The sequence below is a fragment of the Triticum aestivum genome, chromosome 2B, assembly GCF_018294505.1.
Source record: "Triticum aestivum cultivar Chinese Spring chromosome 2B, IWGSC CS RefSeq v2.1, whole genome shotgun sequence".
In the NCBI taxonomy this organism is placed as follows: Eukaryota; Viridiplantae; Streptophyta; class Magnoliopsida; order Poales; family Poaceae; genus Triticum; species Triticum aestivum.
In genome coordinates this window covers 141,557,784-141,629,345 of record NC_057798.1, presented here as the reverse complement: position 1 = coordinate 141,629,345, position 71,562 = coordinate 141,557,784, and the positions used below count along the sequence as shown (strand labels likewise).

General features: G+C 47.8%; 2 protein-coding genes and 1 long non-coding RNA gene across 9 annotated transcripts; all 3 read left to right on the top strand.

The window, feature by feature from the left end:
• Positions 1–34,428: 34,428 nt before the first annotated feature.
• Positions 34,429–41,642, top strand: LOC123043934 (uncharacterized). Its single transcript, XM_044466543.1, has 3 exons — positions 34,429–34,608; positions 38,265–40,434; positions 40,626–41,642. Exons 1-3 carry the CDS (start codon positions 34,433–34,435, stop codon positions 41,043–41,045), a joined length of 2,766 nt encoding a protein of 921 aa, XP_044322478.1. The 5' UTR covers positions 34,429–34,432; the 3' UTR covers positions 41,046–41,642.
• Positions 41,643–45,383: 3,741 nt separating this feature from the next.
• On the top strand, positions 45,384–53,247 carry LOC123043933 (lipase). Of its 7 annotated transcripts, none has more exons than XR_006419730.1 (10): positions 45,384–45,754; positions 45,947–46,026; positions 51,183–51,248; positions 51,375–51,422; positions 51,518–51,585; positions 51,669–51,999; positions 52,137–52,331; positions 52,416–52,515; positions 52,730–52,806; positions 52,917–53,077. XR_006419730.1 is itself a non-coding variant. In XM_044466541.1 (10 exons), the coding sequence occupies exons 1-10, from the start codon at positions 45,664–45,666 to the stop codon at positions 53,131–53,133; spliced, it is 1,077 nt and encodes a 358-aa protein (XP_044322476.1). In that variant the 5' UTR covers positions 45,385–45,663; the 3' UTR covers positions 53,134–53,247. The 7 variants fall into 7 exon arrangements, 3 of the variants coding, with proteins under 3 accessions (XP_044322474.1, XP_044322476.1, XP_044322477.1); XR_006419729.1 differs by having other exon boundaries at positions 52,416–52,482; positions 52,917–53,066; XM_044466541.1 differs by lacking the exon at positions 52,416–52,515 and having other exon boundaries at positions 45,385–45,754; positions 51,669–51,741; positions 51,838–51,999; positions 52,917–53,247.
• Positions 53,248–56,950: 3,703 nt separating this feature from the next.
• On the top strand, positions 56,951–58,957 carry LOC123040838 (uncharacterized). Its single transcript, XR_006418288.1, has 2 exons — positions 56,951–57,325; positions 57,562–58,957. It is a non-coding gene; the product is annotated as an uncharacterized lncRNA (long non-coding RNA).
• The last annotated feature ends 12,605 nt before the right edge of the window (positions 58,958–71,562 follow it).

The window sequence follows — 71,562 nt, the reverse complement described above, 5'->3', positions numbered from 1 at the left end:
TTATCCAAGTGTGGTTGAATTGACAACTCAACTGCTAATACTCAAGAATATTCTTTGGCTCCCCTTGTGTCGAATCAATAAATTTGGGTTGAATACTTTACCCTCGAAAGCTGTTGCGATCCCCTACACTTGTGGGTTATCAGGGTGCGCCGGAATCTTCTTTCCGCTATTCTGTGTTCCATCGTGTCGTCGCATCCATGGCAGACGCTCACCGAGCTCGCGCCGAGCGTCTGAATGCTCTCGCCGCCCGCGTCGCCCAAACGGCTCCCGTCGATGGGCCTCCTCGTCATTCTCTATCGCCTGCCGCCAACGCCGCCACCGGCTCGCATCACCGAGCTCGTCAGCGCCGCAGGGGGCTCCCCTACGCCATCCCTCTCACTGCCTCGCCTGCCGTCCTACATGGGTGATGCAGCTCAGGAGGTGCCTCCATCACCTCCTCCCCAAGAAGGTGCCCTGGCATCAAGGCGCGCGGCCCTTGGACGAGACCCACCGCGTCCAGCGCCCGCGCGACAAGAAAGGAGCTGCCAAGAAATCCCTCGGCCTCAAGAAGGTGCTCACGTGCTCCTTGCTCCGGCACGTCAAGATCGCATCCCTGTGCCAGTGTGTCAAGACGCTGTGCTGCCGCTGGCAGCGGTGCGCGGGAACCATCAAGAGCAAGCCCCGCATCTGCAAAAAGCTCTGGTGGCAATAGCAGATTGCCGCGCCTTCACTACCAAGCTACGCAGCGTCGCCTGGCCAAGCAAGTTCAAGCCAGATTTGCCTCCTTGCTACGACGGCACGGCCGACCCCGCGGAGTTCCTGCAGCTCTACGAGCTGGGCATCGAGGCGGCCAATGGAGACGAAAAGGTCATGGCGAACTGGTTTCCCATGGCGCTCAAGGATGGTGCCCGCACCTGGCTCCTGAACCTGCCTCCCGGCTCGATCTCCTCTTGGGACGAGATGCGCAGCCGTTTCATCGCCAACTTCCAGGGCACTCACGATCGTCCCCCAGTCGTGGGTGACCTGCACCGCATCAAGCAACAGCCGGGAGAGACCCTGCAGAAGTACATCCAGCGCTTCAACAACGCTCGCCTCAACATTCCCAAGGTGACCGAGGAGGCCATCATCTCAGCATTCTCCGACGGCGTCCGCGACGTCAAAATGAAGGAGGAGCTTGCCATCCACGAGGATCTGTGCACATCTCTAGAGCTGTTCAACCTGGCGACCAAGTGCGCAAGAGCTGAGGAGGGGCGCCTCTCCCTCCTCGAGCTTCCAGCTGCTGACCCAGAAGAGAAGAAAGCCAAGGCCAAGGACGTGAAGCGCAAAGGAGCGGCTGTGCTCGCAGCAGAACCAGACACGAAGCGCGGAAGGGACCAGCCAGAGTCGTCCAAGGGTAGCCGATTCTGTGCCTACCACAACCTCTACACCCACAACACCAATGAATGCTAGGAGCTCAGAGCCATTCGAGAAGGACGCATCGGTCGACGCCCCGAGCGCAACGACCGGGGCTACGACCGAGGAGGAGGAAGATGTGGAGGACAATGGGACGACCGAGGCCCTCGCCAGGAGTGGCGAGACCGCCCTCGCGAGGATGGCTGGCAGGACCAGCCTTGCGAGGGGGCTTGGAGGGATCAGCCTTGCGAGGATCGCCCGCAGGGCAACGCAGGCCTTCCTCCTCTGCCACCACCACCAAGAAGGAATGATGACCACCACCAGGACGAGGAGGTTGGGGGTTCCATGAGCCACGTGCTGTCGCTTGCATCTTGGGCGGTGCCCAGGCCCCAGCCTCTCAGCGCATCTTCAAGCAGTTTGCTCGCGAGGTGAATGCAGTCCTCCCCAAGCTTGAGGCCACACACCCTCTTAGGTGATCCACGTGCGCCATCACTTTTAGCTCAGCAGATCAGCTCAAGTGTGCGGCTATGGCTGGCATCCTCCCAATGCTTTGCTACCCAGTCATCAGCAACGTGCAAGTTACCAGGACCCTCATCGATGGTGGCGCAGGACTCAATGTTCTGTCCGTCGAGACGTTTGCTACGTCTTGAGCTTGCGTTGGTTTTCCTTGAAGAGGAAAGGGTGATGCAGCAATAGTAGTGTAAGTATTTCCCTCAGTTTTTGAGAACCAAGGTATCAATCCAGTAGGAGGCTCCTCAAAAGTCACACGCACCTACACAAACAAACAAAGAACTCGCAACCAACGCAATAAAGGGGTTGTCAATCCCTTCACGGCCACTTGTGAAAGTGAGATCTGATAGAGATAGTATGATAAGATAAATATATTTTTGGTATTTTATAATATAGATGCAAAAAGTAAAGATGCAAATAAAAGTAGATTGAAAGCTTATATGATAAAAGATAGACCCGGGGGCCATAGGTTTCACTAGCGGCTTCTCTCAAGATAGCATGAGTATTATGGTGGGTGAACAAATTACTGTCGAGCAATTGATAGAAAAGCGAATAATTATGAGATTATCTAGGCATGATCATGTATATAGGCATCACGTCCGCAACAAGTAGACCGACTCCTGCCTGGATCTACTACTATTACTCCACACATCGACCGCTATCCAGCATGCATCTAGAGTATTAAGTTCATAAGAACAGAGTAACGCATTAAGAAAGATGACATGATGTAGAGGGATAAACTCAAGCAATATGATATAAACCCCATCTTTTTATCCTCGATGCCAACAATACAATATGTGCCTTGCAACCCTTTTTGGCACTGGGTAAGGATACCGCAAGATTGAACCCAAAGCTAAGCACTTCTCCCATGGCAAGAAAGATCAATCTAGTAGGCCAAACCAAACTGATAATTCGAAGAGACTTGCAAAGATAAGTCAATCATAGATAAAATAATTCAGAGAAGATTCAAATATTTCTCATAGATAAACTTGATCATAAACCCACAATTCATCGGATCTCGACAAACACACCGCAAAAAGAGTATACATCAAATAGATCTCCACAAGAGAGGGGGAGAACATTGTATTGAGATCCAAAAAGAGAGAAGAAGCCATCTAGCTAATAACTATGGACCCGAAGGTCTATGGTAAACTACTCACAATTCATCGGAGGGGCTATGGTGTTGATGTAGAAGCCCTCCGTGGTCGATTCCCCCTCCGGCGGAGCGCCGGTGAAGGCTCCAAGATGGGATCTCGCGGATACAGAAGGTTACGGCGGTGGAAATTGTTTTTCCTTGGCTCCCTGGAAGTTTTCGGGGTACGTAGGTATATATAGGAGGAAGGAGTACGTCGGTGGCCACCTGTGGGGCCCAGGAGATAGGGGGCGTGCCCAGAGGGGGTGGGCGCGCACTCCTATCTCCTGGCCGCCTCGCAAGCTTCTTGACTTGCACTCCAAGTTCTCCGGATCACGTTCGTTCCAAAAATCACGCTCCCGAAGGTTTCATTCCGTTTGTTCTCCGTTTGATATTCCTTTTCTTCAAAATACTGAAATAGGCAAAAAAACAGCAATACGGGCTGAGCCTCCGGTTAGTAGGTTAGTCCCAAAAATGATATAAATGTGTAAAATAAAGCCCATAAACATCCAAAAGTGGTAATATAATAGCATGGAACAATAAAAAATTATAGATACGTTGGAGACGTATCAAGCATCCCCAAGCTTAATTCCTGCTCGTCCTCGAGTAGGTAAATGATAAAAACAGAATTTTTGATGTGGAATGCTACCTAGCATAATTCTCAATGTAATTTTCTTTATTGTGGCATGAATGTTCAAATCCAAATGATTCAAAATAAAAGTTCATATTGATAAAAGAAATAGTAACACTTCAAGCATACTAATCAAAGCAATCATGTCTTCTCAAAATAACATGGCTAAAGAAAGTTCATCCCTACAAAATCATATAGTTAGGCTATGCTTCATTTTTTCACACAAAGATGTTCCCAAATTCTACACCCCCGATGAAAAGTCAAGCAATTGTTTCGTACTTAAATAATCTCAAACTTTTTCAACCTTCACGCAATACATTAGCGTGAGCCATGGATATAGCACTATGGGTGGAATAGAATATGATGATGGGGATTGTGTGGAGAAGACAAAAAAGGAGAAAGTCTCACATTGACGAGGATAATCAACAGGCTATGGAGATGCCCATCAATTGATGTCAACATGAGGAGTAGGGATTGCCATGCAACGGATGCACTAGAGCTATAAATGAATGCTCAACAAAAGAAAACTAGTGGGTGTGCATCCAACTTGCTTGCTCACGAAGACCTAGGGCATTTGAGGAAGCCCATCGTAGGAATATACAAGCCAAGTTCTATAATGAAAAATTCCCACTAGTATATGAAAGTGACAACATATGAGACTCACTATATGAAAACCTTGGTGCTACTTTGAAGCACACTATATGAGACTCACTATATGAAGAACAAGGTGCTACTTTGAAGCACAAGTGTGGAAAAAGAGATAGTAACATTGCCCCTTTTATTTATATTCTTTTTTTCTTTTTCTTTTTTTTCTTTTTTTCTTTTTTTCTTTTTTTCTTTAGCCTTTCTTTTTTTCTTTCTTTTTGGCCTTTCTTTTTTTTCTTTTTTGGGCAATGCTCTAATAATGATGATCATCACACTTTTATTGATTACAACATATGAATTACAACTCGAAACTAGAACAAGATATGACTCTATATGAATGCCTCTGGCGGTGTACCGGGATGGTGCAATGAATCAAGAGTGACATGTATGAAAAAATTATGCATGGTGGCTTTGCCACAAATACGATGTCAACTACATGATCATGCAATGGCAATATGACAAAAGTAATGTATGTCATGATGATGATGAACGGAACGGTGGAAAGTTGCGTGGCAATATATCTCGGAATGGCTATGGAAATGCCATAATAGGTAGGTATGGTGTCTGTTTTGAGGAAGGTATAAGGAGGTTTATGTGTGATAGAGCGTATCGTATCACGGGGTTTGGATGCACCGGCGAAGTTTGCACGAACTCTCAAGGTGAGAAAGGGCAATGCACGGTACCGAAGAGGCTAGCAATGATGGAAATGTAAAAGTGCGTATAATCCATGGACTCAACATTAGTCAAAAGAACTCATATACTTATTGCAAAAATTTAGAAGTCATCAAAAATCAAGCACTATGCGCATGCTCCTAGAGGGATAGATTGGTAGGAAAAGACCATCGCTCGTCCCCGACCGCCACTCATAAGGATGCACAAGCCAGGTACACTTCATGTTTCAAATTTGTTACACAACTTTAACCATACGTGCATGCTACGGGACTTGCTAACTTCAACACAAGCATTCTTTAAATTCATAATCACCCAACTAGCATGACTTTAATATCACTACCTCCATATCTCAAAACAATTATCAAGTATCAAATTGATCATAGCATCCAATTCACTTCCTATGATAGTTTTTATTATACCCAACTTGGATGCCTACCATTCTAGGACCAATTTATAACCATAGAAAATACCATGCTGTTCTAAAAGACTCTCAAAATAATATAAGTGAAGCATGAGAGACTAGCAATTTCTACAAAATTAAGCCACCGCCGCGCTCTAAAAGATATAAGTGAAGCACTAGAGCAAAAACTATCAAGCTCAAAAGATATAAGTGAAGCACATAGCATATTCTAACAAATTATAATCAAGTAGGCTTCTCCCAAAAGGTGTGTATAGCAAGGATGATTGTGGTAAATTAAAAAGCAAAGACTAATATAATACACGACGCTCCAAGCAAAACACATATCATGTGGCGAGTAAAAATATAGCTCCAAGTAAAGTTACCAATGAACGAAGACGAAAGAGGGGATGCCTTCCCGGGGCATCCCCAAGTTTAGGCTTTTGGCTATCCTTGAATATCTTGGGGTGCCATGGGCATCCCCAAGCTTAGGCTCTTGCCACTCCTTATTCCATAGTCCATCAAAGCCTTACCCAAAACTTGAAAACTTCACAACACAAAACTCAACAGGAAATCTTATAAGCTCCGTTAGTGAAAGAAAACAAAACCACCACATATGGTACTGTAATGAACTCATTCTTTATTTATTTTGGTATTAAACCTACTATATTCCAACTTATCTATGGTTTATACCACTTAATACTAGCCATAGATGCATCAAAATAAGCAAACAACACACGAAAAACAGAATCTGTCAAAAACAGAACAGTTTCTAGCAATCTGTAACTAACGCAAACTTCTGGAACTCTAAAAATCCGAAAAAATAGGAAGTCCTCGACAATTTGCCTATTGATCAGTGTCGGTGTACTAGAGTAGGGGTACCCTATTACCCAGAACTCGTGCACGGGCAGTTGCAGCGCCCCGCGGCAAGGCTTGCCGGGTGACCGCCAGGACCCTCCGTGGTTCCATTGAAGACCATTCAAGAACAAAGTACTCAAACCAAGGCCCCGGCAAGAGGAGCTTGCCGGGAAGGCCAACCAAGGCCCCGGCAAGAGGAGCTTGCCGGGAAGAGACAAGACCCCGGCAAGAGGAGCTTGCCGGGAAGGCCATTCAAGACATACCAAGAAAGCTTGCCGCGACGCGCCCTTCGTCCCGGCAAGATCCGGCGAGCGACAAGCTTCCGGACACGACAAGACGACGGCCGCGGCAAGGAGCTTGCCGTAGGAAATCCCCACTTCGTGCCCGCGCTCCAGCTCACCTGCTAACGTGTCGCTCTGGGACTTTCCCAGAGCGCACGTGGCGGGAGGCCGTGCAGCTAGGGGTACGTGGTGGCAAGCGGAGATGAAGAGAAGCCCATCGTGGCAAACGGTGGCACTCCTAACGGTCACCTTTTGCACTGTTTAGGAGACTCAGACAGGCATTTAATGCCTTTGTCCCCTGTCGTCAGAGTTAGGCAGGGCACACTGTATCCACAGTAGCGGTAGCTGCACCTACCGCATCCTTTTCCATTTTTACCCTTCTAGTCTACGTTGCCACCTGTGGGAAACCCCTTGAGAGTATAAAAGGAGGCCCAAGCGCAACGTAGAAAGGGTTCCGAAGGGTTCGAAAGTTCAGAGACTGGGCCAGTTCGGTTCGTTCAACACCAGGAACACTCTCTTGCTCAGTTTGGCAGCGTCCATCGCTCCTGAGCAAGAATCCAATATACACAAACAAGCAGCAGTAGGGTTTTACGCATCCGTGCGGCCCGAAGCTAGGTAAAATCGCCCCGCGTGCACTGCCTCGATCCGCTCTTTGTGCGCTCTCCGCCCCCCACCGAACCGAAAAGGGGCCCTGTCCCCATAGGTGTTGGCGGGAATCAGCATCGCCCTCGACACCTCTGGCGCGCCAGGTAGGGGACGTCGAGATCGTGCGAACCCGATCCGTTGTGCACGCAAGCTAGACCTTCATCGTCTTCATCGACATGCCACCGAAGAAGAAGAATTCGGAGGCAGCTGTTCCATCCGCGTCGCTTCCACCGCCTCCGGAGCAAACGGATGGTGGAGTGGACGCCAGCGGAGGAATGGGCGTCGACGAAGGTGCCCACAGCGCTGCCAAGTCCAAGGACAAGGCGGCACAGACCTCGGCGTCCATGCGCGCTCCACGTCCCTCTCAAGAGGCGCGGGACCAGCAGCGTCATAGTGTTCGCAGCGCCATACGTCCGCTGACCCAAGATCAAGCTGGTGGTTCGCGCGGCGTTCAAGACCAGCATGCATGCCAACATGCTGGCCCCAGCGAGGTACGTTCGCCGGCACGGGACGCTGCTCCTTCTAACTTGGTTAGCAGTCCGAGCACGCCCCTCTCCTCGCACCGTTCACCTCTGCCGCCCACCACCCCAGCAGAAGCCTTGGCGCGGGCCCAGCTGCTCCTGGACTATCCTCCGACGGCGGACAAGACCGACGAATGGAGGGCCACTATCCAGAGCCTCATCGGCTTTGCTAACGGTGACACTACGTGGCGACCAAGCACCTCGCTGCCGCGGCAGGACAACCAGACGCGAGCCGATGGCAACAAGACTGAGGGAGGTGCGACTTCCATGCACTCTCCACTACGAAGGCCAAAATCACCGACTCGCCGGGTCCACCCCAACAGCGGCTCCACCGCATCGTCGGACCCACGAGCTCGTCGCGACCAGCGCCAAGTTCTCCATGAGCGACAAAAAGAAGACACTCGAACCTGCATCGAGCGCCGAAGAGAAGCACGACGTCAATCCGACAAGCGCGCTGGGCTCACTGTTGACATGCATGCGCCAGGGGAACCAGGCGATCTGCCGTACGCGGTAGGTTGTCCTGCGTTCACCCGTGAGCTGCGGCAAGTCCAGTGGCCCAGCACAAAGAATTTCAAGCCAGACGTGCCGGAGAAGTACGACGGCAAGACGCATCCGTCAGAGTTCCTCAGCATCTACACCATTGCAGTACAAGCTGCCGGGGGACTAGATGACAAGATCCTGGCCAACTACTTCCCGCTGGTGCTCAAGCCCAATGTCAGATCCTGGCTCATGCACTTGCCGGACAACTCCATATCTTCCTGGGCTGATCTGTGCCATCAGTTTGTCGGTGCCTTTACAGGCGGCCACAAGCCACATGGCCAAGAGAGCGATCTTCATCTGCTCGCCCAGAAGGAAGGAGAGCCACTGCGCAAGTACATTCAAAGATTCAGCCGTGTACAGCACAACATCCCAGACGTCCACCCCGCCGCGATCATTAGCGCGTTCCATCAGAACGTGCGAAATCGAAGGATGAGGGAAGAGATGGCGATGTGTAAGATCAGAGACGTCAGCGAGCTTTACGCCCTGGCTGACAAGTGTGCACGCGCTGAAGAGGGGAGGAGGCTCCCCGGAGAGAGTACAGGAGCAGGAGGATCTGACAATGAGGATGCCGCCCCGGCGAGGAAAGGCCGGTGGCGGAACTACAAAAGGAATAAGGGCAAGGAAGTGCTAGCTGTCGAGCAGACCGGCAACGGAGGTGGCGCCAAAGAAGCTAAGGCTGGTGGCTCCGACAAGGAGGCCCAACCTGTGGCGGCCGCCGATAAGCAGGACAGCTCCGGCAGGCAGTATTGCAAGATTCACCGCACCAAGGGTCACGATCTCCAGAACTGCAAGAAGGTCGAACAGCTCGCTGAGCAGCAGAAAGCTGAATACGAGCGACGCGACAAAGAGAAGGCCCAGGAAAGAACTGGTGAATCCGGCAAGAAACGCCCCGACCGGGGAGGACGCCACGGCAAGGCCAAGCAGCGGCAAGGAGACAGACCTCCCCGCGGCCACGACAAGGATGAAGATGACGACGATGACGAAGACGTGGATGATGATGAGGCCGATGAGCAGGAATTTCAGAAAGCCACGGAGGTCCTGTGTGTTGACGGTGGCGCCTCTCTGCATACTTCGCACCGCCAGCTCAAACAGTGGATGCGAGAAGTGAATGCAGTAGAGCCATCCATAGAGTCACGTAAGCCCCTGAAATGGTCCAGCACGCCTATCATCTTCGACATTGGGGATCACCCTGATCGCGTAACTACGGTCGGGTGCTTGCCGATGTTGGTCTCACCAACTATCTGCAACCTCAAGGTCACAAAGATGCTAGTTGACGGCGGGGCCGGCTTGAATCTCATCTCCTCCGCGGTCCTTCACAAACTCCAGGTCCCTGACAGCGAGCTCGAAGAGACCGGCACATTCCAAGGAATCAACCCGGGAAGGAGCAAGCCGAAAGGGTAGATCACGCTGCCGGTCACGTTTGGCAGCGAGCTGAATTTCAGAACTGAGAGGGTCACATTTGACGTTGCCGATTTTCCATTGCCCTACAATGGGATCCTTGGCCGTCCTGCGCTCGCCAAGTTTATGGCAGCCTCTCACTATGCATACAACGTGCTCAAAATGCCAGGCCCGATAAGTGTCATCTCTGTCCCCGGCGACAAGAAGGATGCCCTTATCTGCGCCGACAAGATCTACCGGGAAGCAACAGCCGCAGCTGATCACCACACACTTGCCGCTGAAGCTCCCGGGGGGAAGAAGAAGGCCAAGTCCAGCGAGAGCTCTGATGCCCACTTCGGCAAGCGCACCTCTTCAGAGTGCTGCGCTACCGTCGATGACGCACCATCGAGCTCCACCGGCAAGTGCAAGAAGACGATGGCAGCTCCACCCGAGACCAAGAAGGTGTCCGCCAAGGAGGACGGCGCTGGTGGTACCTTCACCATCAGTGCCACGCTTGACCCCAAATAGGAAAGCGTGCTCGTTGCTTTCCTGCGGGCGAATGTTGACGTGTTTGCATGGCAACCGTCTGATATCCCCGGTGTTCCCAGGAAAGTAATCGAGCACCACCTTGCCATCTGTCCTCATGCGCGGCCCGTCAAGCAGAGAGTCAGAAAGCAAGCGGTGGAGCGCCAAGAGTTCATTGCAGAAGAGATCAGGAAATTAGAAGCAGCAGGCCTAGTCAGAGGAGTGCTCCATCCCACGTGGTTGGCTAATCCTGTAGTCGTGCGCAAAGCGAATGGGAAATGGAGGCTTTGTATAGACTTCACTGATGTCAATAAAGCTTGCCCCAAAGATCCATTTCCCTTGCCGCGCATTGACCAGATTGTTGACTCCACAGCTGGATGTGATTTGCTTTCATTTCTTGATGCGTATTCAGGATACCATCAATTCTTCATGGCAGAAGAAGATGAGGAGAAAACCGCATTTATCACCCCTTGTGGCACATACTGTTTTGTACGAATGCCCTTTGGGTTGAAGAATGCTGGTTCAACATTTGCAAGAGTAGTCCACGTCGCCTTTGAGCCACAGATACACAGGAATGTGGAAGCCTACATGGATGATATAGTGGTCAAGAGCAAGGACAAGGCTACCCTGATCCAAGATTTAGAAGAAACTTTTACAAATCTGCGCAGGATCAACCTCAAGCTCAACCCTGAGAAGTGCGTGTTTGGAGTCCCTTCCGGCAAGCTTCTCGGGTTCTTTGTATCTCAGCGGGGAATTGAAGCCAACCCCGACAAGATTAAGGCCATCGAGCAGATTGAAGCACCGAAGCGCGTCAAGGATGTGCGAAGGCTTGCCGGTTGTGTGGCTGCTCTCAGCAGGTTTATCTCTAAGTATGCTAAGCGCGCCCTGCCATTTTTCAAAATATTGAAAAAGGCAGGTCCAATGAAATGGACTCCGGAAGCGGAGGCTGCGCTGCAGGACTTGAAGAGGTACCTGTCCTCCACTCCAATACTTGTTGCACCTAAGCCACAAGAGAAGTTGCTGCTGTACCTAGCGGCAACCAATCAAGTGGTTAGTGCTGCGTTAGTAGCGGAGAGGGAGGCGGATGATGAGCCAGCAACCGCAGCAAGGGAATCCAACGAAAAGCAGGGGGCTTCTCCAACAAGCTCTGGTCCGGCAAGCTCTGGTCCGGCAAACTCTGGTCCCGACGAAGATGAATCTGCGCAGATGTGCAACAACGTGCAGAAGAAGATGGTGCAGCGCCCAGTTTACTTTGTCTGCTCCCTTCTCTAGGGGGCTAGGTCAAGGTACTCTGGTGTGCAAAAACTGCTTTTCGGCCTTCTCATGGCCTTGAGAAAGCTGCGCCATTACTTCCAGGCACACAAGATCACAGTCGTCACTCGCTTTCCGCTGAAAAGAATACTGTAGAATCCAGAAGCAACTGGCAGGATTGTCGAGTGGGCCTTGGAACTGTCAAGCTTTGGCCTCAAGTTTGAGAGCACTGCAACTATACAAAGCAGGGCATTGGCAGAGTTCATAGCAGAGTGGACGCCAACTCCAGACGAAGAAATTCCAGAGACGAGCATCCCCGTCAAGGAGACAAGCAAAGAGTGGCTGATGTACTTTGATGGTGCCTTCTCGCTGCAAGGCGCCGGTGCTGGCGTGCTGCTTATCGCACCCACCGGAGAGCACCTCAAATACATAGTCCAGATGCACTTTCCCAAAGAGCAAGCAACCAACAATACTGCAGAGTATGAAGGATTGCTTGCCGGTCTCAGAATAGCAGCCAACCTTGGGATCAAGAAGCTCATTATCAGGGGTGACTCGCAGCTTGTCGTCCGCCAAGTGAACAAGAACTACCAGAGCCCGTTGATGGAAGCATATGTTGATGAAGTGAGGAAGCTAGAAGAGCGCTTTGACGGCCTGCAAATGGAGCATATCCCAAGAGTTCAGAATGACATTGCTGATGGCCTGTCGAAATGTGCTGCACTAAAGTTGCCTGTGGAACCAGGGATCTTTGTGCTCAAGCTGACTCAACCTTCCGTGACACCATCAACTGGACAGAATAAGAAGAGGAAGTTGGTTTCTGGTGACTACTTTCCGGCAGAGCACCCCGAAGCCGCCGCCAAGAAAGTCCCCAAGATCAACGCCAACGATGCTGAGGGGCAGTCCGCTCCGGCAAACCTTTTGGTTTGTTCCGTTGAAGCAAACGCTCCCGACAAGTTTTGCTCCGGCAAGCTTGCCGGGGAATATCACGCTCCGGCAGAACCACAGGTTCTTGCCATAGAAGCGGATGTTCCCGCAGCAACAGATATGCCTTTAGTCCTTGTTGTCAAGCCGCAAGCTCCAGCATGGGCGCAGCAGATTGTCCGTTTCCTCCAGACAAGAGAGCTTCCCGAAGAGCAAGAAGAAGCTGAAAAAGTAGCCCGGCAGTCAAGTATGTACAAGTTTGTCGACAGCACACTGTACAGAGTAAGACTCAACAGTGTGAAATTGAAGTGCATTCGCCGGGAAGATGGGCAACAGCTGTTGGCAGAAATACATGGAGGCATATGTGGTCACCACATTGCCGCAAGAGCACTTGTCGGCAAAGCGTTCCGACAAGGCTTCTTCTGGCCGACAGCCCTCCAGGATGCAACTGCACAAGTAACCAAGTGTGAAGCGTGCCAGCTCCATTCCAAACAGATACACCAGCCAGCTCAAGCTCTCCAGACGATCCCTTTGTCCTGGCCATTTTTGGTCTGGGGGCTCGACATCCTCGGCCCCTTCCCCCGAGCTGTCGGGGGCTTTGAGTTCTTGTACTTTGCAATCGATAAGTTCACAAAGTGGCCGGGAGTGGAACCAGTGAGGAAGGTGACAGCACAGTCAGCAGTCAAGTTCTTCAGGTCGATTGTTTGCCGTTTCAGGATCCCGAACAGGATCATCACCGACAACGGCATGCAATTTACGAGCCGCACCTTCATGCAGTACGTCCAAGATCTTGGCGCTAAGGTCTGCTTCGCTTCCGTTGCTCATCCGAGAAGCAACGGTCAAGCGGAGAGGGCAAACGCTGAAGTGCTGCGAGGCCTCAAGACCAGAACTTTCGACAGGCTGCACAAGTGCGGAAGAAACTGGATCGAGGAGCTGCCGGTGGTTCTTTGGTCGATCAGGACGATGCCAAATCGAGCCACTGGCCAGACACCCTTCGCTCTAGTCTATGGAGCGGAGGCAGTTCTCCCCACGGAACTCATATACGGGTCACCTCGAGTGCTCGCTTATGATGAGCTCGAGCAAGAGTAGCTGCGGCAAGATGACGCACTGCTCCTTGAGGAAGGCCGTCTCCAGGCTGCTGTACGAGCCGCTCGCTACCAGCAAGCTCTGCGCCGCTACCATAGCCGCAGAGTCAATGCCAGGAGTCTCGAGGAAGGCGACCTTGTTCTTCGGCACGTTCAGTCGGCCAAGAATCCCAACAAGTTGACGCCGAAGTGGGAAGGCCCTTATCGGGTGAAACGAGTCACTAGGCCCGGCATTGTCCGCCTTGAGACCGAAGATGGCATTCCGGTGAGCAACTCTTGGAACATCGAGCATCTTCGTAAGTTTTACCCAAAAGGAGCGGTTGTCGGACCCTGTCCGGCAACCACCTTTCTGTACAAGTCTTGCCGTTGTTGCATGTAATCCTTTGTACAGAGCCGGGCGCAGACCCCGTGCACTAGTAAAGTTCATGTGCCCCGCACATCTTGTCAGTTTCCTTAGGCTATGATCCTTTTTCGCATATATTATCTGACACTTTGTGCAGCACCAGACCCCGGTAAGCGATAACGAGCCCAAGGCTCCATATCATTGCTTTATTTCTCTGCCTCTTTCTCAAAAGAAGGAAGGTTCCCTCGCCCACAAGGTTTACCGGGGGGGGAGGAGAAGATAATGGTGTGGACCAGGTCGTTCAAAAAAAAAGTTTCTCCTTGCCGGAAAGCAGACGACAGAAAAGCTAAGTTGCCAAAGCTTGAGCAATCAGTTTTTCTAAGTTTTTGAGTTATTTTCCTTGAACGACCGTGCTTTGTGTGGAAAACCTGTGTGCGGAGGAACCAGTTCACAGCTAGGTGCGCCCTTACTTTGTTTCGAGTCCACTCAACGACTTAAGTGAGCTGCTAGCGCCCTTACTTTGCTTCGAGTCCGCTCAGCAACTTAAGTGAGCCGCTAGCGCCCTTACTTTGTTTCGAGTCCGCTCAACAACTTAAGTGAGCTGCAACTAGTTGCGACAAGGTTGCTTGTCGGTAGCGACCCCGCCAGCAGGCTGCTAAAGTTCCGCACTCGGCGCTCGCGGCAAGGGTGCCTGCACCAGCAAGTTTCCCTAGAAAGCGTAGGGCAGGACCATACAAAGCCAAGAGTCGAGTAAAGGAAATAACACAGCAATGTTTTACCTAAGATAGAGAGTTATATTACAAGAATAACTTGTCGCGCCTCTAATAAAGTGTTCCCATGACATGACTGGCAGCGACAAGAAAAGAAGAAAATGGACGGCCTAATCTACGCGACCGCCGTCAACCCTTTTGACCTCGTTCACCCTGTCGACGATGGGTGCTATGAGGGCCTTAAGTGCGTCAAGATCAGCGTCCGCCGGCAGCTTCCTGAGGACATTGGTGAGGTTGAGGCCCGGATTGCGGAAGGCCACCTTCACCAGCACCTTCTCCAGAACTCCGGCACAAATCGAGCGTGACTCGTCGGCAACTGCTTTGGGATCCGTTCCCGGAGTTGCTGAAGCACTGCCGCCACGCCTTTGAAGAACAGAGTGAGCTTCGCGCTGGGTTGGAGGTTCTCGTCGGAGGAATACCCGAAGCCTTCCACCCCCAATTGCACTAGCTCCTCTTCGATAACTGCAGCAATGTCCACGAGGCCCTCCGTCCAGAGCTCCACAGTATCTCTGAGAAGATTCTGGGTTTCGGCGGTCCTCGCTAGCAGCGCCTCGTTGGCCTCGATGTCCTTCTTCAAGTCTGCCTCCCGTTTCCTGGCGCTGTCCAACGTCTCCGTCAAGGTGGCCAGCTTCAGCGTCAGATCGGCGTTGGAATCCTTGGCGGCGCTCAATTCCTTGCCCCTCTCGGCGAGTCGGCCCTGCAGTTCATCGTGGGCAAGGGCGTCCTTCTCGCGCTCTAGCTTGAGGGCGGCAAGCTCTTCGCCACCACCCTTCAGATCAGTTTCTAGCTGCGCCACCTTTGCCTCCAATTCTTTCTTGGCGGCCTCGGTAGCCGCAGCCGTATCCTTTGCCTCTTGGAGCGTCCCGTCGAGTGCCCGTTCACGCGCGGCAAGCTCCTCTTCGTGGCTGTCGAGGTTCACTTTCCGCTGAGTCAGCTCGCCTTCTCGCGCGTACAGCTTCTCGCCAGTGAGCCGCTGCTGCTCTTCAGCTTCGGCCTTCTCGAGGAGGAAAGCCTTCCGTTCCTCAGCAAGCTGCTCCCGCTCCTCCGCCAAGGCCCGGAGAGTTTCTTGACGAAGACCCCGGAGCTCCTCCGCACGCTTCTCTATGTCCACGCTCGCCCTCGCGGCAAGCGCTTCCCGGGACTCCAACTTGACTTGGCGGGCGCGGTAGAGCGCCAGCAGCCTCCGTAGCAGCCGCTCCTCCTCGGGCTCTTCACTGCTGCTTCCCGGCGCGTCGACAATCGACAACCCGGCGGAGGCAAGCACCTCCCTATCCAGAGCTTCTCCTTCCACCGGCGCCCTGGAGCTCGACGCCCAGGGGAGCTTGATGAAGATACCCTTGCCAGCCTTCAGATAGGCACCGGGCTGGGGCTCCTCGGAGCCTGGCGCTGCGGCAGCGGCGGAGGGATCGGCGGTCGGTGCAGCGCCTGACGCTCCTGCGGCCTCAGGGCCGTCAGTGCGATCGCCAGATCCCCCGCCAGCTTCCTCGGCGGCAGCCTTGGCGGCCTCTTCGCCGGCGGGCACGTTAGCGCCGGCTCCTTCTTCGGTGGCTGCGGCATCATCAGTATTGTCGCGCGCGTTTTCTTCGCCGCCCGCCTCGGTCTCCATCGGATCCGTGGAGGGTGGGTCTGACGACCAAAGAAGAAGGAGAAATCAAGCAAGTGTTCGAGAAGAGAAATCAGTAGAAGACTACAAGGAAAGTTTCGGGCAAGAAGGGCTACCTGTGCTAGGATCTGCCGTCGTGGCCTCCACCACCAGCGGATCGTTAGCGCTGTCCCTTGCCGGAGACTCCTCCCTTGCCGGAGGCTCCTCCCTTACCGGAGGACGCTCCCTTGCCGGGGGGTCCGCCCTTGGCGGCGTAGTCGAAGCAGACGACGAGTCGGAGGAGATCACCATGCCCTCCTGATCAAGCTGTTCTGCTCCTACACAAACAAAACAGAGATCGGATGTCAACAAAGGAAAAGAGCAACCACGCGCATCCAGAAGCAAAAAGTAAACCATATGCTTACGCTGGGGGCTGCTCTGCGAAGTGATGGCCGGGTCCGGCAAGGTAGTCTCGGGCACGCCTCCTGTCGTCGCAGTGGGCTCGTCCTCGATGACCACCACCTGAGCCTTGGCCCTCTTCGCCGCCCTCTGGGCCAGAGTCCTGAAAAGGAGAGCCCAGGGTGAATCAGATCCGATGCAAGACAAGATCAGCAAGTTGAAGAACTACAAGAACAAGCAAGGGAATCTTACTCTTCTTCCTCTTCCTCATCGGAGCTGAGTGCGGAGAGGTCGAAGTTCGGCCCACCTCCGGCGCGACGAGGTGGAGGGGTGGGATCCCTTGGCCGCTTGGCGGGGACTGCGGCGCCAGCCTGAGACGACCCCGCCCCAGTTGCCACTGCGGCAGGAGGCGCCCCCACGGCGACCGTACTTGCCACGGTGGAGCATGTCGTGCAGCGCTGCGGCTGTTAACCAGCTTGCCGCCCTGCTGCATCCCCGATCCTGCTGAGGCGCCTTCTTGGCTGCACTAGGGGCTGCGTTCCGGGTCCTGCTCCCGGCAAGCTCCCCGGAGGTGGCGGGCCGCTCGTACCCTCGGCGGGCTCGTTCGACTCGGCGTCGGGCGCGGCGAGCTCTTCTTCCTCTTCGGGCTGCTCCCGTTCGGCAATGCTCATCGCCAACGCCGCGTCCGCTTCCTCCACGGTGAACCCGAATTCACCTGCGGCCGCGGCTGCCGCCGCCTCTTCCGCCCTGGTGGCGATGCGTCCATCTCTTGCTCAGTGGTGTCGCGGGTGAGGAGCTTCTTCTCATCAGCATTGACCGCCACATCCACTAGGCTGTTAAAGAACTGCTGCACGACATCGCCGGCGGGCTCTTGCCAAGTTGGAGCGATCCCGTACGAGTCACACAAAGTCATCATTGCGCAGATGCGATCGCGCGAGGAGTTGTTGCACAGAGGAACGATGCCTGCCGGCAACCTGAACCACTCGGGATGCTGTGGGTCATGCTTGAATATCTCCTTAAGCATCCCGTCCAACTCTAGGACGGTGAAATTGAAGTTGAGGCCTGGACGCAACCTCATTATATCTGCCGGGCCTCCAAATTCCCAGGCAGGTCTCCCCCTCGCCTGCAGAGGGGCGATGCGCCGGCGAAGGAAATCTGCGCCGACAGCTCCCACAGTCAGCCCGGCAAGCCTGAGACGCAAGATCCGAGTGGTGGCGATCGTCAGCTTGTCGTCGTCCGCGGACAGAGCGCTCCAGTCATTGCCGCGCACTGCTGGGGCTTGGCGCAGGGCGGTGAACGGCTGTGGGCTCTCTTCTACAATCCAGCACCAATCTGCTCTCCACTCGTCCCACTTGCTGCGGAGCTCCCCCTCCAGATAGGTCTCCTTCTTGCCGGCCCGCGAGATCCAGGCGATCCCGCCGGCAAGAGGTTCCCCTCTCTCGACGCGAGGCATAAAGAAATGGCGGAAGAGAGCTACGTTGGGGTGGACTCCGACAAAGTTTTCGCATAGATGGGCGAAAACTGCCATGGTCAGAACAGCGTTGGGGGTGAAATCAAGGAGGTGGAGTCCGTAGGTGTTCATGATATCACAGAAGAAATCAGAGAATGGTGGGCAGAGCCCGCATTAGAAGAACACGACGAAGAAAGGATATTCGTTAGCTGGAGCTGCTCGCGAGGCGACGGTGGAGAGTACCTTTGTGCGCGGATGCGCCCGCATCTCCGTCGACCAGAAGAGATAGTACCACTCCCTCAGCTCCTCCGCGGAGAGCTCAGGGGGGAAAGTGGCCCGCTCCTTCTGCAGCGCCTCAAGCCGCTGCGCTTCGGTCGACTTCACAGCTTTCGCGGTCGCGGCCTTCGTGGCCTTCCCCTTCCCAGGCTTCGGGGGCATGGCGGAAGCGGTGGGGGAGATCGACGGCGCTGGTGGTGGCGGCGGCGACGGAGCGGAGCGCTGCTCTCTTTCGACTTTGGAAGCGGAGGGGGGCGGCGGAGGTTTTTGAGATTGCAACAGCGAATGGCGAAGATGGAGGAAATGCCCCTGTTTCCCCTGCTTATAAAGAGGGACGGGGCGGACGTTTCGGCCTTCCAAGTGAACAAACTCCCACGATCGCACCCACGACGCCGCGTTTGACGCGTGCCGTTCTGGGCGTGCGCGGTGGGAGCGGAGTTAGATTCGGCGTGACCTAGGCCGCGCGTGCCCGTGCACTATTTTGGGCCTGGCCCAACAGCGCTCGGCACCGTGTATCGCCCAGGCCCGGGGGCTCCTGTCGGTGTACTAGAGTAGGGGTACCCTATTACCCCGAACTCGTGCACGGGCAGTTGCAGCGCCCTGCGGCAAGGCTTGCCGGGTGACCGCCAGGACCCTCCGTGGTTCCCTTGAAGACCATTCAAGAACAAGGTACTCAAACCAAGGCCCCGGCAAGAGGAGCTTGCCGGGAAGGCCAACCAAGGCCCCGGCAAGAGGAGCTTGCCGGGAAGAGACAAGACCCCGGCAAGAGGAGCTTGCCGGGAAGGCCATTCAAGACATACCAAGAAAGCTTGCCGCGACGCGCCCTTCGTCCCAGCAAGATCCGGCGAGCGACAAGCTTCCGGACGCGACAAGACGACGGCTGCGGCAAGGAGCTTGCCGCGGGAAATCCCCACTTCGTGCCCGCGCTCCAGCTCACCTGCTAACGTGTCGCTCTGGGACTCTCCCAGAGCGCACGTGGCGGGAGGCCGTGCAGCTAGGGGTACGTGGTGGCAAGCGGAGATGAAGAGAAGCCCATCGTGGCAAACGGTGGCACTCCTAACGGTCACCTTTTGCACTGTTTAGGAGACTCAGACAGGCATTTAATGCCTTTGTCCCCTGCCATCAGAGTTAGGTAGGGCACACTGTATCCACAGTAGCGGTAGATGCACCTACCGCATCCTTTTCCATTTTTACCCTTCTAGTCTACGTTGCCACCTGTGGGAAACCCCTTGAGAGTATAAAAGGAGGCCCAAGCGCAACGTAGAAAGGGTTCCGAAGGGTTCGGAAGTTCAGAGACTAGGCCAGTTCGGCTCGTTCAACACCAGGAACACTCTCTTGCTCAGTTTGACAGCGTCCATCGCTCCTGAGCAAGAATCCAATATACACAAACAAGCAGCAGTAGGGTTTTATGCATCCGTGCGGCCCGAAGCTGGGTAAAATCGCCCCGCGTGCACTGCCTCGATCCGCTCTTTGTGCGCTCTCCGCCCCCCACCGAACCGAAAAGGGGCCCTGTCCCCATAGGTGTTTGCGGGAATCAGCATCGCCCCCGACAATCAGCATAAAAAAGAATCAACGCAAAAGCACGTCCCTGTGATTTAACAAAACTAAATTCATGCATGCAAAGTTTCTGTTTTTCAGCAGAATCAACTCAACTATCATCATAGGTTATCCTATAGGTTCTACTTGGCACAAACACTAATTAAAGGATAAAAACACATCTAAAAAGAAGGTAGATGCAATATTTATTACTAAACAGGAACAAAAACAAAAAACACAAAGAAAATTGGGTTGCCTCCCAACTAGCGCTATCGTTTAACGCCCCTAGCTAGGCATAAAAGCAAAGATAGATCTAAGTAGTGCCATCTTTGGCACTCAATTCATAAGTAGCCCGCATGATAGATTCATAAGGTAATTTGACTTTCTTTCTTGGAAAGTGCTTCATGCCTTTCTTTAATGGAAATTGGAATCTAATATTCCCTTCCTTCATATCAATAATCGCACCAATCGTTCTAAGGAAAGGTCTACCAAGAATAATAGGGCAAGAAAGATTGCAATCAATATCAAGAACGATAAAATCTACGGGCACCAAATTTCTATTTGGAACAATGAGAACATCATTGATCCTTCCCATTGGCTTTTTAATGGTGGAATCCAGAAGGTGCAAATTTAAAGAGCAATCATCAAGATCATGGAAACCTAGAATATCACATAAAGTTTTCGGAATCGTGGAAACACTAGCACCCAAATCACACAAAGCAAAACACTCATGATCTTTAATTCTACTCTTTATAGTAGGTTCCCATTCATCATTAAGTTTTCTAGGTATAGAAACTTCCAAATTAAGTTTTTCATCATAAGATTGCATCCAGGCATCAACGATATGTTTGGTAAAAGCTTTATTTTGACTATAAGCATGAGGAGAATTAACAACGGATTGCAACAAGGAAATACAACCTTCTAAAGAACAATTATCATAATCAAATTCCTTGATATCTGAGATAGTTGGTTCAATGCTATTTAAAGTCATAACCTTTCCAATCCCACTTTTACCAAATTTAGCATCAAGATCTAAAAACTCCGAATTCTTGGGACGCCTTCTAACTAAAGTTGACTCATCTCCAGTCCCATTATTATCAAGATTCATATTGCAAAACAAAGATCTAATAGGAGACACATCAATAACTTTAAGATCTTCATCATTATTTTCATTGAAACTAGAAGAACACGCCTTTACAAAGCAATCTTTCTTAGCACGCAATCTAGCGGTTCTTTCCTTGCACTCATCAATGGAAATTCTCATTGCTTTGAGAGACTCATTGATATCATGCTTAGGAGAAGAAGATCTAAGTTTAAGAGAATCAACATCAAGCGAAAGTCTATCAACGTTCCTAGCCAAATCATCAACTTTGAGCAATTTTTCTTCAAGCAAAGCATTAAAGTTCTTTTGAGAGATCATAAATTCTTTCACACTATTCTCAAAATCATAGGGCATCTTATTAAAATTACCATAAGAATTATTGTAGGAATTTCCATAATTATTAGAGGAATTACTAGGGAACGGTCTAGAATTAAAGTTTCCTCTATAAGCATTGTTTCCAAAACTATTCCTACCAACAAAATTCACATCCATAGATTCATTAGTATTCTCAATCAAAGTAGACAAAGGCATATCATTGGGATCAATGGGAGTATTTCTAGTAGCAAACAACTTCATAAGTTCCTCCATCTTTCCACTCAAAACATTGATTTCTTCTATAGCATGCACTTTTTTACTAGAAGATCTTTCGGTGTGCCATTGAGAATAATTAGCCATAATATTATCAAGAAGTTTTGTAGCATCTCCTAGCGTGATTTCCATAAACGTGCCTCCTGCGTCCGAATCTAAAAGATTTCTAGAAGCAAAGTTCAAACCGGCATAAAAAATTTGTATGATCATCCATAAATTCAAACCATGAGTAGGGCAATTGCGGATCATCAATTTCATTCTTTCCCAACATGCTCATGATCAAGTTATTCAAAATTAATAATATCGTTCCTAAGAGTGATAATCTTAGCGGGAGGAAAATACTTAGAGATAAAAGCATCTTTGCACTTGTTCCAAGAATCAATACTATTTTTAGGCAAAAACAAAAACCAAACTTTAGCACGATCTCTAAGTGAAAATGGAAATAACTTCAATTTAACAATATCATTATCCGTATCTTCTCCTTTTGCATATCACACAAATCAACAAAGTTGTTTAGATGAGTAGCGGCATCTTCACTAGGAAGGCCGGTGAATTGATCTTTCATAACAAGATTCAACAAAGCAGTATTGATTTCACAAGACTCAACATCATTAAGAGGAGCAATCAGAGTACTAAGGAAATCATTATTATTGGTATTGGAAAAATCACACAATTTGGTATTATCTTGCGCCATGGCAATAAGTAATCCAACACACAAGCAAACAGAAAAAGGGCAAGCGAAAAAGAGAGGAGAAGATTGGGAAAGAGAGGGTAAATAAAACAGCAAGGGTGAAGTGGGGGAGAGGAAAACGAGAGGCAAATGGCAAATAATGTAAATGCGAGGGAGATGAGTTTGTGATGGGTACTTGGTATGTCTTGACTTGAGCGAAGACCTCCCTGTCAACGGCGCCAGAAATCCTTCTTGCTACGTCTTGAGCTTGCATTGGTTTTCCTTGAAGAGGAAAGGGTGATGCAGCAATAGTAGCGTAAGTATTTCCCTCGGTTTTTGAGAACTAAGGTATCAATCCAGTAGGAGGCTCCTCAAAAGTTCCACGCACCTACACAAACAAACAAAGAACTCGCAACCAATGCAATAAAGGGATTGTCAATCCCTTCACGGCCACTTGTGAAAGTGAGATCTGATAGAGATAGTATGATAAGATAAATATATTTGGTATTTTATAATATAGATGCAAAAAGTAAAGATGCAAATAAAAGTAGATTGAAAGCTTATATGATAAAAGATAGACCCGGGGGCCATAGGTTTCACTAGCGGCTTCTCTCAAGATAGCATGAGTATTACGGTGGGTGAACAAATTACTGTCGAGCAATTGATAGAAAAGCGAATAATTATGAGATTATCTAGGCATGATCATGTATATAGGCATCACGTCCGCAACAAGTAGACCGACTCCTGCCTGCATCTACTACTACTACTCCACACATCGACCGCTATCCATCATGCATATAGAGTATTAAGTTCATAAGAACAGAGTAACGCATTAAGAAAGATGACATGATGTAGAGGGATAAACTCAAGCAATATGATATAAACCCCATCTTTTTATCCTCGATGGCAACAATACAATACGTGCCTTGCAACCCTTTCTAGCACTAGGTAAGGACACCGCAAGATTGAACCCAAAGCTAAGCACTTCTCCCATGGCAAGAAAGATCAATCTAGTAGGCCAAACCAAACTGATAATTCGAAGAGACTTGCGAAGATAACTCAATCATACATAAAAGAATTCAGAGAAGATTCAAATATTTCTCATAGATAAACTTGATCATAAACCCACAATTCATCGGATCTCGACAAACACACCGCAAAAAGAGTTTACATCGAATATATCTCCACAAGAGAGGGGGAGAACATTGTATTGAGATCCAAAAAGAGAGAAGAAGCCATCTAGCTAATAACTATGGACCCGAAGGTCTGTGGTAAACTACTCACAACTCATCGGAGGGGCTATGGTGTTGATATATAAGCCCTCCATGGTTGACTCCCCCTCCGGTGGAGCGCCAGCGAAGGCTCCAAGATGGGATCTCGCGGATACAGAAGGTTACGGTGGTGGAAATTGTTTTTCGTTGGCTCCCTGTATGTTTTCGGGGTACGTAGGTATATATATGTTAGGACCGGATTTTCAGGATATTAATTTCCCAGAAAAAGGCCCTTGTGCTCACCAGCCCCAGGATTACTGTTAGCTGATGAGGCACCAACTTGATAGAGAAACTCCAAGCAAAGTACGTAATATGTAGTACAAGACCATTCTGGCCTATGAGTACAACGAATGGTTTCTAGTGGTTGATGGAGGAAGCGGTTTGTGGATCATCAGCGTCTATGGGACTCCATTTCCCACAGGAATAGCAGACCTGGATAATTCCTATCTTCGCGAGGCTGCTATCACCATTGCTTAGGTTCCAGGGCTGTCATCGCAACGCTCCTCTCCATGCAAGAAATCTGGCCAAGACAATAGCCAGGGACAAGCCAGTGAGTACTTTGAATGTACTCGCAAACATTATGAACACGGGTATAACATAACAGATGATAATCATGCACTGAAATATTCTATGATCACAATGTCAGTCATAAAATAAAATCCATGGTGCACGTAAACAAGTTATTCATATAAAACATGACTATGCAATCAGAGAGTAGAAATAGAATGCACCGATCGGGTGTCTGAAGCGACGCCTCGAAAGGATAATAACGTAAATCATGCCTCAGTCGGGCGTCTGAGCGACACCACATAAAGGGCTTATAAAGTAAATAAATAACAACATGCCACAATCGGGCATCTGAGCGACACCACATAAAGGGCTTATAAGTGAAACAAGTAATGAACATGCCACAGTCGGGCGTCTATGCGACACCACATAAAGGGCTCATAGAATAAATAAATAACAAGCATGCCACAGTCGGGCGTCTCAGCGACACCACATAAAGGGCTTATAAGAAAATAATCACAGTGAATATCCAGGAGGTAGAACCGTCCCAGGGATACTCAATAATTCAAATAATATAAATGGTTAGTCCATAATAATAATAATCATAATCATCATAAGTCACAAGTCATGATCCAGGTTCCGGCTTATCAGTTTCTCCTCCGAAGACCGACACTAAGACCGACACTTGACCCATCCCAGACTGTAGACCTTAACCATGGGCACGGCTATTCGAATAGATATAACCTCCGCAGAGGGTGTACTCTTTACCCACGAGTAACGGATTCCTTTAGTCCACCGGGACTAATTCCATTTATGGTCTTTTAATTGAAAACACACCTAACCCGCACACACCAGCTTAACTTACCAATGTCTGGAATCACCCACGACACCTGTCAAGCAAAACTCTAAGTGGGGAGGCTACAACCTTGAATAGCATGGGATCAAATTTATACCGCGCGCTACTAAGGGGTGCCCCCCTCTCAGTCCCAACCGGAAACACCCATGCCCCCGGACCAGGTGGCCTGCCTACCGGATGCAGCTGGTATCTTCCACCATGGCCTCTCTGTACGGTGTGTGCCAAGAAAGGGGTTGACAACTTAATGAACTGTGCCCTACCTGCGGCAGGGAAAAGTGGCAGTACGAAACAAGTATGGGGGTTACTGGAACAAGACTCGATCTACGGCCGACTCAGGAGGTTTAAGTGTTCCCTGCATGATTAGCATAACAAATATATTTCATCCAACAGACAGAATCACCACTCATCATACCCCATCATGCCATACCGGACACACTCATCTCGACGAGGAACTAGGGACAAGCTCAGGTCTACCCAAGACAGAGACTTTCCCGGCTTCCTTCCGGTAGGCACGAAAAGCATACGAGGATGATCACTATCACAAGCATGTCCATTTCCAACAACAAAAATCTTCAATTTGCACTCATGCGTATGGTTGTATCATCACATAAAATATCGATTGTTCCATGTCAAAGTGGTGTGGTAACCGTATCAAACAACACACGAAAATATTATGCCAGGGTTCAGAATGCTCGCCTTCAAGTTGTGGAGAGGCAGGGTGCATTCCAAAACTTTTGAAAGTTTTCTTCTTCTTCAAAATCTTATTTTTGAAAATATTCAAATTAAAACAAACTTTAAAAACAGTACAAAATTTTTTCCTAATAATTTTTGAAATAAATCTTAAAATAAACTAGGTGAAATTTGAGATAGGTAGGAAAAAGAATCAACTCATTTGGAGTTTTATTTTAAAAGATATGTCCAGTCAAAGTTTAGTCAAAATTCTGTTTTTAAATAAAACAGAAAAAGAAAAAGAAAAACGTTTCGGATAAGGACATGTAGGAGACGTACTCTGGGATTACGCCTCCACTTACGCCAGCGTGGACCGGCGCTGGGTCACTAACAATGGGTCCATGGGGCCCACTGGTCAGGTTTGACCAGTCGCCCCCGCCTCCTTCCTCCTCTGGCCGAACAGAGGCGGGGCTCCGGCGATCGACGCCGGCGATTGGCGGCTCCTCGCGGGGTTCTGAGGGCGGGGATGGATTCGCCAGTCTAGGGCGGTCCTCCCGGTGGTCGAGGGGGTGGTGGGGATGGAGGGAGTCGCCGGCGGCGAGCTTCGCAGCGGACGGCGGCTTCGAGAGAGTTGGGGCTTCGCGCTACGGTGGTTCCCGAGCGAGTTTGAGGTGTTGGGTGGCTCCGCGAGATCGAGGGGAAGGGGATGGTGGCACTGGTTGGACGGGGGAGGCTCTGGTTGCGACGAGTGGAGCCGGAGAGTGGCGGCGGTCGAACTGGCCAGAGGCGAGGAAGAAAGCTTCCCGCCGTTGATGGCTGGCTAGGGGAGCATCAGGGGGATGGCCTGGGGTTGCCTGGGTGCCTGGTCGAGCCCGGGGCTCCTCTTATAGGCGGCTGAGGTCGGTTCCCGCGGCGGCCGTGGATAGGATCGACGGCGAACCGTCGTTCTGTAGCTGCAGGGCGACGTGGCGATGGCTGGCGGGGTCTGGCAGGGCGAGGGGATGAGCTCGAGCTGTTCAGGGCGAGCTGGCGCGCGGCTGTGGCTCGGGCGGCGCCGTCCAGGGCAGGAGCCTGCTGTGGCCAGCCGCTAGTGGCCACGGCCGACCTGACGGCGGTGCTGTGGAGCTCCAGGGACGGTTCTGCAGCGAGGGAGGGGGAAGGCGTGCTGGCTGTGAGTGGGGAAGGGCCAGAACGAGCGCGGGGAGGCGGCAGTGAGACGCGGCGGCTCGGTGCGCGCGCGTGCAAAACGTGCGCTCTGGGCGCGCCCAGAGCACGCACGCTGCGTGTTTGGCAAAATGCCACGGCATGCCAGAGGGCTCCAAATCACATAAGGTTTAGCAGGTCTAGGTTAGGGTCATCTAGGAGTTTAGTGGACAAGCTGGTTAGGCCATTAGGGCAACTTCATAATGCAAGTCCATAAGCATGCCAAAACTGGCCATGCTCCTAACCTGTTCGATGAAATGCCAAGTGCATCTAGGCATCTCTTGGGGTGGCCAAAAACTCCACACCAGTGTCTCTTTAGGTGTAGGTGATGGTGGCAAGGTTAGTTGGTCAAGACTAGAAACTTGATAGTGCAAGTTTTTGAGAAAACCAATTCTGGACAGAAACTAAAATCTATCATTCCATGGACCAAAAATACTCCAATGGGTCCACTCTCCTGGACTTAAGGGTTTTGTATGGAGGACTATAAGAAGGAAAAAGAATCATGGGCAACGAAGCAAAATAAAATGGGGTTGCAGTAGAAAGTGCCAAACTGGACCAGAGAGCAAAAGAGGATGGTTTGCTCAAATTTTTCAAAGAACATTAGTGGGTTTTTGCCCAAAGATGAATAATATACTCGATCTAACATCCCCTAATTTTGGTGGAAGTTTTAAAGAAATATTTAAATAGGTTGTAGTGCAAAAGTGCAATTGGACCAGATTTGAAAACTTGGGGTAAAGCTCAAAATCTCCAAATGACTAAAGGATATTTTTGCATAGAAGTGATTTAGGGACATCACATGTCATCCCCAAATTTTGGTGGGATTTTTAAATGAATTTAACAAAGGATTGCAGTGCAAATGGGACCCTAAAACTTATGAAAACCCATTTTGGAGAGATAAAGCTCATGGAAAAATAATTATATAAAATAATCCCACTGATGAAAGAAATGTTTCTTGGGAGGGTATACAAGTCCAATAAAATTTTTGGAAAGTTTTCACTTGGGGTTAAAAACTCCACAATATCAAAGAAAAGAGAGGTTCTGAAATCAAAAGATAAACCCAGAAAATAAAATTTTAATTTCCTGGCAAAATTTTAATAAACAAAACATGGTTAAATTTTTGGGGTGTTACAACATAGGAGGAAGGAGTACGTCGGTGGCCACCTGTGGGGCCGAGGAGATAGGGGGCGCGCCCAGAGGGGGTGGGCGCCCCCTCTTGTCTCCTGGCCGCCTCGCAAGCTTCTTGACTTGCACTCCAAGTTCTCCGGATCACGTTCGTTCCAAAAATCACGCTCCCGAAGGTTTCATTCCGTTTGGACTCCGTTTGATATTCCTTTTCTTCGAAATACTGAAATAGGCAAAAAAAATAGCAATACGGGCTGGACCTCCGGTTAGTAGGTTAGTCCCAAAAATGATATAAATGTGTAAAATAAAGCCCATAAACATCCAAAAGGGGTAATATAATAGCATGGAACAATAAAAAATTATAGATACGTTGGAGACGTATCAACGTTCAACAACCTTCAAGTGCCTTATGATCAACTTCAGCCAACCAAGCCTTTCTCAGGGGTTACTGATGGCTCCACTACTCCGATAGGGCAGGTTCGCCTTCTTGTCACCTTCGGACAGCGCAAGAACTACCACACCGAGCTCATCGACTTCGACGTTGCCCACATTCTCCTGCCATACAATGCCATCCTCGGGTATCCAGCCCCGGCCAAGTTCATGTCGGTAACTCACCATGGTTACAATGTCCTCAAGATGCCGGGGAGCTGCGGAATCATCACAGTCCCCTGCGAAGAGAAGGATGCGGTGTGCTCCCTTGAGTGTGCCTTCCAAGCTGCATCGATCGAGGACCCAGACCACAAGAGCGAGAACCCTCCTGAGGCAGTCCCCAAGAAGAAGAAGACCCAGCTCAAGGCCTCAGGAGGTTGGCATCTCCGGAGGTGCCACATCAGGATCCGCGCCCGTGCAAGGGGTGCCTCCCTCCATCGCATAGGAAGGTGCGCCCAGCACCCTCCTCGGGCAGGGCTCAGGGGCTCTCTTCTGGAGGGCCTCAGACTTTACCAAGATCACGAGGGAGGCGCTCGGGCACCACTTGGAGGCGTGCTTCGCAGCACGTTTCCCTCAGGAAGGCATGGGACAAGGTAGGCCCAACACTCAGGAGCTTCAAGAATCAAGAGTCATACGCGGCGATCGCCGCCTACCTGGCGTAGCTCCCCATCCAGGTGAGGATGGCGGGCTGCGCGTCTGCATCGACTACCCAGGGCTCGGCCGAGTCGCGTCTCAGGAGCGCCTCTGGCCTTTTCGCGTGGGACGCTGCGAGGGTCCGTCGCACAACTACGTCTGCATGCCTTTTGTTCTGCAGAACGTAGCTGCCACCCACCAGCGTCATCTATGAAGCATTCTGGCAGCTCAGGAGGCTAGGCACCACGCGGTCTTGGCGGAGATGGAGATGGTCCTCGAGGAACCACCTGGACCCCCAGAGCCTCCCAAGGCTCAGGGCTCTGGTGGCTCGTGAGGGTCGGTCTCTTCACACGCACCTACAGCCACTCCAACACCTCTTCTACAACGGTACCAGGTGACATCTTTCGAGTTCATTTCAGCTGGGAGCGCCCTCAGGGCTGCATTATTCCCAGGTCACGTGGGTCTGTCCCTGCGGCATGTATCCCTTTTGCTTATGTCTATAGTATACCTTGCTGGGGGCGCCCCTCGGGCTGCATCATCCCCAAGCTGCTCGGGCCTGACCCAGTGGCATGTACCCTCCCTGCTTTTATCTAAGCTGATTTACCTTTCATGCTTAACCTGCCTGTCATAATCGCCTGCTCGATTGACACATACCTTTGGAGCCGCTCACGCTGGCACGACGCTTATGTACGGGTCTGTCCCTGCAACGTCAACAAATATGAGTGGTCGAGCTCTGGCCCGTGGCAGCCCCGCAAGCGTCACCTCACCAGGCCCTCAGTGCCCTCACCACTCTCTCGGAGCAACCAATGGCCGGCCGGCAATCGTAATGGCAACCCATGCTTTTCTCGTCTTGGTTTACAGGGACTTCCTGAGGCCTAAAATGGGAGGCATCGCAAGCTCTCTCTCTCTCTCTCTCTCTCTCTCTCTCTCTTGCCCGCGCGATCTGCTTGCGCGTTAAAAGGGGGGCTCCTGAGCATCGCGACTCAGGAGCTCTTACTGGCTCTCCATCCCTCACCCCCTGGCCTTGTCCACGGCATCGCGACCTAGCATACCAGCGGTGGGTGAGCTCGTTCGAGGGCCGGGACCTGAGGACGTAGAGCACTAAGGAGAGTGTAGGGAAGAGAAGGGAAGCTCGCAAAGGCCTAACCCAGCTACATCCCAGTTGCAGATGCGCAAGTCCGGCGCCTCGCGAACGAACAACTCCATGCCCTCGAGATAAGTCTCCCCCCTAGAATAGCTAATTGATGCGACACAAAACCTCCACTTAATGCGGCTCTGTGACGGCGATGTTGCCTTCCTTTCTCACCTTTCGGCGACTGCTTGAGCGCTAAAGGGGACCTCCTGAGCATCGCGCCTCAGGGGCTCTTACTGGACCTCGGGCCGCTCACCTCCTGGCCTTGACCACGGCATCGCGACCTGGCATACCAGCGACGGCTGAAGCCTGCCTGGGAACTGGGACCTGTCAGCGTAGAGCACCAAGTCGTCGCGAGGTTCGAAGGGGGGAGCCAAGCCGGAATAGGACATGCATTTGCACCACTTCATGATAAGGATAATATCAACAAAAGACATCGCGGACCCCTTTACATGCCCCCACGGGGTGTTTTCTTGATTCCTCGCAGAGGCGCGAATCCTAAGAAGCCCTAACTACACGCGCGCCCATGGCCGACGCCATCATCAACAATGGGCCACAGCAGGCCGGCGCCAACCCTATCCAGATCAGCTGCCGCGACGGCCTGATGCAGCCGCCTTGCTCCGGGCACGACGCGATCTCAGGGGCACGTAGCTGTCGTCGCTCGTCTCCGGAGTCGCGAAGAGCTCGGGAGAGTCTCTGGACTCCCAGCATCACCACTGCTGCAGGAGGAGCCGTTGGGGAAGCGGGTGGCAGGCCTAGCCCTTGCCACGTCGATGTCCTGGCTGCCTCCTCTAAGGCAGTACTCCAGCCGGCGGCCTTCTGCATCGAAGACTTGAAGAGCATCAAGGAGGCGTCATCGTATTCGAAATGAATCATGAGGGCACCCCCTGTTCGGCAGACCCGGGCGATCTCGCCCAGCCCCGGGTCATGTAGACCTTGCCCGGAGCGACGACTTCAACCTCCACTCCGGTCGCTGGGGTACCGCAGTCGGCGTGCTGCAACCAAAGCTCGAGAGGCCCCCTCGGCGGCATCTCGAAGGCGAAGAAGGGAGGAAAGCGGATCCAGGAGCTCGGAGGCACCGCAGCATGTAGCACGAGCTCGCGAGAGAAGTCCGCGGTGTGGACTCCAGGAGAAACGGCGCGCACCGCCATGGCTCGTCGGCCTCTCCGATGGCGCGGGCTGCGTCGCTCGGCGTCTCCTTCTCCAGGGCCCTCAGCCCGGGCGTACAGAGGGAGCGGGAACCCAGGAGGCGGCCGCTCATACCAAGGCCTCGACATCTCCGGCCTCGCAACTTCGACGCGGCGGCCAGGGACCGGCCGTTTCTTCGGTGGGAGCGGGTCAGGCCCCTCCCGGGGGGCCTTTCCTTTCTCCTCGGCTGAGAATCGGCGGATCGGTGCCATCGGCAACAAGATGGAGGAGGAGCAAGGAAGAAGAATCAAGCGGAGCAAGAAGAGACGGGCAACGGGGGCTCACGCCTCTCCGTACTTATAGTCCAGAGGAGGCCAACCGTCAGCCTCCATGATCGTAGGTAATCATGACTCTTTTTGCATGCAGCAGGGACTCGTCAAATCGAGCAGTTGCCGAGGCAGCGTGGGGAAGCGGAAACGCCCACGTCTAATCAACCGTCACGCGGAGACCAAGGCCGCAGGCTGTTGGGGCCCGCGGCGCTCCGCACTTGCCCTTTGGCTTCGTTGCTAAGCCAAGTCCGAGCACGCCTTGGGCCCGGGGGCTACTGTCGGCATTCTGGGAACGGGGGTCCCAAGACTTGCCTGTTTGCGGCATGCGGCGTGGCTCAAGCAGTAGTCCAGTATGGCCCGTCTTCATCAACCCAAGTTCAAGACCCTCGCGAGGGGCCAAGGCTCGCGGGGCGGACGACGCAAGGCTTCCTCAGGGGCGGCCTCATCAGGCAGGCTCGCGAGGAGGCGGAGAGATCAAGGCAAGGAGTACCTCGCGAGGTGCTCGTGACGCAAGCCATGACGATCGAGACCAGGCGGGCGCCAGGCGGGCTCGGTGTCCTTGTTTCCTCTTTGGTGCAAAGGGGGCAAGCGCAGGCGCGGAGTACCAAGGCATGAGGCAAAGGTTACCATATTGGTGCAACGAGACCAAGACCAGCAGGACGGCAGGACGAAGATCACCGTGGAGCCCAAGTCGGTGTCATCACCAGTGCCTTTGGCAGTCGAAGACCACCTTTAGTCAGGATAGCTTGTACTAGCTGCCCCCCTTCAAAATGGCCGTTGTTGGCTCCCTTCCCGCTCAATATTTGGGAAGAGGACCAGGGCCTCAATATATAGAGATAGCCACCACAATAGAAGGCATCTGGATATCACCTAGAGCCAACAGAGACGGAGCAATTCCTCTCCGTGCACACCACCACAAGAACACCCCTCGCGAGGCTGTTCTTCCTCTATACTGTTCATCATCAGCCCCAGAGGCAATCCACCACACCACACACTAGATTAGGGTATTACACCACAACGGTGGCCCGAACCAGTATAAACCTCGTGTCCCTTGTGTTGTTCATCGTGTAGCTTAGATTCGCGGCGAGGTTTGGGGGCGTGGATCGGTAGGGAGTAGATCTTCGTGCGCACCCCAGAGTTCGAACCTTAAGGGTTTTGCCGGAACCCGATATCCGACACACTCCTCGCACCATCATCCTTCCTTTTCCCCTCTTCTTGTCGCGTCGTCGCTGGAGGACATCGTCGGCTGAAGCCCGGGCGAGTGGGCGACCGACAGCATTGGAGCACGCTGGGGCTTGGGATCGCGGCGACCGGGGTTGTGCTCACGTCCTCATGTGGGGTCGATGGTAGCGTGGCAGCTTAGGGTTGTGTCCTGGGGTGACAGGGACGGTGTTGTGGACAGATCCACGCAGGCGTGCGACGGTTAGGTTCCATGGCGGTGTTGGTGGATGTAGGTTGGCGGGGGGCGGGCACGAGGGGTCGGGTGTGGTGGTGCCCTGGAAGCGCTGGGGTCCTCTCCTTCACCTTTGGTCCATGTCAGCGGTCTGAGACAAAGGTCAGATTGATGTTGGGCGGCCGCAACTTAGGCGTCGTCCATGGTCAACCCAATGTGGTTGCCCTGTATAGACTTGGATGGCTTGATGGTGGTGATCTAGATCCGGTCGGCCGGGTGGTGGTGGCTGCAGACTGTGTTGTAACGACCTCCCGCGGCTCCACGATGACGGTGGTCACCGAAAGGTCTTTGGAAGGGTTCGTCTCTCCAAATCTGATGATGGATGGTTGTGCAGCGGCGGCGGTTACTCATCGCATGTAGCTGGTGGGATCGCGGAAAAATGGTGATGACAACGCATGAGTGACTTCGATGGTGCTATGCGCAATTGGTCTGGAGCTCCTGCGTGAAAACATATCTCAGATCTGAGTTGGTTATACCTGGCAACAACGACATTTTTTGTTGTTACCTTGTTGAAAGCATTGCTCGGTATGCTCATATTGATTCTTGAGGGTGAATACCTAGATTCTTGTCTTGATTGTTGGATCATGTGAAGGCGGCGTTTGAGCATTGCTCCCTTTCTGAAGGCATTGTTGTTGAAGAACTTCATCGTTTGTGTGGTGTCATGAAATGGTTGGTGTGCGAATATGGTCATTGCTATAGTTTGCGAATCACAGATTTGATCGCTATAAAAAAGTTCTTTTTCTTCATCTAAGCATAGCTTTGTGAAGGTCTCTTCATTTTTGCTACTCCCACCGGCCCTCTTTACTATGCATATAAGACTTGTCTGGAGTCAAACTTTGTAAAGCTTGACATATTTATATTAAAAAGTATTAACATCTATAATATAAATTTATTCAATATGAAAATTAAATTTATGGTGCATCTAATGATATTGATTTTGTATTGTGTGAATGTTAATATTTTTTCTATAAAGTTGATCCAACCTTGCGAAGTTTGATTTTAGACAAATTTATATGCAGAGTAAAAAAAAAGACTAAAGGGAGTATGTCGGTGACCTTTGTAAGTACTACTTCTGTTTCTAATGTTTAAGACATTTTGACAGTTTAAATTGAACTGCCAAGACGTCTATATTTAAAAACACACGGTGTACATAAATAGTTGAAATCTTTGGTTTCTCTCTTCTCTGCTGTTTAGGAAGCTTCCCTCTGTGGTTTTCCCTTAGTTTTCTATAGGTATTCTTTCTAATTTCACTGACAAAGGCAAACCCTGTTTTAAACACAGCCGGTTTGATACAGGACCTTGCGCCATTTGGCACGACGGGTTTAATTATTAAAATGGCTGTCAGTATTACCAAATTGCCAAGCCTTTGTTATTATTTGAAATGGCACCTTGTGCCATTTGGCGCGCAACAGGTAATCTAGTTTTGCATATATAATCAGACAGACGGTCATTCGCCGCTGAGAAGGTCGTCGAGCTACGATCCATCACTCCCGAGCCGGCCTGAAAAGCTCGTCCAGGCAATGGCCAACGGTGCCGGCTGGGGAGAGCACCACGTCCGGATACGGCCAGCTCATGACGGCGCCGGACGAGCAGGGAAGTCTGCTGCCCCGCCGCCGCCGCCGGAGATGGTGCTGAATCGCTTCGTTCGCTTGGTCGCGCTGATCGAGAGGCTTGGCAACGCCTTGGGCACGCTGGCCTTTACCTGGGCAACTGTCGTGCTGCTCGGCGGCTACTCCAAAGACCTCAGCTTGCAGGACGATTTTTGGTATGCGACAGCGATTGTATTCCTCGAAGCTGCAAGGTATGACAAAGCAGTTTTGTGAGTACATATAGATCCATGAAGAATATGAACTTCTTTCCGGGTTCGTACATGTATACATTTTCTGAAAAAATCTATGGTACCATACAGCGCTAATTTATACTGAGATAGGCCAGCTTATACAGAACATATAAGAAATACAAAAGACCAAGGCGGTTGTTAGTCGTCCTACTCTTAGAGCATCTACAGCATGATTTTTCAAATTGACCGGACGCAAAATCGCTGACTGAACAGAAGAGAGGAAAAAAATGATTCAACCGAACCCCTCAAGGCCTCCTTAAATGTTCGGGCAGTCCGACACTTCTCATATTGCCCTTATATATGAGATAAGTATAAGGGGTGCCCAGACGTGTCCGGTCAGTGATCCTATGACCATGCACCACCTTTGCTCTTTGTTTATTCTTTCTCTTCTTTCTCTCACTTTATGTTCATCAATCACATGCATGTAACTGAATGTACAGGGGAAAAGTGAGGGACATGACTGTGAAAATAACAATTTAAGAGGTGACCGGTCACTGTCCACGGATGTGTCCACGAACGTCCACAATGTTTGAGGGCCAGATTAGGTTATATGACTGTAGATGCTCTAAGGCCGGTTCCCCGGGCATGTCCGTGTACAATGAAGTATCCAAAACAGTTGGCCTCCACTTTTCCCCTACTGGTCGTGTCCTCCTTTTTTCTTTCTTAAACTCAATATTGGCACTTGCCGTTGAAATAATCCGAAGATAATGTTACTATACAACAATAATTTGAAGATAAATATTGCAATTCAATTACAAAATTTCATCTTGCATAGTTTAAATTAAATTCAATTGATTCGGCGCATTTCTCAACTACGAACCCTTCGGTGCATTTCAAGGAAAAATTCAAAGTCAGTGGCTTCATGTTGTGCAAGGCTGACAGGATTACCCATGTAGTTGAAGTCAACATTACATACACCTTCGTCCTCGTCCTCAATCATGTTGTGTATGATCACACAACAAGTCATCATCTCATACAATGTCTTAAGATCCGTTGTTTAATAGGTCCACGAGCAATTAAAAAATGTTTTAGAGCACTCCTAATGCTCTCTTCATATGTTTTCTAGCACCTTCTTGCCTTTGGGAAAGTAAGCTTTTTTTGTTACCTATTGACCGGGAGATGGTGTGGACAAACGTCGCATACCGAGGATAGATGCCAACGGCAAGGTAGTACCACAGGGTATAGCCATACCCATTGATGGTATAGTTGGATTTTGGAGCTTTGCCTTCACAAAGTCTTTGTAAACAATGGTGGCCCATGGAGCACGTTTTTGTGGTTATGAGACCGTGGCATAGCAAAGAAAGATTGCCAAATCCACATGTCTTCTAATGCAAATGCTTCAATAATGATGATGAGGTCCTCAACAAGATACTAGTATTGCCCTAGCTGAGCATAGGGGCAATTCTTTCATTGCCAGTGCATATGCAATCTAGCGATCCGAGCATACTTGGAAATCATCTTGAGACGGGCGGAACTAGATAGGTTAGGTCTTGGGTGTACAAATGTACACCCATTATTTCTGCAAGAAGGTTCACTACCTATGTATAATACACAGATGGAACAGAAATTGCAGTAAAACTGTGTTTTTTTAGACAACCATTGTCTGAATGTTGGCACTGCCACTGACTCCAAGTGTGAAAAGCCGAGTTATATCCTTGTCATTTGGTTCTCTGAAGTGCTCCTTTTCCAGACATCTCACCACCACGGTTATAAATGTAACCATTGCTTCTAGGCATGTGGCCTGAGACATCAAGAGGTACTCATCGCACTGGTTTCCGGTTGTACCAGAGATCAACATGGCCTCTTGCACACCACAATAAAAAAACTCAATGTCACGCCGTTGAACCCTTGAAGTTCAAAATATGCTACTTTTCCTTCTCCGTTTCTTCAAGAATACCCATCATCATCGCCAATTCAGCATCTGAATAATCATCCAAAGATGATGATTTGATGAATTAATTATAGAAGTACTCATGACCAGAATCTATTGTGTTTCTTTGCAATTGAACAACAAAAATGCCCCATGTTCGATCATTTCACCGAACACATGGTGTGCGCGGTGTCCGGCATGGACGACATCAGTCAATAAAGAGGATATAGAACTAGGGTACCACCAGCTAGGAAGGGGCCAGTCACGTCGTCCCTGCACATGGAAAGTCAGCCACTCGAGCCTAGGCACCAACCGGATACCGCGTCCACTTGGGAGCTAAGGCAACATTGATCCATTGGCACACGACCATTGTTTGACCCGATGGCACAAACCCACCTTTAATCTGACGCGAGCCATGTAAACCTAGCTCGAGCATGTATATAAGGCGAGTTAGGACCCTCTCGGGAGGATCCAAGACATTCTAGAGACATCTAGAGACAACCACCATAAGCAGGAGTAGGGAATTAGCTCCCCATAGAGGGCCCGAACCTGGATAAATCGCTTGTCTCATATGCCACCTTCTCGGTCCTCCACTCACATACCCCTCTCAGCGATACTACCAAAGTCAGCGATACTACCAAAGTCAGAACACCGACAATCGGGGGTGTACATGGGCGGCGGACAAGGGTGTTGGGCCCCGGATTCGTCGTCCAAAGGGTAGGGGGCAGCGACAACAATGTGGGACTCCTCCGGGTGGACAATACCGACAAAAGAGGAAGGGAAGCGGCGGCGAGGACGGACTCTATGGAGTGTTGAGTGGAGAGTGGACAGACTCTGTGGAGGTGGAGCGGACGGCCTAGCGATAGGAGGACAAGCAGGGCAATGAGATAGAGCATCCGAAGGCCTAGCACGACCCATGCGATGTTCGAGGTGGGTTTGGTTGCGGCATCAGGGTCCGGATGAGGGCAAAGAGTGATGGGAGCCAGGGTGGGTGGGGTGGGGAGGGGTCTGGGTGAGGTCAGGTTGTCAGGCCGACGTGGCAGATTGTCCGAACGTCTCTTACTCCCCTCCATTTGACACCACCAGAGTAGGGAAGATAGTAGGCAGTCCGTACTTGTCTAGTCCAAGTATGGGAGCCCGTTGGAGGCCCAGTTTTCTACGGGCAGTACGATCCAGACATATTAGGGGGAGGGGAGTTTTTCTCAAAAAAAAAAAATAGGGGAGGAGAGTAGGGGAACCTGTTGTAGATGCCTCTATGGCCGAAATAAAAAGACACAAAAGAAAAGTTATCCAGATCCTATGAACACTTTGGGATTTTTTTTTAAAGTATACAAACTCACAAAGGGGTACATATACTCGGACCTATGTACTACCTCTGTTCCTAAATATAAGACGTTGAACTGCCAAAAACGTCTTATGTTTAGAAACAGAGGATGTACATATTAGACTTTCTCCAAGGCGTAAATAACGTCAGTAATTATATACAGAAATATACACTCGAAATAGAGGTATGCACTAGATATTTCCCTATAATAGTACCGTAACTTTTCTACTGGTTGAAATTAATTAGAACACTGCTGCAAAAATTGTCATGCAAGCTTAACGGTCCAAATTAAGAACCCAGCGCTGTTATGACCTACTGAAAGCATTGTCTATCTTTCTTAAACATTATGATCTTACACTCTAGAATTTGTGATTTATATAATGCCGATATATAATAAAATGAATGCATATATGCATACTTCAGGATGTTCACCCGCAACAACAGAATGGATTACCAACTGTTCTTTAACACAAGGGGAGCTTTTAGACCTGTGGGCTGGAATGGACTGGTTGCAGTACTATGCTTTTTTGATGTTTTCGTGATCCTCTGGGAGAAAGATTATCTGTCTGATATGATGCTTCTATCGATAGTAATAATATTTGCAACTGGCCGATTCCTGTCTGGGCTGAAACTGAACATATGCAATCCGCTACGCCGTGCCACGTCACTGTGGAGCCCCTTGGTTGCAATCCTACTGACGGCTCCACCTCTGTACAACGGAGGGATAGGCCCATTGACCAGTTGGATTGTATTCACAGCACTACTTGTGCCAGTGCTATTGGTGACAATAAGCAGGCTACGGTTCACCAGAATCGTCAAACTAGCGGATAGTATTCTTGGCAGAAAACAAAAACTTTGGCGCCGAGTTTTTATAAACTTGTGCATGATTGCTGCGCTAGGGATGCAGGTGTACATGCTACACTTAGATCCATTCATGAACATGTCCCTTATCATGATAGTCCAAGTGTGTGCCTTGGTGGTGGTGTCATTTGGCAACTTCCAGGTTCCAGCAGCAGTGTTAAGAATCTGCCTAGCAAGCTTGAGCTTACAGCATAGCTACAAGGATGACCAAGAGAACCTGGCAGCATCTCTTGAAATCTTCTATTGGATGGTGCTTGGACAAGGAATCCTTTATGCTGTGGCTTGCATGCTCGAGTTCTTTTCGTTCATCCCGCGGAGGTCCCTTGTCCACTGTGGTGGATTTAGAGGTCAGTGGGGAGTGGACTCCGTAAATCTGTACTATGCATATGCCCTAGAGAAACGCATGCAAGAAGGTGTGCTTGCTCCAAAGAAGATCAGCCTGAGTAACTTTGCCATGGATTCTCTAAACTCCAATTCATCCAAGAATCAGCTCTATGGTATTCGGATGATGCACAGCTTTCTGCAAAGGGAGCCAACCAAGGCACAGCTACTTTCAAAACTCACCACTTCTACCAAGACGGTGGCCAGAATAATCAGGATGTTGAATTGGACAAGTCCAAAGGATACAACTATCAGACTGTATGCCGCGAAGGTCACCGCTGAACTTGCAAAAGACCTCCATGTTGTTACCTTCCCCGGTACAATGCAGCTTGTATCAGCACTTCTTGATGCTGATAGCAGACCGAGAAGAAGAAATCCACTTCTGGACACAGATGATGAGCAAGAAGAAAGACAAGATCAATTTCTGAATAGAGAAGATAACCGGGAGCAAGAACATCATACAGTAAGGGATGCAGCTGTTAACCAATCGCAAAGACAAGACCCACTTCAAGACACCAATAACCTACTTGAAGAAACACAAACATGCTCGACCCAACAACCTTTCGTCGACAAACAGAACTCTTACATAATCAGATGCTGGCAGTGGATGAAAAAATTATGTTCAATTCCCAAGGAGCAGCTGTCGGCAGACCATGATCTTCTCCCTGCACTGGCCATGTCGATAATTGAAAGTCTTGCTTGGTGTGATCAGGAAAACTGTGTGGAAATTAACAATGCGGCTAACCTCATCCCGAAAATCATAGGATTCACGAGATTCAAACATGCCATGAACACTGTGGATACCGAGGCAGAACAAAAGGTCATGTTGAAGTCATCACTGAAGGTGCTGCAAAGACTCACAGGTATTGGTGGGGAAATTGGCATAACACTTCGGTACAAGATATCAAAACATCCCTTCCTATTGAGAAACCTTTCAGAAATCTTGAAAGACAACAGAAGCAGCCAGGAATCGAGAAAGTTGGTGACCGGAATCCTCAGGAACATTGCCATTGATGGGAACATAAGGCAGGACATTGGTCGCATTCAACTGATCATCACCAGGCTGAAGCAGACATTTCTCAATGAAGAAAATCCCATGATCGCCAATGCTGATCACTTGTCACGGAAGGTCGCGGGGCAAGCACTGGCAATGTTGACGACAGAAAGTGCCCAAAATTGCTTGATTGTGTTGCAGGAACCAGACTTCATTAAGAAATTGAAACATATGATCTTGATCCATGATGGCAAGTACATATATGTGGCAGCAAGTCTGTTACGTAACCTGTGCCTGCACTCTCGACACGAGCTCAGAGAGCCGGACCTGAAGGAGCTATCTCATATCTTGCGAGAGGTGAGCCCTGTTAATTCAAGCAACAAGTGCAGTATTAGAGGTGGCTAACGAAATTTATCATTTGTATTTGTTCTTGTGCGTGAGTTGTTCGTAGATCCCTGCAATTTTGTACTTCTGCCCGTTTATTATCACTGATTATGTAGTATAGCTACAAATTGAATTGTCACTAATTATGATACATATCATCACAGGTGTTGGAGAAAATAATTGACGTGGAAGGGGCAGAACTAGAGATCATCATTGGCCTTAGTTCACTAATTTGTAAAACCATTCCTGAAGACTTTACCCAAGAACTAGAAGGCGGCCAGATTAAGCGAAGATTTGTGAAAAGGCTCGTCGATGTGTTGAATGCAAATACGGAACCTGGCGCTAATTGTCCTGGGATCAGAAGGGTTATACTTGAGCAGGTCATTTACATGATGGAGTCCAATTATCGCTATGCGGACTGTTTCAACGAATTCAGGATGACAGAAGCCCTCTCAGTCGTCGAACAAACACTGTCACACGCTGAGAACTACAAGTTCTTCTTGGGTGATGCAGGTTTCATGGAGTACAACACACCTATCTCCGCTCTTGTGGTAAGAGCAAAAGAGCTTATGTGTCGTAACTGACTAGCTTCAACCGTAGATGGTAGCAGAACTTCTGAACACATTTGATTCCTCATTTCATAAGCGAGTTGTAGGAGATTATTCATTTGCAATTGTAGTGAAATGTACGTTACAGTACAATAACGGACACGTGGATTTAGATTTCTTAGCAAGAATGCAGGTGTGAGGAGAAAAAGAACAATCTTGGCTTTAGAGACACAAGGTGCTGATATAGTTGTAGAGATTTCATATTTGTAATTTGAACCTCAGATAAAAAATAGTGGGTGTATGTGCTTTATTTTACAATGAAAAATACTTTCGTTTGCAGTGGGAACAGGTAATTTTTATTATTATGCATAATCAAATGGTTCTATCTGTAACCAGTTAATTCATATCACTGTTTTGGCATATACTGTTACAGGGAAATTTTCATAAAGTTGGTGCCGATGCAGTGAGGGGTTGTGTTGTCCAATGTTTACAAGAAAATATAGGATTATGCATCTAGGTTAGGACAACACAGTTGAAGAGAGGGAGATAGTGTGATGTTACTGCACAGATAATCAAACAAATCTTGCTATTAATAAGTCTGCGTCATGTGGACAGTGACATAAATGAGGCAAGAAGGCCAAATCTATGACCGTGCCCCCAGGAGGCGATGTCCGGTAGTCCCTGGCATAGCACGAAAGAATGCTTATGAATACTTTTCAATCTGTTTTGTGGTCCATGGTCCCAATGTTGCAATACGAGACTAAAAATGCCCAAGTCTGATGGGATGATGGTCTCCATTGTTCAGTATGCCACTGAGCAGTCGAGACTCGCTCAAGAAGTATCGAATTCAGTGCAGACACTGAAGACTCTGCAAGTTTGTGCTGCTAATTGGCCGCCTAATGATGATATTATCTAAGTTTAGTCACGGATGGTAAACCTAAAAAGATTGTACTCCCTCCGTCCCATAATGTGTAGTGTCAAAAAATGTCTTACATTATTAGACGGACTAACAACAGAATCCGCACAGTGACATTATGAAATCTAGGTTTATTCCAACACCACGAAACGTGAATTTTCTGCCACGATTGGCCATTAAACACTACCGCAGTCAGCAGCGATCCCCCAGAAACCACTGATATTTGCTTCTCGAATCAATCCCCACTGCCAATTTGAGTACAGAAGGTGCCGGCTGCCTATGTGAACCCTAAAAGTATGGCGATGAAATGCCCCTAATATCTCGAGGGCGACCACGGGTGCCGGAGGCCGGAACGCCGCCAGTGCCCAGGGGGGAGGGGGAAGGAGGGGAAGGTAAACAGCACCTGCGAAGATGGGATGCTGGAGATCCGCGCCGAGCTGATCTCCTCCATGGCGCGGAGGCAGAACCGGGGCGCCTTCGCCTGCCCATCCCGGTCGCAGCTTACGTATTTGTTGTTTTTTTTTCTAACATGTTTATAGGTAACTAGTGTAATTATTTATTTATTTATTTAACACAGTACGTAGTGCATTTAAAAAAACTCTACTCATGAACTGTCGATACATCCAAATCCATAGACCCTCCTCAATCATGGCCCCTCCTCGATGGAGTCGGGCAGATCTTATTGTAGTAAACAGTTGTGGTAAAGTCACACAGGACTAGCGTATCAGAACAGCAAACATCAGTGAATAGAAGTATAGATCGAAAGGATCAAACCATTGGACACATGAACATAGACGGATGAAGACCGGCTCCCACTAGATCAACCGAAAAGAAACGCCAACTGAATTTTGTGAGATTCGTCGGAGACACACTTTCATGTGCCTTCCGACAATGTTAGATACACCTACTTATAAATAACCTCACAACAAGATATAGCGGCGAAGGCGATGGTCCTTAGCTCTGAGATCAAATGAGTTTGTGTAAACAGTAAAATCCAAAAAAATTAAGAAAAGAATCTGAATTATTTTTGTTCCAAACAATGACTTTTGAGTGCTTCAGACGTTTGACCATGGCATGACATTCGTTAAAATCGTGAAACTTTGTAACCGGTTTTTTCTTTCAGAATTTTAAATCTTTTTTTTTTGAGGAACCGGCAGGAGCACTGCCTTTTCTTATAGAAGAGATGGCGAAAAAACGCAATTTATAGAGGGGCGAGCGTTTAAAGGGAACGTCGCAGAAACCACAAGAAGAACAAAACCTAGAACTAGGTTAACCAATACCTGCGGCTGGCAAAGTGCCAGCAAACGCCAGGTCGCGCTGATTGATTGCGTCTAGGGCTAGAGCCGCCACCTCGCGATGCGTCAACCTCAGTCCCGTGAACACCCGCCTATTACGCTCCTTCCAAATGGACCATATCGTGTAGATGATTCTTCCACTGCGCCTCTTGTGCACTTGATTGGGCTGTGAAAAGAGAGTCTTGTCCCACCAGTCAGACACATTTCTTGGCTCGGGGAGGAAGCCCGAGATAGGAACGCCTTCGTTAGTCCAGGTGTTCACCTGGTTCCAGACCGCGACCGTGATGGGGCAATCTTTGCAGAGATGGGTTGCTGTTTCAGGCTGTTGGAGACAGAGCAGGCATCTGGGATCATAAGGCCAACCCCTCGCAGCCAGCATATCCGCAGTGAGGATTCTTCCGTGAAGAGCAAGCCAAGCAAAGAACTTGCATTTGGGCTCAGCGTTTGCAGACCAGACCTTGGTTGTGTCGAAACGAGAGTAGAAGCCAAGGAACTGCGCGTCGTAGGCAGAGGCGGCTGAGTATGTCCCCGAGGTGGTTAAGTTTCAGTGGATGGTGTCATCTTGGTTCGGTAGAATTTTAAATCCTCTTTTTAGTTTTTCCGATTTTACTGTTTACATGAACTCGCGAAAGAGGACTTTCGGAAGTTGACTCTGTTACATGAAATTAATTAAATCCGTCCCTTTGGGATTGTTTTATATTAGTATAGATAAGACTTATTCCAGCCTTTTTTTCCAACGATGTTTATTTAGTGAAAAAATAATTTTTAACACAATATAGACGGAGATGCTTATACATACGCACATATACTCATCTCTATGAACACACACGCAAACCCTACCCCTATAAATACCTCCGAAAGACTGAGTTGGCACATCATTTTAAGATTGACGAAGTCACTATAGACGCCTTCGTAGTCGGGAACATCTTAGTGGGAGGAGACATTATCCCAGACTACGATGCGTTTATGATGACTTTGTGGACTCAATATCTCAAAGTTTTTTTTGCATGGTAGTACATGTCTCATTTATATCACAAAGATCATAGTACAAACCCATACATATTGACCTGGCAAAATTGAAGAGATAGAAAAACACTAGTTTTTGTACAAAGGAACACCGAACAAGAAGTAAAATTATAAACAAGACTGAAAAAATCTTCTGAGTTTGACGCCAACTCCGTCACCTGCCTCTGACACCACCACAGTAGCCACTAAAGGAAAAAAAATGATGGATCACGTCCACACCTGAGCTCGACGCGGCTACATCACTGATATGCAGCTTTGCGGACATCCAAAGTGGCTCGCCAAAAGACAAAACCATTACCGTTGAATGAATCAGAGCAAGGCAACACCCCAGATACCTCATCGAACTTCATATCTGACACCTCACATGACTAAGACGTTGGAGAAGGAAACCATACTTGTCATCCACGAACCACGAACCCAGCACATGATCTACCATCTTTCAGATGCCGCCGATGCATACCACAATCTGCATCCGCTCCTGAACTACCTCCCAAGCAGCCAAGCTCCGCGCCGGCGCTAGAGCAGACGCCGTCGCAATGACTGAGCCCCAGGACACATGTCCACCACAAAGATGCCGCCGACGCCACACCATCCTTACTTGAACAAACTGATTTCAAATTCATCCTCAAACATAGGACCGATCGGCTCTTCGAATAGGATCTGGAGAATTTTTATACAGCGCCATCAGCGTCGCCGTCGAAGCCAAGATTTGAAGGGGCTCTTACAGATAGAGTTTGCGGGTGTGCGTTTATAGGGTAAGTATACGGGCGTGCATGGAACATTCATGGTTGCAATGTGTTAAATACTTCCTCTGTTCATTTTTATAAGACCTTGTAAACAATTTAGACATCACCTAAAACAGTGCAATGTGGGCTGTCTGAAACGTCTTTTATAGGTGAACGGAGGGTCCCTCAAAAAAAATGAACGGAGGGAGTAATAAAAAAGCACGGCACGCGTGCACGGCGCTGCCGCTAGAAAATATGGGCGTGCATGGAAAAGAGCACGCGTGCACGGCGCTGCCACTAGAAAACCCAACCTGTGACAATTCTGTGTAACGTTGACACGTCAACCCAGTGTGGCGCCGGCACGTCACACCCAGACCCCGCCACCTCTATCCTCTGCAACGACCCGGCATTACTACACCCAAGGCAGAGTCTGCTAGAACTCCTGCTTGACTTTCCATGGCCGATTCCGGTGACACAGTCCAACCAAACACGCACCAACACGACAGCGACCCGAGCAGAGCCGTGGCGCCCCGCCTCATCCCACCTTCCTTCCTCATCCCTTTCTTGCTTGATCCACCTCGCCTCTTCATCCTCCGCCCAAGTTTTCAACCACGTCTCGTTGCGGGCGAACAGGTCCTGAATCGGTTCTCCGCGCCCGATTTCTTCGCATCCCAGTGGCCGTGTACTTCTAAATGGGGAGCCGGCGGTGGGTCGCGGCGGCGGCGGCGGCGGCCGTGGGGGCGCTCTTGCTGCTGTCCGTAGCCTCTCACGGAGCACGGAGAGGTATCTCTCGGTTCGCCGCACCATTTTTGTGACTGTATTAGCATTTCCTTTTGGGCGCAAGCTCCAGTCTACCAGAAATTTCTTTACCAGAAATCTCATAGCGCATTTTTTTGTCGGTGATTAATATTTTTAGTTGTTTTCATGCATAATCATCAACCATATCAACAAAAAAGCCATAATTATCATTCACAGGACACAGTGTCGACAGCAACAACCGGACTTTTGTTTTTAACTATACCCTAGCGAAGACTATTGTGGAATATGCGTCAGCTGTAAGTGTGACTTCATCCTCTTTTGCCATGCGTTCTAGGCCCTTGCATTATCGTTCACGCATCACAAATTTGTAATTCAATATTGGAATTCCGTTTTATTTGAATTCCTTGTGTGTGCGTAGTTGGAAAGATATTTCCTTGATTGATTTACAGATCACAGTACATCATTATATGAGGGAGAACTGCACGTCCTATACAAGTGGCACTCGGGCCCGACGTGGTCTCCTGATCCTAGAATTACGGCAACGTTACATGAGTGCATAAGACTTTGTCTAACACCCCCCCCCCCCAGCCGGAACTCCACGGGGAAGGATGTTCAGGCTGGACCGGAAATCTTGAAACACTTGAGACGACAACCCCTTAGTGAAAACATCAGCAAATTGAGAGCTCGAAGGAACATGAAGAACACGAACTTCGCCAAGAGCCACGCGATCACGGACGAAGTGTAAATCGATCTCAATATGCTTTGTGCGTTGGTGTTGCACCGGATTGCATGCAAGGTAAGAGGCACTGATGTTGTCACAATACACAATGGTGGCCCGGGTGGGAGGGAGATGAAGCTCATGGAGGAGTTGATGCAACCAGCATGATTCGGCCACACAGTTCGCCACACCCCGGTACTCCGCTTCGGCACTTGAACGAGAGATAGTGGGCTGCCTCTTGGAGGACCAAGAGACAAGATTGGAGCCGAGGAACACACAAAAGCCAGAAGTAGACCGACGTGTATCCGGACAACCCGCCCAATCCGCATCAGTGTAAGCAATAAGATCCATGGAGGAGGACTTATATAGCTGGAGACCATAGTGAGAGGTGCCCTGTAAGTACCGAAGGATCCGTTTGACAAGTTGCATGTGCGTGTCTCGTGGGGCATGCATGAATGAGCAAACTTGTTGAACGGCATAGGCGATGTCATGCCAGGTGAGAGTAAGGTATTGAAGGGCGCCGGCCAGGCTGCGATAGTGCGTGGAATTGGAGAGGAGTTGGCCGTCTTGGGAGGAGGTCTTGGAGCTGGTGTCGATAGGTGTGGAGACGGGCTTACAGTTTAGCATCTTGGCACGCGCGAGGATCTCAAGTGTGTATTGCCGTTGGCATAGGAAAAGGCCTGAGGTGTTGGTAGTAACATTGATGCCCAAGAAATGATGGAGAGGGCCAAGATCCATCATGGAGAACTCCAACTTGAGGGAGTTGATGACGGAGGAGAGAACGGCGGGGGAGTTAGCCGTGAGAATGATGTCATCCACATAGACTAACAAATATGCAATGGAGGAGCCATGATGCTTGATGAACAAAGAGGAATCACTCTTGGAAGCCCGAAATCCCAATGACAAGAGGAATGCTTGGAACCGAAGAAACCATGTGCGTGGAGCTTGCTTCAGGCCATATAAGGACTTGCGAAGAAGACAGACATGGTCGGGCCGGGAGGGATCCACAAAGCCCGCTGGTTGGGAGCAATACACTGTCTCATTGAGATCGCCATGAAGGAATGCATTCTTGACATCAAGTTGGTGGATTGGCCATGACTGAGATGTAGCAAGACTGAGCACCACGCGAATGGTAGCCGGCTTCACCACAGGACTGAATGTTTCACCATAGTCCACACCTTCTTGTTGAGTGAACCCACGAACAACCCACCGAGCTTTGTAACGTGCCAAGGAGCCGTCGTTGTTGAACTTGTGACGAAATATCCACTTGCCCGTGACAATGTTAACACCTGCAGGCTTAGGCACCAAAGACCAAGTAAAGTTATCCATTAAAGCATGATATTCTTCTAACATAGCGTGGTGCCAATGGGGGTCTTTAAGAGCTGATTTGTAGGTGGGTGGTATGGGAGAGATAGTGTGGGACGTGGCATCGGCAAGAAATAAGCGCTTTGGCATTAGAAAACCAGTTTTGGCCCTGGTGGACATCTTGTGTGCGTTATGGGGTGGCTGAATGGGCACTGCATGGCGAGGGAGAGGTGGCGCAGGCGGAGTGGATGGAGTGGAAAGCGAGGAGGATCCGGTGGGGTCGGCTGGTCCGCTGGCAGGAGGATTTGGCGATGGATCCGAGGAGGAGTCAGATGAGGCAGGCGAGGCAGGCGAATCTGGCGTGACAGGGGAATCGGGCGTGGGCTGCGAGGCAGGCGAGCGGGTGGGGCCAGCGGGACCGGGCGTGCGGAACGAGGAGGATCGTGCGGATGAATCGGTGTGGCCGGCGGGGGAGCGGCACGCGGCATCGTCAGAGGCGGGGTGGGTGGAGCACGAGGCGAATCTGGGGGTGGGGGCCCGTACGAGGAAGGCGCTGGATCCGAGAGATTCGGCCGGAGGGGGGATCTGCATGGCGATCAGATGTGGACGTGGGGGTGGTGTGGTCCGGCGTGTGGTGGTGATATGGAAATATTGTTTCGTCGAAAACGACGTGACGGGAAACGATAACGCGTCGAGTCGTGAGGTCGTAGCACCTGTACCCTTTGTGTTCTAGGGGGTAACCAAGGAAAACACAAGGAGAGGAGCGAGGGGAGAGTTTGTTGTCCATGGTGGCATAGAGGTTAGGGAAACATAGGCAGCCGAACACACGAAGATGAGAGTACTCGGGTTAAACGCCGTGGAGGAGATAGTATGGCGTATATGGTGTGATGGCTCGTGAGGGGCGCCTGTTGAGAAGGTAGGTAGCGGTATGAAGGGCTTCCACCCAAAAGGGAGGTGTTAAGTGAGCTTGGAGAAGGAGAGTGCGTACAATATCATTGGTGGTGCGAATGAACGTTCTGCTTTGCCGTTTTGAGGGGAAGTGTGTGGGCAAGAAAACCGATAGGCTATACCGTTCGAAGAAAAAAAAGGAGCGAAGAGAGTTATTGATGAATTCGCCACCATTGTCACATTGCATACATTTAATGATCACATGGAATTGAGTGTGAACAAAGGTGAAGAAACGCTGTAGGACGGTAGAGGTCTCGGATTTTTGATGCAAGGGGAATGTCCAAGAGTAATGTGTGTAATCATCCAAGATAACAAGATAGTATTGAAAGCCGGAAAAACTTACAACCGGGGATGTCCACAAATCGCAATGAATTAAATCAAAGGGGGCAATGTTTTGCTATGTGAAGAAGGAAAGGGAGGCGTGGTTGGCGCCCTAATTGGCAAGCGCTACATGGGAGATGGGGTGCCTTATTACAATCACTAAGAAAATCACGAGAAATAGTAGAAAGGGTGTGAGCGCCGGGGTGCCCGAGACGACGATGCCACAAATCCGAGGTGGTGGTGAGGAGTGCGGACGCCCGTGCTGATTTATTTCCAATGAAGGGGTAGAGGTCGCCGATGCTAGCGGAGATCATGAGAACTTGTCGAGTGCGAAGATCCTTCACAAGAAAACCACACGGAAAAAATTCAACGGAACATGAGTTATCTTTTGTAAATTTGCATACGGAAATAAGGCTAGTAACTACATGTGGAGAAACAAGAATGTCCGTGAGGCGAAAATTGTGAGGGTGGAGTGTGGTGGAGCCAGTGGCCGTGACGGGGAGGTGCCAACAAGTATGCTTGAAGGAACATGCTTTAAGGAATGACTAGACGAGGTTAAGATACCTTGGCTGCCGGTCACGTGCGAAGAGGCGCCACTGTCCAAGAACCACTCGGGGGCAGGTTGGTTGGGGAAGCCGGAGTTGCTGTAGGCGGTGTTGAGCATGGCAAGATGCTCCCACGACGGCGGCGTGGGTGGGTAGTAGGGAGGCGTCGGTACATGTTGTACGCCTGAGCATGGGCGTTCGGGCGAGGGCCCAAGACACCAGCGGCGTTGGGAGGGACCCAACCGGAGCACGGCGACGGCAAGGCCATGCCATATGGAGCGAAGTAGCCTGTGAAGGGGGAGAACGCCGGCTGAGAGTGCTGGCCGCGAGCAGAGGAGTCGCCACGCCCGCGACCACGTCCGCGGCCACGCCCACGGCCGCGGTCACCATCGGCAGATCGATCACCGCGGCCACGTCCAGAGGGCTACTGTTGGGGATGCGGGGGGCCCTGGGCGCGATCGGAGGAGCCGCTGCCTTGGCCGCGGTCAGCACTGCCCCGAGCGCCGGCCTCGGAACTGCCGCCGTGGACGCCGCCGCGATCGCCACCAGAGAGCGCGAACGCCGAGGCGCTCTCCTCAGCAGCGCGCTGCGCCTGGGATTCCTCGGCCAGGATGACCCGAGAGAGGACGGTGTCGAACGGCAGCTCCTGGTCGCCGAGAATGACCCGGATGGTGTCGAGGCGCTTGTCGAGGCCGTGGAGAAACTGAGTGCGAAGATCCACCTCGGTGACGGCATGCTCGATGTCGGCGAGGCCGTCGGTGAGGAGCTTCATGCGCCGCGCGTACTCAGCCACGGAAAGATCGCCCTGCTTGAGGTTGCGATACTGCCGGTTGAGGATCATGAACCGGGCAGCGCGGTTGGCAAGGAAGAAGTCCTTGATCTTGTGCCAGAGCGCGTAGGTGTTGGTGGCGCCGACGACGTGATCCACCATGGAGTCGGCGAGCGTGGCGTAGATCCAGAGGACGACGTGGGCATCTAGCTCGAGGTAGGCAGCATCAACATTGGGAGGAGGAGGGTGGTCGATGAGGAATTTGACGCCGTGGCGAATAAGGACCATGAGAAAGAAGGATTTCCACTTGTGGTAGTTGTGATCCGCGGGGTTGAGGAGAAACTTGATGTGGTTGGAGATGTGATCGTTGTAGATGGAGAGGCGAGGAGCAGGGGGCGGGGGCGCTGTGGGGGCGGAGGAGAAAAGGGGCGCAAACTGCGAGCCGACGGGGGCGGCGGTGTTGCTGAAGAGGGAAGGCGTCGTGCCGAAGACGAACGGCGGGGAGGAAGAGGCCGAGGCAGTGGAGGCGGAAGGCGCCGTGGAGGAGAGGGAGCCCGGCGAGGTGACGGAGTCCATGGCGGCGGCGGACGGGGAGGAGTCGGTGCCGGCCATGAGGAGAACCTGGAAGCAGCTGATACCAAGTTGGAAAGATATTTCCTTGATTGATTTACAGATCACAGTACATCATTATATGAGGGAGAACTGCACGTCCTATACAAGTGGCACTCGGGCCCGACGTGGTCTCCCGATCCTAGAATTGCGGCAACGTTACATGAGTATATGACTTTGTCTAACATGCGTCTGTGCCAAAATTAATTTATCCTCATATTATTTTCTCATTCCTAGGTGTATATGACGGACCTAACAGCTCTATATACATGGACATGCTCAAGATGTAATGACTTGACTAAAGTAAGACTCATCACGTTTCTCGTCTTGTTACTTATCTTGTCTAATTGTGTCGTTTGGTTTACTTTTAAGTTCAACTACTACAAATAACTCACTGCCGATGTCGCCGGGTATCTCATTTCAAAACAGGGCTTCGAGATTAGGTGTATAATTGTCGATATCCAGAACTGTTTGCAGGTCTGTATGCTAGTACATTGCTACTACCTTAACTTGCATGGTAAAGTTATTTCCCCACGGGACTAAAATATTCTTGCGATTAAATAACTTGACAGGCATTCATTGGTGTTGATCATAATCTCAATGCTGTAATCGTTGCAATCAGGGGAACTCAAGAGAACAGGTTTTGGAATAATTTGGCATAGCTTTACTGTCATTTGTTCAGGTTATATCCCTCTCTGTTCACTTCTAAATAATCTCATTCAGTGTACAGAACTGGATTAAGGACCTGGTATGGAAGCAGGTTGACCTAAACTATCCAAACATGCCTGATGCGAAGGTCTTTGGCACGAACTTGATATATATACTCTGTTTTTTTACAAGAGTAGGATATGCTTTTATTTATTTTCTGATGAGGTTTATGTTCTGGTTAAAGGTCCACACTGGATTTTACTCTGCTTACAATAATACACTTTTACGTCCAGCCATCACAAATGCTGTTCGCAAGGCAAGGAGATTGTATGGCGATATTAGCGTGATAGTTACAGGGCATTCGATGGGAGGAGCTATCGCTTCTTTCTGTGCACTTGATCTCGCTGTAAGTGCCCCCCACGATTATGTTCTTGGCATAAGTCTCACTTTTTATTTTGATGAACAAGGAAATACTAGCTTTCGACATTAAACACTTCTGTATTTGCCGACTCATGATCTCTGAAATGTTCCTCCCATTTACAGATTAGCCTTGGAAGTGACAGTGTTCATCTCATGACTTTCGGGCAACCACGTATCGGCAATGCTGCTTTTGCCTCCTACTTTGAACAATATGTGCCCACTGCGATCCGAGTGACACATGAACATGATATTGTGCCTCATTTGCCCCCTTATTTCTTCTTCCTCCCGCACCTGACATACCACCACTTCCCTAGAGAGGTATGCCCCTGCATAAACCTAGGAAGCGTATGACTAATCATTGTCAAAACTCTCTCAACATTATATGCTTGTTGTTCTTTTCAGCCAAATGCACTCTAGATATTTTGTAATTGGACACTGATGACAGAGCACAGAATCAGCGGGACACCTGGTACTCCTAAAGTGATATAAACATCCGCATGATGTGCGATACAATACACTTGAACACCAGTTACCATGCATAACATTAGTCACCAAGCATTACTATTGTGAAATGCAGTAGTTTACCATTGCATTGTCTTTGTTTTAACCAGACTATCTATATGAACATCTTGCTCTGAATTGATTTTGGAAAGATCTCTTACTATAAATCTGTTATACATCCTTGAATCACCATCCAATGTGCATTCAAATTTCAGGTATGGGAACATGATGTTGATGGCAACACAACCTTCCGAGTTTGCGACAGCAGCGGAGAAGATCCAGATTGTTGCAGGTGAGAGGGAGCCCATTCATCTATCCGGTAGCATCAATTTGGTTAAGTCACCCTGTCTCCTGTTCCGAAGTCCTAACACCTGTTGGGCTGCTCCCTGTCTGCATTCGCAGGAGCGTGTTTGCGTTGTTCCTCAGCGCCTCAGACCATCTGACCTACATGGGTGTTGAGATAGCAGCAGATGACTGGAGCACCTGCAGAATCGTCATGGCCCACAGCGTCAAGCGGCTCCAATTGTATCTTGCGAGTAATGTTATCACGGCGAAGAACCCTGTCGATATCATCATTGCGGATCATAGCGTGCAGACTGATCCGAGTAGTTCCAGCTAGACATTATTCATACAAGCTGCTGTATATATAGTGTTGTCAGCATTTGAATGGCTTCAGGTATCCAGCCAATGGGATGGTTTTTGCCACGACAGATATGTGATTCTTTCATCTGTAACTTGTAAATGTAGTGTTGGTCGTCATTAGCCCCGCACCTCCCGCTCCCGCGGCGCGCTCCGCGCGCGCGCCTCGGGAGATCGATCGGCCGCCGCCGCCGTCGCCTCCCCAGCGTCGCCTCCCCCTCGCCGCCGCCGGAGTGCGCCCGCCGGGCAAGCCCGCGCGGCGCGGGCGGCGGCGGGGCATTCCCTCCTTCCTCTGGCCCTCGTGGCGGCGGTGCGGGCCGCCAGATCGGGGACAAGGGGCGCCTCGTCCGGCTGGTCTCCCGGAGGCGGGGACGGCTGGGTCCGGCGGCGACTGGGCTAGGAGGAGGTGGCAGGGTTTCGGTCGAGGTCGTCTTCGATCTAGATCGGGTTCTCCATCGGGGCGTCGCACGGCGGTGGGATCGGATCGGCGGCATCGTCATCGGTTCGGCGGAGGGCTCTGTTCCAGCCAACCGCGAGATCGGGACGCCGTGGCCTCCGGTGAAAATCGCGTCTGACTGCGGTCATGGCGGACGACGGCGGTGTCTAGGACGTCGTTCCCTTCTTGAAGCATCGTCGTTGCAGGTCACATCAACCTGATCGAAAGGCTCCAGGGGAAACCCTTGATCTGGATCTACCGGATCGGACGATGACGACGTTTCGATGTCGTTCTTCCTCCTCGGGGCATTGTTTTGGAGCAAGTGTTGGCTGGAGGGGGCAAGAGGAGGAGCGGCGTGGCATCTGCACGTCGACAACGGCGGGTCTCAGCGGCATGGAGCAGCGGGGGTCTCGCCGGTGGGCGTGTGATGATGGACGGGTGCAGGATGGTGGCGCTGTCTGGCGTCGTGGTGGCGTCAATGGCAATGAGGCCTGGCACGGTTCATGCAACAGTTCAGCTCTGAAGATGGATTGATGGTACGTGGCTGCGGTGGCCTCATACCCGGCAAGGGGCCTGGTTGACGAGCACGCCGGACTGGTGGGCGCCCATACCCGGAAGGAGTCCTGGTTGGGACCTCAGGTCTCAGATGTTAGGTTTGGCTGCGAGGTCTGTTTGGTATTAGGCCCAGACCATCAGCGCCCCTTCATCAGTTAGATAGGAGTAGCGACAGATGTTGCGAAGATGGTGGCTTTGGTCTTACTGTTGTACGACTTTGTAAGGTCTTGTGTTAATAATCAATAAAGTGGCCGTATGCATCGTCCAGATGCAGAGGCCGGGGGTATTCCTCCTTTTCAAAAAAAAAAACTTGTAAATGTAGAGAGATGTGTAGAAGCAGAACATCGAAGTGTGGTGATAAGTTTCTCAGAATCTTTGGGTTCAGTGGTACTGGTAGTACTGTACATGACTAGGTTATTTTTCTGGAAATGTCAAAATTGTGTCGAATATGTATATAGGGCTACAGTTAGTCTACACAAGCGATTTAGGTGTTGGTCGAACACTTGTAATATGAGCTTATTATATAAAGGCACCACGGGTAGCCAAAATAGACTATGACGAAGTTGGTAGCACAAACACGAGATTAACAAAGGGATGGTCTGGACAATAGTGGCAGGGGTGTTGGGCTTGCCTTAGCGGGCTTGTCGTCAATCTGTACTATATTGATTTAAGAAATGGGGAGGAGGATCGTCTATAGCCCCAGGAACCTTGTTAACAAATATCGTCTCTTTCGTAATTTTTACAACAATTTATTCACGTATTTTTAACAGGAAGTATGTACCAACAATCTGGCTCAAGCCATGTAATTGTAGCTTATCTAGGTATGCAAGACGAGATAGATCGAAAGTACTATTCTGCTCCCGAGCTCAAATGCTCCCTTATGAACAATGAAATCAAAAAAATAGTAAGATAATTCAAAAAAATATGAATTTTTTCTGTTTAAAACTTTAACAGATGTTTTGTATGCTTGCAAAATTTCAATACGAAATGACATTCCTGGAAGGCGTGGCAAAAAAAATCAGCGTACTAAAATATTTTCAAAACGAGCATTTTTGTAACATCAGTTTTTTTTCACGACTCCCACGTATGCCATTTCGTGGAAGGCGTGGCAAAAAAAAAACGCTCCAAAATGTTTTCAGAACTAGCATTTTTGAAACATCAATTTTGTTTTTTCCCACGACTTCCACTGTGTCATTTCATGCTGAAATTTTGCAAGCATGCAAAACGTTTGTCAAAGTTTTTCACAAAAAAAATTCAGAATTTTTTACTAGTATTTTTTTAATTTTACTGTTCATAAAGGAGCATTTGAGCTCAGAAGCATATACTCCATGTCTGAGGCAGGGGCCTTCTCAGGGATCTAACACATTCTGTGGATCATACTATAGCTAGGGTTCTCATCTACCACTATCTTCTTTCTTTCCGCCGTCCGGCCGAGAGCTTGTAACCCAAGAAACCGATCTCCTCGGCGATCCTCCCAATCGCCGGTGAGTGCTCGAGGCAATACAACCACCAAAGGTAGGATTAGGGTCTTACCTTCTCCCGGAGGCTAAAACCTAGGCAAATTTCATGTCTTACCATCACGATCCATCGCTCGCACCTCCTCCGAATAAATATGTCACCGCTCGATGGCACTAGCGGTCTTGACATACTGACAACCATAATGGTCATGATAGAATCAACAATCTTGTCGCCAAAAACATTGAGAACAACACCTTTGAAGAGGGTATCAGTAGCCTGTAAAGCTTTCGCATCTTCATGAGTAAATTGTCCATGTGGTTAGCCAAAGAACTTCCTCACATGCCATTTCTTGTAGTTCACACCCTCGAGCACATGAAGTTTGAGGGTTACAGCAAAAAGTTGGAGAAAATTGCCAATGATAAGGTTTTTTGATTGTTGAACATGTGAGAAATTTTCCAATAATTTTAATCCAAGAATGCGGTAAATAAATCATGATTAACATATCAAACATGAATAGTTGAAAGAACGCCAATGCTAGTCAAAGTAGTCATGTAAGATAAAAATAACATGTCTAGATCACATGCTAGTACAAAAATTCCAGAAGCAATCCGTAACAAAAGGATTAAGAACACATACGGACAGGGTGACCTGACTGAGCCGGCCCATTAACGGACTGCAGCATGGACTGTAGCATGTTTACGAATTTCGAAATACCGATCATTCTTTAAAAAACACTACATTTTCTTTGGAAATATGAGCCAACCTTGAAATTTATAACATTTTTAAAAAATAAGAACATATTAGAATTCTGATTTTTTTAGGAAAAACAAAAACTATTTGGAAAATATGAACAAAAATTGAATTTCAAATACTTTTGGAAAAAAACATGACCATAATTAGAAATTCCGAACATTTTGTAAACTAGTGAACAAATTGAAGTTCCAAATATTTTTGAAGACGGGAACATTTTTAAAAACACAAAGAAAACAGGAAATTATTAACATATGAACAAAATTAAAAAAATGTGATTTTTTAAAGCGCATATCTATAATACCTAAATAGTTCATCCCCACTATTCTATTTCTCTTGACATGCAGCCTATCCACATCATCAGCCTTGCCACCTCAGCATTTCTAACGAATTGTGTGGTTAACTCTGATAATTAACCAAAGCGGACCTCTTTCGTCCTCCATTACCGACCAGTCAATGTATAGAAACCCATCGGTCATTACAAAGAGGAGCCCATCGGTCCCATCTTTTCGTGTCTCTATTACTCCTCCATATGCATCCTAGCAGACCAGGCGATCCGATCCGATCAACCTCTACCCACACACCACCGAACTTTGTCCTGCAAACCACCGCTCCGGCGTTAACCAATATCCTCCTCACGCAAGCCACGGTAGTCCCTGCCAGATCCGGTGCAGGATCGCCGCCGCCTCTAGCCGACAAGGTCGAGGAGTGCAGCACGTTGCCCTCCACTGATCCAGGTGCGACAGTCAGATCCATCGCCGAGAGGTGCAACACGCGTATCTCGACCGCGACGCGACCCTGCAGCCTCAACCTCGGCCATCTACTGTCGACGACTCTGCCTCCTCAAGAACGACCTGTACCACCGCCCCGCTACCCAGAAGCGACGACGCCACCGAATCTCAGATGACTTCCCCTGCCCCGGCTAAAGTACCAAACAGTGGAGCGACCCCTCTCCCATCTTCTCCAACATCAGGTTGGTATCTGCGCCTTTGATCCAAAATCGTGATTTCTGTTCTAGGTATTTTTGTTTCTGTGACAATCTATATATGGATGGCTCCATGTAACGGGATTTTGAGTGATTTGTGTTCTAGGTATTTTTGTTTCTGTGATTTCTGATTTATCCATCTATTATGAAGTGAATCCTGCTAAACTAATACGGAAGAAACTAATCAATACCTAATAATCTTGGCCCCTTTGCCCCTTTTGTAGGTAAGCAATCCTCCTCCTTCTCAGTTTCCCGTCTCCTACATGGGACATATATGTTGCTGCTGTTGATGTAGATATGTTCCACTCTTATTCTTGGGAGAAGTTCTGATTAACCTTTTATTTGTGGGGCAACTACCACAACATCTCGGGCTGCCGTGGCTTGCCAATTAACTCCCCCCCCCCCCCCCCCCCCCCCCGATCCATCTAATGTTTCTTTGTGCAGACCTTTTAATCTATCTTGGCAAGGTCTTTGATGAAAATGGTAGCAAATTGTCGTTCGAAATAAATCAAGGTAATCTTTATGCTTCACTGCCAACATGTCTTTTGAAACTTTGATGCAGACATTGATAGCATCATTGGTTCATATAGCAGACTATTATTTGCCTTTTTTGTGGAAAAAATCAATTCAATAAGTTTATGATCATATTTATCTCAAGACTTCCGAGTTACGTGTCGTAAGAACAATATATCCGCTGTCTCTTCTTGACAGGTATGGTATATTGCTGCTATCTTCATAATCTTTGGCATTTCATAGATTGCACGACCAGTTCTGTCGCGGTTCATTATTTATACAATAGCGGATTTTGTTGAGAAAACTGTTGTTTTATACTTCTAGAATTGCTACCTGTCCTATGTGCAGATTCCGTTTGAATGTTTAAGGACAAGTTGTACGATGAAAAATAAAGTAGGGCAGCTATCATAATTCACTATATACTATTGGTCTGCCATTGTTTCCCGATGCATACATCTAGGAAGCGTGTGATTTCAAGATTGTTTCCCCAGTGCTAAATATATTGACGCACTGGGGTCTTATGTTCAGTATTATTTTTTATAATATCTTCTTCACAGTAACATCATGTACTAAGTCGTCTCTCTTTTGTATCAGCTATCCTGTATCAACTTCACGCTAACACCAGTTTTTTCAGTGATGTTGAACATGTCAATCCTACACTTCTATGCTTCGATCATGTTCCAGTCAGTTTTTCAGTCTTTGGTGGTGATGTTGAAGTGGTGGCTATTTCACCTAATTATGTTGGAAGTTTGCTCTCCAGAGAAAATAGCCTTGCGGTGGGTACGAAAAAGTAGTTGGTGGACGGGTGGGGCAGAACAGGCCAAAAAAAGAAGCAAAAACGATTGAGACCATGGAGCCGGACTCAATAGCAAGCTACACACGTCATTGCACCATTGGACGACCGGTGATTCAACAGTCCCTATTCTTTTTATTGTTCTGGTTGTTTGTTCTATATATACTTATATCCTAAGATCTAAGCAATTTATGCATATTAAATAGATTTCTATCTATGGAATTTGGTTATCCCATTTTTTTTTTAACTTGGCATCCTGTTTTGATTTGGATCTGTATCTATCTTTGTACAATTAATATATAAAGTTTGATTAATCTGATTTCATAGTCATGCATCAGTGATAACAATTTCCTATAGATGTATGTGAGTGATAACCTAACTATAGGGGCATTGCCTGTTATAATGATCGGGATTGCTACAACTCAACCTTGTAGCATTTAAACTATTGTCCTCAAATGCAATCTTAGCTGATCTATGAGCTTCAGAGGCGTGGCCCCTGGTGATATGAAATACTTGAACAGAGTAAGATTTGTAATGGCACAAAAATCTACTAGAAGGCTTTTCCCAGTGTCCAGGTTCTCTCATGTGCGATCTAGCAGCTGCGGCCTAGGCAAGGGATAGACTATCTATGAGGATAGTGGCTTCCTGAAGATGTATGCTTGATGTAATGATGGTTGCAAGTTTTATTCCCTGTGCTTTTGCCCATGATGTATGTTGTAACTGAGGTAGTTGTAAGAATGATACTTGGAATTCGCAAAAAAAAGATACTTGGAGGAATGAATGTCTTATTACAATTCACGTCTCAGTTGTTCCTTAGAATGATGCCCTGTTGGAACTTTGTGATGATACTTAGAAGAATGAATGTCTTACTACAATTTTCTCTTTGGTTGACAAGCTTTTTGTAATTTGCGAGATTGAAACAATATAGATTTATCATTTTGCAAATGTAGTTTGCCTAAGCTTACAAAGTCACAAGCATCGAACATTGGTGGTAAATTTTAATTCTTTCTCATATCTTATTTGTCCTTCAGGAATATACCTCATTTTGTTTTAGAACTTGGTACACTAATTTCCCGCAGCAACGCGCGGGGGTGTCATCTAGTATTTTCTATAAATTGGACCATTTTAAAATGGGAACATTCTTTCACTAATGAGAACATTTTTTTATTTTTGAACATTTAAAAAATTAAAAGAAAAAACCAAGAAAAAACAAAACAAAAAATGAAAATGAAAAGCCAGAAAAATAAATGAAGAAAACATAATAAAAAATAAAACCCATTGAAGAACCTGCTAGGAGGTTCCCGAAACCAGATCATCATGGACTGCCTTCTCTTTTACAAATGGTCCGGCCCGCTCATTCGGTTGCTCGTGCTAAGGATCCACATTTTAACACAGCATGCATCATCTAGGAAATTCATATAGAAAATACCGCATCTAGCGCGCCCCGATATTTATATTATTACTGGAAAAAAAACTACTACAACTTCATCAATCAGTTCCCAGATGAAGAACCAGATGACATCATTTACCACTCCCTCTGTTTCAAAATAATTGTAGTTCTAGGATTATCTTATGTCAAACTTCATTAAGTTTGACCACAAATATATAAATAGTATATATTATTGTCTATAAACTTCATATTATATATATTTGATATCATAGATCTTGACGTAATTTCTATAAATTTGGTCAACCCCTTAAAAGTTTGACTTGAGACAATATTAGAACTTCAATTATTTTGGAAAAGCGGGAGTACCTGAAAGAAAAATAAAAGAAAGAAGGAAAAATCTAACGTGCGTAGCGTGCACCTGGTCTTCCCATGCTGCTCCATTCCAATGAAAATTTTCCCTTATATAGAGAGAGCACATGCACGCAAAGAATTTACCATACATGTTGATATCATCACATTAATTACGACATTCAAATATTCAAAATAATTTATCTCACGAACCGTTGACCCGATTAGTGATCCATTTTCACCGGCGAGTTTGTCTCTGGCGAGGGCTTCAAAACAAGATATCATACTATCATGTTTGGACGAATTTTTTTATGGCCTCTAGTTGTGAGAATATGTCAACATAATTGTCCATGCCAATCGTGAACAATTGCCACAATAATTGTGTACAATTTACCAGATAATATGTCTGCATGTGTTTAGACGTTGTAATGTGATGTAAGGGTAGAGAGTGAATTTTACGGTGCATCGTAATACACCAAATCACGTGTATTATATGGGTAATCTAACAGATGAGAATAACTGGGCCTTTTTGAGCCCAAGGGTATTTTCGACCTAAAATTTTTTGTACCTTTAATCGGCCCAATTAAGTCCAGGGGTATTCTCGTCCGAAATTTTTCGATTAAATTAATTGCATTAATAAAACACTTCATTATAGAGGTCCAATCATCGTGCGTACTCTTTTGAATTTTGGTTCGAGCGGTTCGTCCTCTCTCCTCCTCTCGAGCCCTAACCTCGGCGCCCTCGATCACCGCCGACCGCCCCCGGCTCCCTCGATCGCCGCCGATCGCACTCGCCGTGTCACTCCTTCCTCCTGCTCCTACTCCCCCTCCCCCTCCATCGCAAGTCACCTCACTTGGGTCGCGGCGCCAGATCTTCCGACGAGCCTCCCCTCCTTCCCCGAGCGGACGCCACCTTCCCCGACCTGAGAGGCCACATCATCCTCATCGACGTGCATCAACTTTTTCACGCTGGATCTTCGCTATAAGTGCCTAGCCATCTCAAATCTTTGCTGGTCCCTTATGCATATAGTACTAATAGAGGTCAGATTTGATTAGGGTTTAGGATATGTCATGTGAGGTTTAGGGTTTATAGTTTCAGAAAGTTGTGACAAGATTTCGATTGAAAGGGAGTGTAAGTTGGATTTAGCTAGGACATGTTGATGTAGTTAGTTAGGGTTTATGGTTTCAAAAAGTTGTGACAAGATTTTGATTCAAAGGAAGTGTAAGTCGGATTTAGCTAGGACATATTGAAGCACTTAGTTAGGGTTGTGTGCCATGATAATTTGTCAGCAAATTTGGATTCAAAGAAAGTTATTTTGGATTTAGTTAGGAGATGCTTTTGAATTGAGTTTCGAGATATTTTGGATTTATTAGGAGATAATTATTTTTGTATGGAGTTTGGAGTTATTTTCGACTTAGTTAGGAGATAATTTGGATTTAGTTAGGTGATAATTTTGGATTCAGTTAGGACACAATTTTGAATGGAGTTTGGAGATAATTGATCTATCAGGATGGATCTATCAGGGGACTTGAAAGATTCGTGCACTTTGGATTTAGTTAGGAGATCATCAGTTACAATAAGTACAATCAATTAAATATTTATGGACTTAGTCAGGGCATATTTTATACTTACTTACAGCTTTTGAAGGACTGAGTTTGGTACATGAATCCGATATGAAAAATTAAATCAATTATTTAAGCAGAGTATTGCATAATTATTATGTATGATTTCCATCCGTAACATTGACTATCTGTTTTCATTGGCAGCATAACGACATGGATGATAAAGGCAACGATGGCAAAAACTTGGGGAATACAGGCAAGGATGACAAGGACATGGGTGATAGACGAAACGAAGGCAAAGGAATGGATGGTATGCGCACGGATGATAATGATAATGAGGATGCAGGCAAGGATGGCATAGACCTGGATGATGTACACATGCAAGGTAAAGGAATTGATAATAAAGGCATGACTGGTTCAGATCTAAATGAGTGTATGGAATACATAGAGATTGTAAACAAGACTTTCAGGACTGAGGAAGAAGCCTACATGTTCTACGTAGGCTATGCGAGAAAAAAAGGGTTTGGTGCTAGAAAGGATGATCTGAAGTACAGGGGCACGGGTCCGAAACAAAATGCATACAGAAGGACATACAAGTGCTGCAAACAAGGATGGCATGCCCTTAAGCACTTTAATAGAGCTGATAGAAAAAGAACACCGAGGGGTCTTTCTCGGTGTGGGTGTCCCGCTCTTTTTCAGGTTTAGCTACAAGATAGCAGTGGCCTCTGGTTCTTCAAGAATTTTGTGGACAAGCATAACCATCTGCTTGTCCCTGCTGACCTGACTCCCTACTTATCGGCTCATCGTAGAATGACTGACGCACAAAAGGCCGATATCATCGAGTATGCTGTTGGTGGACTTCGAACACATCAGATTATGAATGTAATGGAGAAGAATGCCGGAGGTCCTGACAAGCTTGGATTTATAGATCGAGACCTATACAACCATGTTTCAATTCAGAAGAAGCGCAAGATAGAAGGCAGTGATGCTAGATATTTGCTCACCTATATGATTGCACAGAAAAAAGCAGACCCAGAATTCTTTTTCAAATACACAAAAGACAAAGAAGGCCATTTGAGGAACATATTCTAGGCTGATTCACAATCCTGGATTGACTATGTTGCCTCTGGTGGTGTCGTGGTGTTCGATAGTACATACCGGTCTAACAAGTACAGGCTTCCGTTTGTTCCATTTGTTGGCCTGAACCATCACCGCAGCACAGTTTTGTTTGGGGTCGGTCTAGTGTCAGACGAGACAGTTGCATCATACCAGTGGCTTCTTCATGTATTTTTGGAGGCAATGTCCCAGAAGGCACCCATTTCAGCAATCACCGATGGGGACGGTTCAATGGCTAAAGCAATAGCTACTGTCTGGACTGGAACAGATCATCGTTTGTGCACGTGGCATATCGAGGAGGATATGGTGATGCACCTCCGCAAGAAAAAGCTTGAGGAATTTAGGGCATTCATTTACCGTTGTTGGGATGTTGATGAGTTTGAGAAAAGATGGGAGGCTTATAAGGTTCGGTTCAAAATAAAACCAACGGGAAGAGGTCGTCATGGGTTAACAGGATGTACGAGCTGCGACACAAATGGGCTGCTGCGTACACAAAGGGTAGATATTTCCTAGGCATGATGAGTAATCAGAGGAGTGAGTCTCTCAACTCAAGGCTTCATGTGCACCTGAACAGGAAGATGCAGCTTGTTGATTTGTTGCAGCATGTTGAGCACTGTGTATCCATAATGCGTAAGAATGAAGCAGCATTAGACGCAGTAGCAACACATATGACACCCTTCACTAAGCTGAATGCACACCCTCTCGAGATTGCTGCCTCTTATATTTATACAACTGTGACGTTTCCAAAGGTAAAGCGTCAGATTGTCGAAGGGACAAATTGGCAGGTCACGGACCGGGTAGCATGTGATGGTTTGGTCGTGTTTGGAGTTTTGCGCAAAGCCCCATATGAAAAAGTCCCATATGGCAGGGATGCTACAGAATTGCAAGGTAAGGAAGGTAAGGATGCTGAGGACTTGCATGCAAAAAAATTGGATGCTGAGGATCCCAATGACTTGGAAGGTAAGGATGCTGAGGACTTGCATGCAAAAATTGGATGCTGAGGATCCCAATGACTGGGAAGGCAAGGATGGTGTGGACTTGCATGCCAAAAACCTGGATGCTAAGGATCCCAATGACTTGAAAGGTAAGGACATTGAGGAGTTGGATGCAAAAAAAGTTGGATGCTAAGCCTGTGGATTTTATATATCATGCGACTTGTCTGTTTACAGGAGCAAGACTGGATGATGCAGCTTGTAAATGTAAAAAGTTGGAAAGTCGTGATTACCCATGCGCACATATATTCTGCGTTCTGGATCATCTTGGTGTACGCACATTTCCAAAAAAAAATTCAAGAAAAGATGGACAATGCATGCCAAGCCAGCGTTCCCTTCTTCGAGGACCGCGAATACTCATGTATGGTCTGATCACATGAATAAGTATCATCAACTACACAACATGGCTAGTGACACTTTATTCACAGCCGCAGCTAGCGATTCACAGTTAGGACAGGTGATGGAGCTCCTCTGGAGTATATTGGTTGATGGAGAAAAAACTAATTTGGATGAAGGCCATAAATCGTTTGTTCCTTTACAGGCATACTTCTCTGCTGCTCGCGAATGTTGCAATGATGACGTGCAAAATCCAATCAAAATAGTTCCAAGAGGGAGACCAACTACCGAAGAATCGAACAAGAGGATTAAATCCAGGCGCGAGCGGATGAGAGGGAAAAAAAGCAACGAAGTTAGTGCACATGTTTATCTCATTGTTCATTTCCATACATGCTTACAATGTTAATATGTTCTCCGGGAGAGTGTTCACATCTTTTTCTTCAATTTACTCAACAACAAATCGGGAAAATCAAAGGTCACAAGGAGGAAGAAGTGAAAAGAGAAAGACTCAGAGACAGAAGAAGACACAGATTCAGATACAAAAGAAGAGGAATATTCAAAAAAAAGCAACGAAGTTAGTGCACATGTTAATCTCATTGTTCATTTCCATACATGCTTACAATGTTAATATGTTCTCCCGGAGAGTGTTCACATGTTTTCTTCAATTTACGGAGGAAAAAATCGGGGAAATCAAATAGGACAAGGAGGAAGAAGCAAAAAGAAGAGACATAGTCAGATACAGAAGAAGAGACAGAGGCAGATACAGAAGAAGAGACAGATGCAGATACAAAAGATTAGAAGATTCAGGTACAGAAGAAGAGGAAGATTCAGATGCAGAAGAAGAGGGAGATTCAGATGCGGAAGTAGAGGAAGATTCAGATGCGGAAGAAGAGGAAGATTTAGATGCAGAAGATGGTGGGCTGGGGAGGGCTAGGAAGAGACCATTGGAGGTTGCAGAAGAGGATTACGCAAAACCAAACAAGTGGGAATTAGCACAATTGTGCGTACTTAAACATGTTTTCGAATGCTGGCTGCAGATTCATCTATTTCATTTTTTGCAGGAAACGCAAGGGCGCTCCAAATGTCAAAGCTGGGAGGAAGAAAAAGAACGATGACAAGGATGCGCGAGGAAACCCAGTGAAGTTAGTGTCTGTACTTACATGTCCGCTCTAGAAGTTGGGTATTTGCTAGTACTGTATTGACGTTTCTTAACTTTTCCAGGAAATACTCTAGGAAGGGCGGTAAAGAACAGGCCAAAGGGGTGATGAAGACAAAAAGGCCTGCTAGGAATGTACCACAGGCTGAGCGAATAAGAGCTGTCAAGTTAGCTTCTGCAACTATGAAGAGAAAATCAGTGAAGTTAGTGTTTTTTGTGTTATAGTGTACTATACATGTTCAAATCTTCTTTGCTATCCTATTAACAAACATTCTTTCATGCAGGAAAGCTAAAGTGAAGTTGAGACAAGATGTTTAGATGCACAGGGTCAAGCAGAGAAAACAAAATGATTTCTGGGGTCGAAAAATTGAAAACAAACTAAAGTAGACAGTTTTCCATGTCGTGATCCACCTTGTTTCTGATGTATTAGACCTATTTGATGGACTACCACTATTTTTCTGAATTCCTCGTTTGATTGGTACACCCTCATTTTATTATGAACGGGTCGACATGGTAGACTAGTTATGATTTATCAACATCGATGAAACAATGCATTTTTAGTGAAGTTGGGTTTCTGTATTTTTTTCATTTTTTTTACATAATATATTGCTGAAATTTGTTCAAAGTGTAGTCAAATTTCATATTTGAAATATAAAATAGAAACTGAGAATATATATATATATATATATATATATATATATAAGAAAATAGAACGTTAGAAACCTACTTGAAATCAAAATAGAAACCTCATTTTCAAATAACCTTGAAAAATGTTTATTTTCAAATAGAAAATAAGCATACTGATATTTTAAAAATAGCATGCTCATTTGAAAAAAGTATGTTCAATTGAAAATAAAATAGAATGAATATGCGGACTTAAAAATAGCATGCTGCTTTGAATATGCTGTTTTTAAAATATCATGCTATTTTAAAAATAGCATGCTGCTTTGAATATGCTATTTTTAAAATACCATGCTATTTTAAAAATAGCATGATGATTTTAAAAATATGATTTCAAAAATAGCATGCTACTTTTAAAATTATAATGCTCTTTTCGATATGCTACTTTTAAAATAGCATGCTGATTTCAAAAATATCATGCTACTTTTAAAAATATAATGCTCTTTTCAATATGCTACTTTTATAATAGCATGCTGATTTCAAAAATATCATGCTATTTTTAAAAATAGCATGCTTATTTTAAAAATAGTATGCTTATTTTAAAAATAGCATGCTCTTTTCAATATGCTACTTTTAAAATAGCATGCTGATTTCAAAAATAGCATGGTGATTTTAAAAAAAATCATGTTGTTTTGAATATGTTGTTTTTAAAAATAGTATGCTGATTTCAAAAATTACATGCTTTTTCAAATATGCTGTTTTGAAAGCAGCGTCCTGATTTTGAAAACAACATTTTTTTAATTACGCTTTTTAAAAGATAGCATGTTTTTTAGTATATTGTTTTTCAAATTAAAAAAAACATGCTGGTTTGCTCTGTTTTTGAAAATAGCATGCCATTTCGAAAGTAACAAAAACATCATTTTTTGCATTGCATTTCGACCCGCAAGTTTTTGTTTTGCATTGCATTTTTTTGTGCGACACGTACAAACCTCGTACTAGCCAACACAAAAACCTCGTTCAAAAATGAAAGTAGCATCTAATCCATTTGAAACCCGGTTAGATTTGATTTTAAAAATACTAGCATCACTGTGGCAAAAAAGGAAATATAATTGCAGTCCATAAAGGTAATTATAACCCGGCAAGGGATGGAGTGATTTTGTTGACAGTGAAGAGCTCAAGGTTCATAAAACCATTCTTTTCGGTTTCAAGACCACCACCCGTGAAGATCTTCAGATCAAGGTGGTTATGAACATGCTGACCGAGGAGCCACAAAAGTAGCACGACAATGCAAGGGTGTCCTTTACACTAGGTATGATGCGAAAACTATGTTGATAGCAGTTATGCATCTATGGGGTTACGTCTTCATTCTGTCTTGGGTGATGATGACTATGAGAGGAGGACATGTTGCAGTTAGAGTAAATGCTAGGATTGGGTCCTATTCAGGACTCAAAATAGGGCTTACACATGTGGTTGCTTTATTGGCTGCTGTTTCCCTGACTATAATCATGAACGATGGTAATGCAAATGGAATCTTTAAGGGTTTTTTATTAATAATTTAAATCATGGAGTTAAGATGGTAGAACTACCTATGAGTGTTTGCGTTGGACATGCGGGAAGGGCATCATTTGTGTTCTTCACTCTTTGGTAATGCAGGAATAATGTGAGATTACAAAATAAATGGTATAGTGATCTTATGATTCTTGTTTAGCTAATTTGCTTGTGGATCATGGGATGGTCTATATTGCAGATGAAGGTGATAACAAAGAGTTGCTGATGCTGGGAGCAAAGAGGTGCTGATGGTCCGTATGCGCATGATAGAGCATGTAGCAGGTGAATTGTACAGTTCATCGCAAGTGTGGAGTCACAGGGTACTACGGTGTCGGCTGCGCATCTCTCAGCTATATTTTCTGTCCTTTGCCGCAGTCTTATTTTTTGGACCTTCATGTTAAGTCTGGCCGGGCTTGCTACCATGTATGATTTGTGCTGCTAGTTGATTACTTTAGTTTCTAGCTGTAGTTTGTATCAGGGGCTTGAAAGACCATGTGGTTTCTGTTAATGGAAAAACAGGGGGAGCGACCCTTCTTTTGATTAAAAAATATGAACTTTCTCTATGCAATTAATTTTTTTTCTCTATTCAAACCCAGTTGAGAACAGTATTCATTATAAATCTGAAATAATCTTTTGGTAAAAATGGCTATCGCATTCTGTATCATAGCTAGCGAAACCGAAACAAAATAAACATCTTAAGTATAATATCTCTTGAACACAGATCAAATTAGGCAAGACAGCTAGAATAAAGGATGATTCAACTTGCAGGAAATTTGAACTTACGACTTACTAACAGTATAATAAAGTTTACAAACTATCAGCTAGATAAATAGAAGAAACATTTTAGTTTGATTCATTCTTCCTTCCGGACTTCCTCGACCGCCTAGATGGTTTGGCGAGATGCTAGCACTGACTCTCGAACCCCTTTTGGAAGTTCACCAATCGCCTGTATACATCGTAGGTAGCATACGCGTCCCTGGAAGCATAATAGATGTTCTTCAAGGGCAAGGGCGCTTCTGCCCATATATGGTGGTCATCTTCTGTGATAGCATCCTTCATCTTGTTGTAGCTGTGGTGGATGATGGAACCAGCGTAGTCAGCCAAGCCATACTTCGGCTTAATCGTCACAGGATCAGGCACTCTCCACAAAGTCTGGATATCCACAAAGTTTCATACCACCAGACCAACACGCTTGAGTTTTTTGTGGTCATTGTTGATGTCCACCCCAACAAAGGTGTACTCCTCGTCGAGCAGGAAGGCGGCAAGCAAGCCGCAGTGCTCATCAGCAACGCTTATGTGGTACACAAGGACATAGATGCCAACGCATAACTGGACCACGACAGCCATCTGTGTTGGACCATGAGGCCAGGTGAACTCCACATCCAGTGCAACTATCTTCTGGTCGTCGTTCTGCAACCAGTATTTGAATCTGCGAATGTCGTACTCAACACTGCTAGCCTTGTTCGTTTACTTCACAAAAATTTTGGTATTTCCATCTGCCCTGACAGCATAATCTTTCACGAACGCCATGCCGAAGGACTGTAATTGATGAAACCAGTATAAGACATGAATCATGACAATAACATGATAACAATAAGCCGAGATGAAAGATAGTATAGTAATTCTAGCACTATTGAAAGTTTATGTAACAAGTGCATGAACAATTTAAACTAAACAAGTACTCCCTCTATAAAGAAATCACTAAAGTAGTGAGCTAAAAGTTGTTATATTTCCTTGCAGAGGGAGTATATGCGAATTAACAATCAAAATTTATGCTCTTGAAATATTTATCTAAACAACTGCATCAACAGTCAAGAATAAACATGTACCTATGAATTGTTCATCGCCCATGCAGATGAATCTGTGTGTACAAACTAAAGAAGAAGGAGAAAAACAATAAATTGACAAGACAATAGACTAGATGTTGCATGTAAATGAATCTGTGTGCAATATTCTCACAAGGCAACAGACTACATGTTGAAGGCAGTTGAATCTGTGCGCACAAAATAAAGAAGTAGGAGAACAAGAAATTGACAAGAAGAAGGCCATCGTATGTGCTGCTACTGGAGAACTACTAACAAAATTGACAGGAAGGAGAACTCACCGTTCCAGAAGCCAAATTGTTGGGAGAGTGGGCGACACTGAGGAAGAGGGAATCGAGAGGATGGTGAGGCAGAGGAACCATTTTTGGAGAGTCGTGGCAGTGAGGACGAAGCGCCCTCGCGCATGCCCGTCCTAAATAATTGGGACGGGGCTCGTCCCGCCTGTTGGAGTCCTCGCTTTCCTTTCTCATGTTCTCATTTAAAATGGGCTCATCCCATTGTAATAGGCCCGTATAAGAAAGCACAAGAAGCCCAAACGGTTGAGATTAACTTGATAAAAAAATTCTCAAAAAAAAACTTGCTAAAAGAAACCAGAAACGCTCTTTGACGAGCGAGCGTGGCAACGCTCGATCCCAATCTCCCTCTCCCCCCATGATTCTAATCTTTCTGCCCCCTGATTTTCAGGTGGGCCTAAAGAGATCTCCCCTCTAATCTCTATGCCCCCCTGATTTCAACATGGGCAGGTAAGATGTTCTCTATAATCCCTCTTCCCATGATTAATCTCTCCTTCCTAATTTAAAGGGATTCCTGTTTGGACGTGGTTACCTAATAAAGCCTAACTGTCTGGTCAGAAATCGCTCGCTAGAGCCAGCGCGCGTGCGATAGCATCGCCCAAAAAAAACATTACGTGATCTAAAACTACCTCTTCGTGATATCCCCAATTCCCAATATTTCATTGTGGTCGGTTGTTAGAGAATCCCCTATAAATACAAAGATTTTCACGGCATAGATCGTATACTCCACCCCACACCTCCCACCCCACGCCTCCCACCCCACGCCTCCCATACCTAGCCTTCCATGACTACACCGAATTACCACCCCACGCCGCCCAAAGTAGCTCCCAGGTCGGTGAAACCGACGGAGCCGTCATCTTCAAAGCCTGCATCGACGAATCCTGAGATGAAAGAGAAGGGCACGTCAGAGAAGCCGACGAAAGAGAAGGGCACATCGGAGAAGCTGGCGAAGCAAAAGATGAAAGCGAACGGCAATGGAGCCGGTCGCCATCGAGAGAATCCTCCGGTAACGATCGAGATCCTTGTATTCTGCATACTCCCTCTTTCCCAAGTCTGCACGCAATCCCATAATTTACGGCGCATGCTACGTCTGGAGCTTGCGTTGGTTTTCCTTGAAGAGGAAATGGTGATGCAGCAAAGTAGCGTAAGTATTTCCCTCAGTTTTTGAGAACCAAGGTATAAATCCAGTAGGAGGCTCCTCAAAAGTCCCACGCACCTACACAAACAAACAAGAACCTCCCAACCAACGTAGTAAAGGGGTTGTCAATCCCTTCACGGCCACTTGCGAAAGTGAGATCTGATAGAGATAATATGATAAGATAAATATTTTTGGTATTTTTATGATATAGATTGGAAAAGTAAAGATGCAAATAAAAGTAGATTGAAAACTTATATGATAAAAGATAGACCCGGGGGCCATAGGTTTCACTAGTGGCTTCTCTCAAGATAGCATAAGTATTACGGTGGGTGAACAAATTACTGTCGAGCAGTTGATAGAAAAGTGAATAATTATGAGATTATCTAGGCATGATCATGTATATAGGCATCACGTCCGCGACAAGTAGATCGACTCCTGCCGACATCTACTACTATTACTCCACACATCGACCGACTCCTGCCTGCATCTAGAGTATTAAGTTAATAAGAACAAAGTAACGTGTTAAGAAAGATGACATGATGTAGAGGGATAAACTCATGCAATATGATATAAACCCCATATTTTTATCCTCGTGG

Bases quoted from the DNA above. Each gene is read 5' to 3' on its own strand.
- LOC123043934 (XM_044466543.1), top strand. From the start codon at position 34,433: ATGGTGCTGAATCGCTTCGTTCGCTTGGTCGCGCTGATCGAGAGGCTT. The intron at 34,609-38,264 runs GTATGACAAAGC...TGCATACTTCAG, and splicing joins GTATTCCTCGAAGCTGCAAG to GATGTTCACCCGCAACAACA. The intron at 40,435-40,625 runs GTGAGCCCTGTT...ATATCATCACAG, and splicing joins TATCTCATATCTTGCGAGAG to GTGTTGGAGAAAATAATTGA.
- LOC123043933 (XM_044466539.1), top strand. From the start codon at position 45,664: ATGGGGAGCCGGCGGTGGGTCGCGGCGGCGGCGGCGGCGGCCGTGGGG. The intron at 51,249-51,374 runs GTAAGACTCATC...ATTTCAAAACAG, and splicing joins GATGTAATGACTTGACTAAA to GGCTTCGAGATTAGGTGTAT. The intron at 52,807-52,916 runs GTGAGAGGGAGC...CTGCATTCGCAG, and splicing joins GAAGATCCAGATTGTTGCAG to GAGCGTGTTTGCGTTGTTCC.